Source organism: Rissa tridactyla, chromosome Z (genome assembly GCF_028500815.1).
Source record: "Rissa tridactyla isolate bRisTri1 chromosome Z, bRisTri1.patW.cur.20221130, whole genome shotgun sequence".
NCBI lineage: Eukaryota > Metazoa > Chordata > Aves > Charadriiformes > Laridae > Rissa > Rissa tridactyla.
Window position 1 is genome coordinate 71,671,641 of NC_071497.1, and position 71,645 is coordinate 71,743,285.

The following is a 71,645-nucleotide window of genomic DNA, read 5'->3' on the forward strand; positions in this document are numbered from 1 at the left end:
GCTGTCCTTTGTTTCTATGAGCCTGGGAGAAGCCAGGAATCTCCTGTCCGGGGTCCCGCTGGGGCTGGAGGGGCTGCCCTCGGTGAGCTGGAAGTGCTGAGGGTTAGGAAATGCTCTCTGAAAGGCAGAAGCCAGTATTTTTCGCATAACTTTACAAATCCCACCCAGCAGCAACCATGGAGCCAGAGTGATGGCTATTTTGATTTCTCATGACAAGTTTACACAATGTAATAAGGATCTGGCAGAACATCAGTTTGCTAATTGTGTCCTCAAGTTGTGTAACAACACTTCCTTGGCCAAAATAAGAATTAAAAAAAACAACTGCAAAGGCAACTGGAAAATGAAGCTATGCAGGAAGCTCTGAGTTGTTTTTCTTTTTCAAGGATATATATGCTGTTGGGTCCCAACAAATTGGAAAATATGTTTTGAGGACTGTGTCATCTTGACATGTTTCTGCCAGTCTGCTGGAGTGAGGAGGGATTCAATGCAGCATTGCCCTCAGGGCAGGATGCACACCGGGTATTTGGGAGATTTTGGGTTCTGTTCCAGACTTTATTTTTTTTTAGGGCAAACTACTTGGGTTGTGCTTGCTGTTGCTGTTTCTGTTGTGCACGGGTGTGTTCTCTTTCTTTCCATTTAAATTCCTGCCCTGGCACCTCCGTCTCGGGGTGGTGCCCGTGTTTCAGGGCAGAGGCTGTTGGCCTGCTGGCTGTCTGCTGGCTGCGCTTCCCCAGGGTCACTGTGTGCCCAGAGCTCACCACAGAGGTCAACAGGCAAAGTGCTGTAAATAACCTCAAATGTATTAGTATTTTTGTTTTCTTTGGGAGCCCCACTTTTGCAGAGAGGGTGCAGCAGCAGGCAGATATTTTGCCCTGGCCTGGTCTCTGTCTCCTGTTTCCAGTTGAAACCAATAATGAAGTATGAGCAAGTCCTATTTTACCAGATTCTCATTCTCTTGCCTTCAAACTGAGAGCAGAGGGGTTGCACAGCGCTATCGGGCCGCACAAGGACACCTGCAATGCATTGGGCCTGATGCAAAGCTATTTTTATTCCTCTCAGCTCATGCTGGGCAGTCACATTTGTAGGAAGAGCTGTTCCTCCACAGGTCTCTAGAACACATCTCGCTGAGGGTGTTGGTGGAGAGGCTGTTTTTTTCTGACCATTCCTGCCACCAGACCAGATCTGCCTTCATTAACGGATAACCAAATCAAACAAAACGTCCAACCTTTCACTAAAGAGGCTGCAGAAAATCACGCCAAGGTCACAGTAGTCTGCAAAGTTGACTGACTTTGCAGCTAACAGTCTTGCAGTAAGTTAATAACAAAGCTTTTTTGTTGGCTTCAATGCACAGAGGTTACAAAACATATGGGGAAGTCTTTGTGGTTTTTTGTTTTGTTTTCTTTTCTTTAAAATGTTGAATTAATCTCCCATGTACTTACATTTATATGGCTATTGATGTTTCTGATGTATTGATTGGTTGGAGTTTTGCTCACAAACGAGAATAAACAGTGTTTTTCTATGTACAGTACAGTGAAGGAATGAACAAAGTAATTGTTCCATAGGTCTTCGTCTCTCTTCTAAGACGGCACCGTTGGTGCAAGGAGCCAGGAACTCAGGTAAGGAAATGCGTGTTATACCTGTTCTCCTCTCGGTTCATTGGCAAGACTGCCAACCTCTCTTGAGTTTTACTGTATTTTGCATTTGATTATACTTAAATCTCTCTGAAAGGCTTGTTCATTGATGAATTATTGTGTAAAAAATGCTCTGAATTCTCACTGCGACAGCTGTGTGAAGATTTACTGCCTTTCTTTACTAAAGGAGGAAGCAATGTTTTGACTTAATGCAATTTCATTTTTCTCAGCAAGGTATAAAAATCATAATAGCATATGTGGCTAAAAATCTAAAATAGAAAAAAATTACACATTTCATTTCAAACTTTTCAAAATGAAATCTTTTGGCATATTGTTTTAAAATAAATTCTTTGCTTTTAAAACTTCCTATTGGGTTTTGGTTTTTTGGAGGCAAAACAAAAAATGTTCTAAAATGACAATGTTCTACTATAACAGTGTATCAAATTTAGTGTTGATTCAATCTCATGATAAGGGGGAAAAATCTTTTGCATTTTTTAATGTATAAAGAGTTTGTCTGGAAAACATTTTTCAGATTTACCAAGCATTATTACTTCCTAAAGACTACCTACAATCTTCTGCCCCATCAAATACAGTTTGATTGACCACTGGACTAAGAAATAGGCTAGCTGTTTTGTCTTCTGCTGTTGGTAGAAAATTTGGATGAGTTTTGAATTGTGATGGTTTGCGGTTTAGACAGGCTAGTCAAAACTAAGAACAACAAAAAGCTGAAGGAAGCATCCACTGTAGCAAAGCACTTACGCAGAGGGGTTTTATAGGCATGTGAAAATGAACTGATCACAGGGTAATAGATGGGGCTGCTTACTTTTAAGGTTCTGTTTGTTGTTTTGTGTATTTTACCCGAAGAGCTGTCTCATGCTTTTATTCTTATTCCTAGAAAATATTTTTGACAATACTTTTAAGCAACAAAGAGCAATATCAGATCTTTACTTGTCATGTTCAAAATGATTAATAAGCAACTTCTTAAGCAGAAATAATGCACAGTCATGATTAGTACTCCTGATAAATAAGTAGGCAGGAAAGCCATTGTGACTGCTGGTCCTTACAGTATTAACTAAATTACTGATAAATATGTATCATGCATTATTGCCCTTTTCTAGGTACACTGCTTAGGAACTCTGTATTGTGAAACAGATTTATAGACTCTGCAAATTAGAAGAGATATCTCTCTAAGGATACAGGCACAACTGCAAGTGAGCTTTTCTTGAGCTTTTGTTACCCGTCCATGTGCTGTAGATGGGCACCTTCACTACGGACAAGAGGATGCTAATGCTGATGATCCTGCTGAGCCTGGCCATTGGGAGCAGCCAGGGGTGCTACTGTGAACATTACCCATGGGGGCCGTGGTCTGCCTGTTCACAAACCTGCAATTACGGCACACAGACCAGGCACAGGTAGGGCCAAACTACCTCACTGCTTCTATCTTTCTGTTTATTCCTTGAGAAAATAACACTTCTAGGGATGGGGACCTGCATCTGAAGCTCCAGCTTCCATAGTACACTGAGAAAAATTGTCGTACCCAAGTATTTACTGGATGAACAGATTGTATTTTAATTGCAGGACTGAAAAATTAAAAAATTATGTATGTAGAGCCTCCAAACAAACCTGTATCTGCTAACACATGCAGTGAGAACAGCAAGGTCCTATGATGGCCGTGCCAGTAGCGTGCACATGGGGCTGGCACTCGGTGCTCCGGGAGCTCTGCCCAGTGCAGAGCAATGACACAGGAGGGGTCAGCTGCAGCGCCGCAAGCCTATGGAAAGTTCCTCCCTCTAGGATTAATTTTATGACAACAGTTAAAGTCAAATAAAGATTTAGCAGCACCAAATTAGGTGCAATTCAGTTGCATATTCTAAACTTGCAAAAAATCCACTCTTTTCCTCCTGGCTCTTTCGGTAGCTATTCTCTGGGACATTCGAAGTGACATGAATCAAAAATAATTGATCTGCAAACTTAAGGCATGTTTGTATTTTTCTTTTAATCAACATGCTGCAACTACCTAGTATCTCTCAAGTTTTTTTCACTGGACTCAAATAATTTTCTTCATCAGCCTTCACCCACAGTTAGAGAACATCTACGATCTGTCTATGATTCCTTCCTAGCATAACTTGTTAAATTTTTTTAGGCAAATAAGAATGGATGAATATTATAGCCAAAACTTCTGTGACCAGCTGTGCACAAAGAAGGAATCTCGCGCATGTAACCAGCAAACATGTCCTATCAACTGTCAGCTTGGAGACTTTGGCCCTTGGTCAGAATGTGACCCATGCATTAAAAAACAAGTAGGTGGAAAATGTATTATATAGGTTAAATGCAATAAATTATGCTTAAGAGATCTCTCTGTTTCAGACATTCAACTATATGGAAACTGATCTGCAAAATGACAGTTTAAGTTAACAAGGGAAATTGGTTATGAATTATAAGAGTAGAAGATGGAAAGAACAAGTTAAAATAAGCAGATCAAAATGGAAAGGGGTGATTTAGTAGGGTAAATCCATTTATGAGAACTTGCTTCAAAAGTTCCATTGTCACAATTAAAGATGAGTTTTCCATATAAAGGATAAATTAAGCTGTAGAATTTGCATATCTGTTCAAGCAGGAGAAAGTCATGGAATCTTTAGCTTATCCATAGCATTCTATATGTTCTAAAGAAAAGAAAAATAGGATCAAATCACCTGTTACGAATCACCTGTTGCAAATCCTAACCAGCACTGGCTAGAAATGCTCAGGCTACGTCTTAAACTGATAGTCAGGATTGGTTTGAGATTGCTGTTAAGAAATCCAGAGCGCCATTCCCCCAGCCTTTATAGCCTACACAAAAAACAGGTGGATGCGCTTAATATCTGTGGAACAAAGCCCCACGATGGTGGTTTTTTCCTCTTGTTGTGTCTGTTGACTGATGGTAGACTTAGAGGTGAGATGGCAGAGAGGGAAGAGGTGAAAAGTCAGGTTTCTAAAGAAACCAAGCCCTGGCAAATGTAAGGTTGTAGGGAGCGAAGGGGAGTGAAGTGCAGATTGTTTGGGGTAGCTATGTAGCTGGTGGGTCTGAGCTTTGAGGCTGACCACGACAGCAGCTCTGAGTTTCTGTACAGGCACTGCCTACAACTCTCTGAATATCCTGCTCAGTTTCAGAAATCCGTGCCTGAAACACAATCTTGAAAAACCTGTCAGATATTGTAAGTATATCTTTACATGCATTTATAGCTTTCTGATGCCCATGCAGGATGAGGAAGGCATGAAGAAACTGTTCTAGGCGCGAGATGTGAACCACCCTGTGGTGTTCCCATCCTGAAACTGGGATGGAGAGTGTAAGCGCAGAGCAGAGAGAGTGGGAAACAGCAAACAAGCTGCAAGAGCTGAAAGGAGGCATTGCTCTCAAATGAAGTGATTTTTTTTGTAATCAATATCCTCTTAAATGGCTGAGTTTCTTACCTACACATCCACATATAGAAGCATTGTTCATTTTTATTAACTTTAAATATTGATGCAACGCATTTGTTGCTTCAAGCAAAAAGGTGCTTTTGTGGACTGAGATCCATTTTCCCCTCCAAGCTATAAAGATTACTGCTTGTGACCTTTATAAATACAAACAACCATCAGAATGCAGGACGTGACTTCCAAGGTGAGTGTGAAGACTAGCGTAAACAAGCTCCCAGTGAAAGGGAGGGACGAAGAAGCAGAAGCTCACACAAATAATATAATGAGCGTTCTGGATCCCAAATGGAGTACAAGGAAGGGTTATCTTGAGCTCAAAAGCAAAGTAGGATGTAAGGAAAAAAATAACTGATTATTTCCTTCAGGGGTCTGGTTTTGATAAAGCTTCAGCAGCACTGAGGCACGTGGCTCTGCCTGGGGGGACACCTAGCTACAAAAACTGCTCACACAAACAACCCTGGTTTTATTTCTTCTGCCTTTCAGTTTCGTGTCCGGACACTCCTGCGACCATCCCAGTTTGGGGGCCAGGCCTGTACCGAGGCACTGGTGGATTCCCGCCCATGCTTCCCAACTAAGCTCTGCAACATAGTGGAAGTTGATTGCAAGAATAAATTTCAGTGTGAAAGTGGTAATGACAGTCTTCATTGTGTAACTGCTGCATTATTAGATAGTCAAAAGACTAGACACAGAGACAAAAAATTTGTCCAGATGATACAAATCTCGTCTATTCCAGGGAAAAGGAGCAAGGAGAAAAGTCTACTTAAGGATTTCATATGTATTAGTAGCAGCTTATGTTGGCAGTTTCTTCTGTAACTGAAAGTAATTCAAGTGCAATCTCTAGCCTGAGATGTCAGCATGACCGTGACAGCTAGACAGTAGCACTGTTCCAATAATATTGCTTTGCACAAATTTTTCATGTGCAAACACATCCCTAGAGTTTATCCGAACAAAAACTTGCACTATTTTTTTTAAATTTGTGGGCGTTTCTTGTTTGCTTCAATATAAATACACCTGGTCAGCCTCAAAATAACTTTATCCACAGATCATTTTACTAAACCTCAAATTAAGCTTTTGCAGCTCCAAAGCAAGGCAAAACTGTCAGAATTTAAATTCTTATTGGAATAATCTAGGCATTATACATACTGCCTTGTTGTTAATTTCTACAGCAAGTTCACACCTTTACTAGGAAAAAAGACAGACTGCCTTTTTTTCTGCATTCAGACATGATGAATCTTTGCATAAAGTTTCTTGCTGCTGCTCTTTCTCTGGCGCAGGTCGCTGTATTGCAAAAAAATTGGAATGTAATGGAGAAAATGACTGTGGGGATAACTCCGATGAAAGAAATTGTGGGAGGAGAAAGACCGTGTGTAACAGGAAGTATGAGAGCATCCCAGGTGTGCAGTTAATAGGCAATGGGTAAGCCAGCTTTGCTTATTTTCCGTAACCTTGAGATTGTTATCTCACTAGTTGACATAAAGATACTTACATATTATCCCATTAAAGCACAAAATCTCTCAGATTAAAATTAAGAAGAAATGATAAAAATGCAACCAAACCATGGGCTAGGACTTGCCCACTGCATCTGCCAGTCCGGCTCTGCACTGCTGGTGTGCTGGATAAAGAGCTGTCAGGGAGCACTGCTGTCTGAGTGACCCTTCCTGCCCCACAGCAACCACAGCATCGCGTACTGGCAACTTCTAGCTCAGTTATGTCAAGTGCTTCAGGAATTTTGAGGGTGTTCCTCTACAAATATTTGATTGTCTGTGACAAAAATTGTCACACAATACCAACCGTCACCTCTTCCAGGCTACTAATTTAAGCGGTGTAAAGCCTAAACACGGGCTGCCTGTCCCAGGTAGTCTTGCATTTCCTAATTGAATTTTGAACTCAGTGTGCTCTGGTAACATCACTTGTGGTAGAAATGGAGAACTGCTTGTGCATTTTCCTAGGCCATTTTTAGGTGTTTCACTGCTTTAGAGTGACTGTGTCATGCTGACATTTGGATTATGTAGAGGGTTAGGCGCTGCTGGAAAGTAGGAAACAGGCTTTCTACTACAGCACTATTAGGTGAATTCAGTGTGAATGAGAAGTTCTCGTTAAGAAGCTTCTTTCAAAGCAGTAACATAACCCAAATGCTCATACCGTTTCATTCAAACCTACAAAGTCTTCAGTGCAGCTATATAGCACTAATTATTTCAAGTCGATATGTCTTTCTGGGATTGTTTAATCTCTGGAAATAATTTTTTGTTAGATTTCACATTCTGGCGGGAGATAGCCGAGGGGAAGTTCTTGGCAACTCATTCAATGGAGGACAATGCAAAACAGTGAAGCGCAATGAGACAAGGAAATCATATCGTCTTCCTGCGAACCTGGAGGCTGTCAGCTTTCAGGTATTCTCAACCAGCAACTCCTGGCTGAAAAACTGTTGCCATAATCACAATCCAAGTTATGCGTTCAAGTCTTAGACGGTAATGTGTGTTTTAGGACAAGATTTCTCAACCTGGTCAGGCCTGAATATGCTTCAGGTGATGTGTGGAAATGGGATAAATTGAGCAGTTGGATGACTCTACTCACGCCTTTCAGATCTGTGTTTACTCACTGCATTATATATCAGAGTCAAGATGATTGATTTGGGCTTCTCTCCTGCTGCCTCACGGCTGTGGCCATGTCTTTGTTCTGACTTGGTACCAAAAGCCTTGCTCCTAACCCTGACATAGTCTGTCCAGAGGCTTGTTCAAGTCCAAAGTTCATTTCAGCATCGCTGCTGTATGCTCGTAGTACCAATGGCTGTCATAACTCTAGGTTCCTTCTAGTCGTCTGCAGCCTGGGGACACAGTTCCTCCCTGACCAATTTCAGCGTCTTTGTCCTGCCTGTTCCCTGCCCAGCCCTTTTAAGAGCAGCCAGGAGAAGAGGTGGACACCAAGTCTGGGAGGCAGGAGGACAAGAAGGACACAGTCTGGGGAGGCGTCTTGCAGGACAGGCCAAGGACAAAATCAACCTGGCCTGTATCTCATAAAAAATATGGGAATCAATTTTTTTAGACCTGATATTTCAGACTTTTAGGCACTGATATTTAGAAAAGACTTTGAATACCATGGTTAGGGCAGAACATCTGGCTGTGCACATATTGGCAGGCCCTGCCTGAAGCCAACAGATGCTGTATTGCGAAGGAAGGAATGCAGGATGTGAAAAAAAGCTCAACTAATGGATGAAATCTGAAATGCTGATTTCTGCCACGAGTGCTGTGAGTTTTTAGTGTAACTTTAACAGGAGTAAAGGGCACCCTAATATGCCCCATGGAAACTGCAATTGGATTGGACATGATATGTAGGTTTTGTCAATAATGGTGAAAAACTATTGTATGCAAAAATATTCAATGGGAAAAACAAGACTTGGTTAACCCATGGTGATCTCTTTAAAGCTGTGTGGTTTATTAAGTTACTGATGTCCATTTGCAGAACCGTTAAGGATTTGTGAATCTCACTTTGAGAGTACATCTGTAGCTTTTAACATTCAGAGCAGCCTTTGGTATAGAAGGGTCACTGGATCAGGCTTTCTTGGAACTCCAGTGTGTTTTCATGCAAAAGCATATGAATTCTTGGAGAATGGGAATGGATAGGCGAGTGGACAACCTCACCTCCCAAGGTCCTTACTAGCCCTATTAATTAAACAAGTTTAGAGGAGGGGAAAAATTGAATCCTTTGAACACCCACAGGGATTTTCCTGAGTCTTGGGAAATGAGTAATTTCTGAACTGGTACTGAAATTGTCTTGGGTGCTGAAATTGTCTGAGATTTACCAACTTGGTCAGGCATGTTTGCTTCTCTGGAAACCTGATCATTCCTCTAGCTGGGAATTAAGAAGAAAGGACAGAAAACATCAAGCTTTTTGCCCTGCACAATATAGAAACCATGGGACTAGGACTTAGTTACAGTATCGACATAGCATGAAGGTCTAAGAGTCTTTGAAAAGTGCTTTGAAACACTTATTGAAAATTATTCCTAAACTTTAGGGCATGGGGGTGTGGAATTTTAGAAGAAAGCATTACATGCTTCCCCCCCTCCCCCCGCCTTATTTAAATGCCTATTAGTAAGTCTACATCTTATCTTGTATTCCTCTCACCTATTAACCTTTCTCAGCCTCATCTTTTGTGTTAAGAACAGTTTTTTAGCTTACTGCCATGTCTCAAATAAGCAGGCCTGTTTCCTCCATAAAAAAAAATAATCAAGAATTCATTGCTTAGTAGGTTTCTGTTTCAGATTATTATTTGGACAAATGCATTTTGCTTTACTGAATCTCCAGGTAATAGATGAAGAGGATGATGTAACATCAGACTTCTACAATGATTTAACTCCCCTGATTGATAGTGCTCATGAAAGTAGTTCATCCACTCATGCTGGTCAAAGATCTTCTGGTATCCCACTTTTATTCTCAAGAAAGACACGGGTCAAAGTCACATCATCTTCCTCCTTCAAGAAAGCCATTGAAGCCTCATATGAAAAGGTAATTGAGCCTTCCAATTTCTTTCTTTCATTCAATTTCTGTCTCCTCATTTCAGAACTGAGCTACCAAGGGCTACGTTCCTTATCAAGGCACTGGCATTACTTTTTTTTTAGAAAAAAAAACACAGTAGAATTATGCATTAAAAAGTTCCTCTTCTGATACTACAGGATGATTCTGGTTACATACTTTATGTAATGCAACATGCTTTTCTGTTTTTAGTACAGAAATCATAGGTTTATTGAACTTAAAAATGCATAGATTTGACATAGATTTGAGATTACCAGATCGGGTAAATCACTCCTTTCCCTGTCCTAGTTATAGATTAAGAAGGCAGAATGCCATGTAGTTACAGTATGAGACAACTCTAAAAAAAAAAGGGGTGCACTCAGAGATGTCATATATATGCATGTACTGGGAATCAATCTAAATTATTTTTTGATTTGGTAATTAACTTGCATATTGGAGTGTCATGGCTGACAAGATGCACTTGGTCATAAAGATAGTCTCAGAAATAACACATCCACAGAAAATTTTCTGAGAATGGAAAACCTTTTTCCCATATAATTCTGCACCATTAATGCAGATGAATACTGTGAGATGTAAGATTATGTACTTTTATAGTTTAAATGCAGAAAAGGATGGCCTATTTTTTGCAATTCTGCATGGAAAAGGTCGTAAGACTGACCAAAACTAATGCCTGTTGAAACCCAGGAGTTCTAATACAATTAGAATGAATCAATGAATCTTTTGAAAAAATATTAGTCTTAAGATTTCCTATGATGGAAGTTTACTGCAGGCCTTGCTAAATTGTCCTAATGGTTAAGTGACTTGACTGCTTAAATAGTCCATTAGTTCTAGTTTGAATTCAACTATATTGAATTTCTGGCTGCTGGAAACCTGTTGAATTTCATTCTCATGTAGATACCTGTATAAAGATCAGTCTGTTCTTTCGTACAACTCTTAAGTTTATTTTGGTGGAGTGGTGCTTCTTATTGGCTCAAACACAGACCAAAGCTACTTATGGAAATGTTAATTTAAATGAAATTTCATCGGGAAGGTTTTTTTTGGAGGTATGTTTGTTTTCAGCATTGTTGTCATGAAATCCCAGAAATCCACCTGAAACAGCCAATAACTTAGTTTGGTGTTGGCTAAAGATGACACAGGATAAAATCCCTTCTTAGTGGGCAGGAGTTTTAACTTGTGTATTTCTCGTGTTCTCTGCCGTGTCATAAGGGGAGCCTCTATTTTTATCTCTATCTGTATAAATTTTATTTATGTGTGTTTGTAGATAGATGTATGCTTACATATGTTTGAGAGATCTATAAATGGATTTGCAATACTTTCTTAAATAGTGAAAATAAATGTTTATATAGACCACTTAAAAGGAGGGGGAACTTACCTGGGCTTTGGGAGGTCAGATTCAGACCTATATATTAAACTGTGTGCAGAAGGGCTTCATATGAGCATCACAGGATCTCTAGAGGCCCCTAGCCACTTGAAAGGTCATGCATTTTCCCATATTGGCATGGAAGAAATATGGAAACTTGACATTTTTCAAGTTTATTTCTGTTTACCAGAAACATTTTTAGCCAAGCTGACTGGTCCTCTAGTATGTCTTCTTGGTTTCTGATCCTTTAATCAAAGAATCATAGAACCATAGAATAGTTTGTGTTGGAAGGGACCTTTAAAGATCATCTAGTCCAAGCCCTCTACAATGAGCAGGGACATCTTCAACTATGTCAGGTTGCTCAGAGCCCCGTCCAACCTGACCTTGAATGTTTCCAGAGATGGGGCATCTACCACCTCTCTGGGCAACCTGTGCCAGTGCTTCACCACCCTCATTGTAAAAAATTTCTTCCTTATAGCTAGTCTAAATCTTCTGTCTTTTTGTTTAAAGCAATTACCCCTTGTCCTATCACAACAGACCCTACTAAAATATCTGTCCCCATCTTTCTTGTAGGCCCCCTTCAGGCACTGAAAGGCCGCAATAAGGTCTCCCCGGAGCCTTCTCTTCTCCACGCTGAATAACCCCAACTCTCTCAGCCTGTCCTCATAGCAGAGGTGCTCCAGCCCTCTGATCATTTTTGTGGCCCTCCTCTGGACCCACTCCCACAGGTCCATGTCTTTCTTGTACTGAGGTCTCCAGAGCTGGTACTCCAGGTGGGGTCTTACCAGAGCAAAGTAGAGGGGCAGAATCACCTCTCTCGACCTGCTGGCCACAATTCTTTTGATCCAGCCCAGAATATTTGTCCAGGTCCCTCTGAATGGTATCCTGTCCCTCAGACGTGTCCATTGCACCACTCAGCTTGGTATTGTCTGCAAACTTGCTGAGGGTGCACTTGATACCACTGTCTATGTCATAGATGAAGATATTAAAAAGTACTGATCCAAATATAGACCCCTGAGAGACACCACTTGTCAGCAATCTCCATCTCCATCTCCATCCATTTACCACTACTCTCTGCATGCAACCATCCAGCCAATTCCTTATCCACCAAGCAGTCCAAGCATCAAATCCATATCTCGGCAATTTAGAGAGAAGGATTTTGTGGGGAACCATGTAAAAGGCCTTCCAGGAGTCCAGATAGATGACATCCATAGCTCTTCCCTTGTCCACAGATGTAGTCACTCCATCAGAGAAGGCCACGAGGGTGGTCAGGCAAGACTTGCCCCTGGTGAATCCATGCTGGCTGTGTTGAATCACCTCCCTGTCCTCCATGTGCTTTTACACAGCTTCTAGGAGGATCTGTTCCATGACTTCCCAGGCACAAAGGGGAGGCTGGCAGGTTGGTAGTTACCAGGGTGTCCTTTCTACCCTTTTTAAAAATGGGTGCTATCTTTTGCTTTTTCCAGTCACTGGGGACTTCACCTGACTGACATGACTTTTCAAATCTCATGGGGAGTGGCTTTGGCAACTACATCAGCCAATTCCCTTAGGACTCTAAGGTGCATCTTGTCAGCTCCCATAGACTTCTGTATGTTCACGTTCATCAGGTGTTCTCCAGCCTGATCTCTTACAGTGGGAGGGACTTTTCTCCCCCAGTCCCTGCCTTGTGGTCCATCCACATATAGAATCACAGAATCGTCTATGTTGAAAGGGACCTTTGAGATCATTGAGTCCAAACATCAACCTAACACAGCCAAAACCACCACTAAACCATGTCCTCAAGCACCACATCTACCCATTTCTTAAACACATCCAGGGATTGTGACTCAACCTTTTCCCTGGGCAGCCTTTTCCAATGTTTGATAATCCTTTCAGTGAAGAAGTTTTTTCTAACATCCATCCTAAACCGCCTCAACTTGAGCAACTTAAGGCCATTTTCTCTTGTCCTATTGCTTGTTACTTGGGAGAAGAGACTGACACTGACCTCGCCACAACCTCCTTTCAGGTAGTTGTAGAGAGCGATAAGGTCTCCCCTCAGCCTCCTCTTCTCCAGACTAAACAACCCCAGCTCCCTCAGTCACTCCTCATAAGACACGTTCTCCAGACCCCTTACCAGCCTTATTTCCCTTCTCTGGACCCGTTCCAGCACCTCAATTTCTTTCTTGTGGTGAGGGGCCCAAAATTGAACACAGTACTCAAGGTGCAGTCTCACCAGTGCCGAGTGCAGGGGGACGATCACTTCCCTAGTCCTACTCATCACACTATTTCTTATAAAGGCCAGGATGCTGTTGGCCTTCTTGGCCACCGGGGCACACTGCTGGCTCATATTCAGCCAGCTGTCCACCAACACCCCCAGGTCCTTTTCCACCAGGCAGCCTTCCCCTCACTCTTCCACAAGACTGTAGCCCTGCATGGGTTTGTTACACTCACTTGAGAGGTGTAGGAAGAGAGATTGCCAGCGAAGACTGAGGCAAAAAAGTTGTTGAGTACCTCAGCCTGCTCCTCCTCTGTTGTTACCACTTTGCCAGTTACGTTCATCAGTGTGGGGTATGCTTTGTTTGACCTTCCTTTTCTGTCTCACATGCCTACAGAAACCTATTCTATTATATGATTCTAAGCCCTTCTTATTAGTCTTTGCATCCCTTGCAAGTTCAGCTCCAGCTGTGCCTTGGCCTTCTTGACCCCATCCTGACACAACCGGACAGTGTCCCTATACTCTTCCCAGGACACCTGTCCCTGCTTCCACTGCCTGGGCATTTCCTTCTTGCCCTTTTGTTTGACCATCAGGTGTCAATTCAGCCATGCCGGTCTCTCGCAATTGAGAGCTCTTGCACTCTATGGAAAGCATCCTTAAAGATCATCCTTGTGACCTCCCTAATGTCTTCTGTGTCTTCTGCTTGCATCATGGTAACCATTTAGGGTGGGATTCATTTTACATATCCATAGGCAGCAGCAGTTCCACAGGGATCTGCATCTCAGCTAATCACCCTCCTTTTGTATTGATGAAGAGAAATTGGGTGGGTTTCTACATAAACATCTGTTAATTAAATATTGCCCTAGTAGTGTGAAGAGGGAGCCCCGGTGACCACCTCTCTCTCTTCTCTGTACTAAATATAAGGAAAGAGTCTTAAAGTGAGACTGGAATGTTACGTAACACATTTCATTATAAACTACTTTACTGATCTTGCCCATCCTGCTCCATGTTTTTATTTTTATATACTATTTTCTTCACTTTTTTGTCACTGAATTCCCATGCTGTGATGTCAAAGGGCTTCTGAAGGTTTTGTATAAGAATTTATGCCCAGTCCCTTAGCCCATGTTCCTAGTATTTCTGGCAGCAGTTAATTGGGTTGGACTGTTGGACTACCTGAACTACAATTCAAAAACTGAGACCTCAAAGATAGAAAGCCACCTCCACCTAGGGGGACATCAGGCAAGGACAGACATGATTCTGTGGCAATTCTACTTGTGATACTTGGGATGAAAGATTACTTAATCAGCACGTTCAGATGAAATCCTGGTTTGTTAGAAAATTTCCAATTAAAACTACTGGTTTCAACATCAGTCCAGCTCAGCTTGTGTTTGGCTCCTTTTTGCCAAAGTTGTATAATAAAACTAGACTTGAGTACTCACATTTGATTTAGACCAGGCTTTCTTTGGGAATAATCATCCCTGATCTACTAATAGTTTGTATTAATACCTGGTACTCATGCGTCAAGCTTGCTACAGGCACCTTGGTTTACCACTACAATTCACAGAATCACAGAATGGTTGGGGTTGGAAGGAACCTCTGGAGATCATCTAGTCCAACCCCCCTGCTACAGCAGGGTCACCTAGAGTAGGTTCCACAGGAACGCATCCAGGCGGGTTTTGAATGTCTCCAGAGAAGGAGACTCCACCACCTCTCTCAGCAGCCTGTTTCAGTGCTCTGCCACCCTCAAAGTAAAGAAGTTCCTCCTCATGTTTAGGTGGAACCTCCTATGCTCAAGTTTGTGCCCATTACCCCTTGTCCCATTACCGGGCACCACTGAGAAGAGCCTGGCCCCATCCTCCTGACACCCACCCTTTAAGTATTTATAAGCATTGATAAGGTCCCCCCTCAGTCATCTTTTTTCCAGACTGAAGAGAGCCAAATCCTTCAGCCTTTCTTCATAAAAGAGGTGTTACAATCCCCTAATCATCTTCGTAGCCCTTTGCTGTCCCCTCTCCAGCAGTTCCCTGTCCCTCTTGAACTGGGGAGCCCAGAAATGGACACAGTACTCCAGATGCGGCCTCACCAGGGCAGAGTAGAGGGCGAGGATGACCTCCCTCGACCTGCTGGCCACACTCTTCTGGATGCACCCCAGGATGCCATTGGCCTTCTTGGCCACGAGGGCACATTGCTGGCTCATGGCCATCCTGTTGTCCACCAGGACTCCCAGGTCTCTTTCCACAGAGCTGCTCTCCAGCAGGTCAGCCCCCAACCTGTACTGGTGCATGGGGTTATTCCTCCCCAAGTGCAGCACCCTACACTTGCCCTTGTTGAATTTCATAAGGTTCCTCTCTGCCCAACTCTGCAGCCTGTCCAGGTCTCTCTGTATGGTGGCACGGCCTTCCGGTGTGTCAGCCACCCCCCCCAGCTTTGTGTCATCAGCAAACTTGCTGAGGGTGCACTCTATCCCCTCATCCAGGTCATTGATGAATGTATTGAAGAGGACTGGACCCAGTACTGACCCCTGGGGAACACCACTCGTCACTGACCTCCAACTAGACTCTGTGCCCCTAATCACGAACCTCTGAGCTCTGTCTTTCAACTGGTTATCTATCCACCTTACTGTCCATTCATCTAACCCACACTTCCTAGGCTTCCCTATGAGGATGCTGTGGGAGACAGTGTGAAAAGCCTTGCTGAAGTCAAGGTAGACAACATCCACTGCCCTCCCCTCATCTATCCATCCAGTCATGCCATCATAGAAGGCTATCAGATTAGTCAGACGTGATCTCCCCTTAGTGAACCCATGTTGAGTACTTCTGATAGCTTTCGTTTCCTCCACATGCTCCGAGATGACTCCCAGAATGAGCTGTTCCATCATCTTTCCAGGGATGGAGGTGAAGCTGACCAGCCTGTAGTTCCCCGGGTCCTCCTTCTTGCCCTTTTTGAAGAGTGACATTGGCTTTCCTCCAGTCCTCAGGCACCTCGCCTGTTCTCCAGGACCTTTCAAAGATGATGTAGAGAGGCCCAGCAATGACTTCCGCCAGCTCCCTCAGCACTCTCGGGTGCATCCCGTCAGGGCCCATGGACTTGTGGATGTCTAATTGACCTAATTGATCTCTCACTTGATCCTCCTCATCCAAGGGGAAGTCTTCCACTTTCCCTGTTACTTTCTCCAAAGTCTGGGACTCCTGAGGGCTGGGCTGAGCAGTAAAGACTGAAGCAAAGAAGGCATTCAGTAACTGCACCTTCTCTGCATCCTCCGTCACCATGGCTCCTGTGTTACTCAATAGCGGGCCCACAACTTCTCTAGTTTTCTTTTTGCCTCCAATATACTTGAAGAAGCCCTTCCTGTTGAGCTTGACATCCCTTGCCAGGTTTAATTCCAAGGAGGCCTTGGCTTTCCGCATTTCATTCCTGAACACTCTGGCGGCATTCTTGTAATCTTCCCAAATGGTCAGTCCCTTCTTCCGCTTACTGTAAACTTCCTTCTTCCACTTGAGCTTTTTCAGAAGCTCCCTGCTCAACCATGCAGGTCTCCTGCGTCCCTTGCCTGATTTCTTGTTTTTATGGATGCACCAATCCTGAGCTTGGAGAAAGTGGTGTTTGAACACCAACCAGCTCTCTTGAGCCCCCCTGCCTTCCAGAGCCAATTAAACACGTGCCCCAAAATGACTGGAGACTTTGGAATCCCATTTCCTGGGACTGTTCTACAAGTGAGGGTTTCCAACATTCCATGTGCCTCACAGATTTAGAACAGAAATCACTGGGTTTGACAATTGTAAGGTAAATTGCTAGTAATAAAAGCACTTAAGATACTTTTAGTAGCAGAAAATGCAAACGTGAGATGCATGTCAAGCAGAAACTCATATTTACCATGCAAGTGGATGCTAAAACCAGTTAAGGTTTTAGAGTCAATATTTGCCAAAGTGGCCTGCAATTTTGTGTGTCATAACTGAAATATTAGCTGGCACAGCCAAAAATTGAGGATCAGAACGTAAACCACCTGAAAATCCTAAAAATGATGTTACCACAGGGTATTTTAGGAGCTGAATATAAACTGGGAATTGTTACATACCCTATTTCTTCCATTCTTATTCTCACTACAGCAGAAAACTGAGTATCCTTAGCTTATTTTCCAATGTGCAAATGACAGTACTGAAAGGAGCAGTGCTGTGCAGAACTGAGAGCTGAGGTCCAGCCTCTGTGTTACGTTGCTCAATCCTGGCTGGGAAAACTCCCTGTCTAGAGGCATCCATGTGCCTTTTAAGCCAAGTGACCTTGGAGACAGAAGTGGAGTAAAGCCAACCTACCAGCAGCAAAATTCAGCAGAAGAACCGATGTATAAATCAGTAACAAAGTGTTTTAGAATGAATCTTTCCTATCTGCCAGTTAGTAATTTGCTCCAGTTTCTTGCCCCTCCTGTTGCTCTCGAACTCTTTGCTTCGGCCTCGTGCCATCAGTTCCCCTTGTCACTTTATAAATCCCTTCTTTCAGTATTTTTTATTCCTCTTTTTTCTGTTTAGTTAAACTCCCACATAAACAGACTCTAGAATTGCAAAAATATATGAATTAGCTGTTTCAAAACATCAGTTTTTCTAAACGTAAGAGATGTTTCCAGTGATTGAACCTTCTCTTTTTTTTTTTTTGCCTCTCACATTAACAGCCTGACACTTGAACTCAATGAGATCTTTATCTCTGTGCTTTAGTTTTCCTTTTAGCAGACTGATAAATTGTGAAACATCATAACACTGAGTTAGTATCCAGAACCTCACCAGATTAGTCGCAAATGACTCATGGATGCTTATACGCTGAAACCTTTCCTCTGAAAGCTTTGGTTGCCTTATCAATTGCTGGTGTACTGGTTACAGCAGGAATCCTTTTGCTTCCTGTTTGGTAGGTGTTCAGGGAGTCCTAATTTTTGTTGGAATGCACAATGTAAAGGAGTAATGAGCATTGTCCTCAAGAACTCATGGGGTTCTTGAAAACTCCAGGGCTAGTTTGTTCATGGTTAAAGCAGCATGATACACAGGATTAATTAGTTCTTGCAATGTATCTCAGGGCATAGTCTTGGTTCCTCTGCTTTCTGTAGTTAACTACATATGAAGATGCTAAGACTCCCTTTTTCTTCTTTCTAGAATTCCAACTTTATTAGAGTCCATAAAGTCATTTCTGTTGCAAACTTCACAATGAAACAGTCAGATCTGCAGCTCTCAGATGTCTTTCTAAGAGCACTTAACCACCTGCCCCTGGAGTACAACTATGCTTCATACAGCAGAATATTTGATGACTTTGGTACTCACTATTACACCTCTGGGAAGATGGGTGGTTCCTATGACATTCTTTACCAGTACAGCTCTGACGAATTGAAGAACTCGGGTAGGTAATCTTTAACAAGAAAATATCATGATTTGTTTACCATCTTTCTTATCACTGTTTTAAGGTCTTAGACCACATTGTAAGTTCTCCAACAGCAAAAATCCTCTAGACTTGCATAGACTCAGGAATTACTCACACTGCCTAAATATAGAGCAAGAATAAATTTATTCTCTACACTGTCTTAATTTGAAAAGTTCAAGAGGTTTCTTACTTGGTAAACATCATTGTGTTCAGGGAAACCTCTTAAGACCTTCAGATTGAGACCAGGTGCCACAAGGAAAAGGTGTTCCAGCACACTTCAGTGTGGGACTGAGGTCTGAGAGGTCTAAATGGTTCTTTTTGGGATACAGTCATTAAAGTTGTTGGTATTGATTAGAAATTACTCTGAAAATATTCCCATGACTGCAAATCTGTCAAAATGAAAAGACAGTACCACAAAATACGAATCTTAATGCAACTGCTGTAACTTGCATAACCATTACCTAAAGGGGATGGTAAACATGACTCAGTCCAATACTGTTTGTACCTGGAGAAGCAGGCACCTGCAGTAGTGAAGTCTCCAGTGGTGAGTGAGGAGCAGGGAGACTGCGATGGCTCACCTTGATGTGGGAGCCTGGGGGAATGTAACATGGTTATGGTGATGAAGCTGCTGCTCTGTGATATTTCTAGGTCTGGCAGTGGATGAATCAACAGAGTGTGTTCGAACAGAAACAAAAAAGCGTGTGTTCTTCCGGAAGAAAAAGAAAGTCAGTACCAGATGCACCACAAACAGGATGACTGTGAAACATGAAGGTGACCATTATGAGAACAGTGTCCATGTCCTGCTACTTACCCTGAGAGACACCATTCCCCTCAGCTAGGTGCCCCAGGTGATCTCTCAGCTTTGTGAACTACAAATGCTCTTCCATCACTGTCAGAAGAGCAAGTGTTTCACTTTTTGTCTCTGAAGGAAGCACTGGAAACATTCTTTTACTTGCGAAAGAAGTTATGATGTAGGCGCACTCTTCCACTGCTCTGGAGCACCACCATAGGGGATCCAGTGGCAGTCAGTCACAGATCTGACAAACATTCCTGGGTCCAGGGCCAGGCATGCTGACTGGGAAATGGGCACAACTAGAAATGTGTGATCATGACTGAGTTGCTGACCTTCCTTAAGGGTTGCTTAGGGCTCATTGTGAGAGTTGGGCAGGAGTAACATGCTCCCTGACCTTCGCCTCCCATCTTCCTTATGCCAAGCAGACTTCTGGCTGCAGGAGTCCATAGAATCATAGAATGATCTATGCTGGAAAGGACCTAACACTGCCAAAACCACCACTAAACCATGTCCCTAAGTCCACAGCTACCTGTCTTTTAAATACCTCCAGGGATGGCAGTTCCACCACTTCCATGGGCAGCCTGTTCTAATATTTGATAACCCTTTCAGCGAAGAAATTTTTCCTAATATCCATCCTAAACCTCCCCTGGTGCAACCTGAGGCCATTTCTTCTTGTCCTATCACCTGTTACTTGGGAGAAGAGATCAACTCCCTGGCAATGTTACCTGGAAATGCCAGTAATGCGTCACAGGAACTGCAAAAAGTTTCTGTATTTTCTGCAAGAATGGCAAGAGTCATGCTCTGCATCACTAAAAACAGGGGTTTCATCACCTCCACCATATTTTTGTCCTCATTTTATGATCAATTTCCATTACTTGGGTGTTTACAGCTGGGACTAAAGATCCTGCCTTGCAGTGTGTTCTTCTAGAGGAGCCTGCTGTATCCCCGGCGTTTTCCATAAATGTCTTGTGTAGTTCTGAATACCTCTATGGCTAAGGTCTCAGACACTTTCAGACACTGCTGCCATGGCAGGGATTGTTTTTCTGAGCTTAGACTTCATTCTTCCACAGCTAGCTTCAAAAAATCAAACTTAGTTTACTCTTTGATATCCTCTTCACTTTTTCTTAGGACTCTGTTGTTATATCTGCTGTCTTTGGAGGCCTTTATCTGACAATACTATGATGAAATCCCCTTTCAGGTTCCATTTTGGAGTCAGCAGAGCGGTCAGTCTCCCTGGTAAAAGGTGGCATGTCAGAGTATGCAGCAGCTCTGGCCTGGGAGAAAAAGGGAGCTTTTCCAGGTGACAGAGTCTTCACAAACTGGCTGGATTCAGCAAAGGACAATCCCGTGGTGATTGACTTTGAGGTAAGAGAAGAACGAGAAAACCATTGAGATAGTAAAGTATTCACCTGTTAGCTGCTCTTCAGAGAGCTCTGCAGGTATTTTGTCTTTTAAATTGGAATGATGCTGTATGGTGATATGAAAGCACATAAAGATTTATTAGAACTACTTCTTGTGCATGTTGATTTAGAAGCCACACCAGATTTTCATCATCCATGGACAGTGAGAGTAAGAGGGAGGAATACGCCTCTGGCATAGCAGGCACCAGCAAGAGCTCAGACATGGGCCGGGGTTAGTTACCGTGCAGGAAAGCAGTGCATGGTGCTGGGAACGCTATTTTTCCTTGTGCTGTTTCCCCTGTCAGGCGTACGATCCAAGGTATGGCACGTAGCTAAACTGAAAAAAACCAGCAGTCCCCTGTTATGTCTGTCCTGCTCATTTAATGCAGTGTGCTTGGCTCCCCGGCTGGCACAGCAGCTGCTCAGCAGCAGCAGCAAAGCACTCAAGGCAAACAGCAGAACCTGCCTGAATGCAGCATGCTGTGATCTCTCTCCCATAGCAGCTGCTGAGCTCCTGAAGGAAGTGTAGGGGTGTCTCACATGGCAAGGACTGACTTTAAGCGAACCCCGCGTCGTCTATGGCATCCTGAATTTTTAGACATGGTATCCCACTTGATTGGTTTTCCACTGGCTCACAGAGCCCCAAACTGGGGAAATAAAAGCAATATAAACAGTATAATATAGATCTATAGCACTGTCATACTCCTTTAAAGCATCCATAACTTTCAACAAGCCTGACTCCTGTGTCACATAGCTTCATACGTAGGCATTAGTGTCTTTAAAATCCTGCAGCTACTCCCAGCAGGACCCTGCTGGGTCTGGGTAACTGCTCACCCAACAGCTGTCTTCCAGGTGTCGCCCATTGTGGATTTGGTGAAGAACGTGCCATGTGCTGTGACCAAACGTCGCAACCTGGGGAGAGCCCTGAGAGAATACGCGGGCAGGTTTGATCCTTGCCAGTGTGCCCCGTGCCCCAACAACGGCAGGCCAGTGCTTTCTGGGACAGAGTGCCTCTGCCTCTGCCAGGCTGGCACCTATGGCAAAAACTGTGAGATACGAGCTCCCGGTTACAAATCAGGTACTAGGGGTGATACCGTCATAATGGAAATATGGTCCTTTTGGTATCTATTTGTCAAAGATGAATCTGACATAACCTTCTCTTACTAAATCCATAGCACTTCTTACCACATGGTCAGAAAGTATAAGAATAAAGGTAGGAATAAAAATAAAAATAAAAGATCAAACTGAATAGGCATGGCTCAAAAGGCATTGGTAAGACATGGTAAAAGATTCCTTAGCTACATAATTAAGATACTAGGAAATGAGCAGTTCAGAAACAAGGATGAAGTTGAGATCAAAGATAATTGAGGCAAAAATTAAAAAACCTATTCCTTAGTTTTCCCTATAGCTTATTATGCTTAAGACTAAATGTCTAATGGATATAAAAATTGTTTACTAAAATGTAGAAGGAAAACTCTTAAGGAGTTGTCTTAAGAAGAGGGAACATAATCATCGTTCTGAAAAATTTAAAGAACAATTTCATGGAAATGGGGTTTTGAATGAGATTGGCACTAGTGTAATACCTACGGGAAACAGAAGAGACTTACAGTATTATATTTATTATTACACATATTTATATTCTGGCACCAAAAGGGGACAGAAGGAAAAGTCACTCAGGCAGCTCCAGGTCTTATTATCTGACCCTGATAAAGAAATATTTTGAAAGAAATAAACAATTGAAGATATGAAGATAGAGATGAATGTAGAAAGTGTATTGCATGTAGAAAAGAAAATGTGTGTAAATAAAAATTTTTATATATGATTCATGGTGGCACAGACAAAATACCCCAGGGGTTAAGAAAAGACAGGGATGTTTTAATTTAGCTTGCATGGGATGTAGATTTGGGGTTTAGATATGGTGTTAGAGCTCAGATTTATTTAATAACTCACTAAATACTGAACTATCTAAATAGTTTGTCAGCACCATGAAAAATCAAACACCTGTTTGTGCAATAGAATTAGAAAATAAGCTGCTTCTGTGTTTGAAAGTTACTTGCAATCAAAACTATAAAGGAAGATATATTTCAGGTTTTCATGAAGCAGCTGGAATTTGGCTGATCATCTCTTTGGAAAACTTCACATTCTAGAGACAACCTACTCCCTTAACAGTAACAATTTTAAATCGTTTGAAAATATCTATTATGAATTTACCACCATCCCTCTTGTATGTGGCCTTAAAAGAAATACCATGTATGGTACAGATCTACCAAAAGATGGGATTTCTTTTACTTCTTGCAGTTGCTGTAGATGGCCGCTGGGGTTGCTGGTCTCAATGGAGTTCATGTGATGCTTCCTTCAAAACAAGAAGGACTCGAGAGTGTAATAATCCCTCCCCGATGAATGGTGGGAAGCCCTGTGAAGGTGAACAGGAAGAAGAGGAGGACTGTTATGTCTCTGTATTCATGGACAGGTAAGAAGATGGTAGATAAAAAGACCTCCATAGTCATGGGGCAGAGTTAAGGAGCCCTCCAGAATGGCTTTGTGACTACCAAGGAGAAACAGAAGACAACTCTCCTGTCTGAACTTCTGTGGTGGGACTGAGAGAAGGCAATGTCTGAAAATATTCACAGCTTGCTTTGAGTTTGGATTTATACATTGTTTACTCCTAGAAAATGGCTGATGAATTACATACAGAGGTATACTTCTAGATCTCTTACACTGTTTTGCATGGCTTCTTGTCCAAAGCCATGAAGAACCCATCTGCTTCTGTTCATGGGAGTCATCAGTTTCCATTTTTCCATATCACATCTTCATCTGTTCCATATCACATCTTCATCTCTTAGGGGTTTAGGTCTGAACTCAGAATTCTCAGAATTCCGCTGGAACTACCAACTTTTCATATTCCCGCTTTGAATATGTCTAATGTACAGGTTTTGCATGGTTTCAACTTAAAATCATAACTCCCAATGCCAAACTGGCTCAGTTTCTTGGATCCTCAAGAGCAAGGCTTTGTACAGATTCAGTTTTTCTACTGGAACCAAGAGCTGAAGCAGGATTTTCATCATCGCTGCTGTAATGACTACAGAGGAGATTCTGGAGTGGACAGGAGAGGATTAAAAGCAATAGGCTCCACAGTTCTTTGTCACTCATTTCAGTTAGACAGCTCCATGCTCAGAGAGATCAGCCTCCTTTAACCATTGCCTGATGGCAGCAGGCAGGTTCTGACTCAAATCATGTAGACTCCTTAGAGCCTTTCTCTATATGCTGTTCGTTGCCTCTGTTTCTTACTCTATAGAATATCGCATGAGTTATGTTGACAGGAATTGTAGCCCTGTATCTATGACTTCTTTAGTGCTCTCACAATCTCCCTCCTATCAAGACCTGCAACTTTTGATGTCCACCATATTTTATTTCAAAGTTAAATAAAGCTTTTTCACTGGAGAACTGGGGGAGACTATATGACACAGACAACACACTCACAGCATTCCCATCCAAAGCTCCTGACATGATGACATTGTTATTTGGTGACACAATGCTTAAGATACATCCTTACCAGCACATATTTACTTTTCAGAGGTGCTCCTTGTATAAATGACGATGAAGCCAGGAGAGAAGAGGATGTCTTGATTGGTGAACCTGAGTCTGGATGCTCCAGGCCAGACCCACCAGAAAACGGCTTTATTAGGGTGAGCATGAAAAACGGGTGACACAGAAGGAAATGGTAGTAGTTGGAGAGCTGGGAAATTTTACAACTTCTTTGCCACATGTGCCTGATACTCAAGCTAGCTACTGTGCTAGTGAGCATGTTGCTGTGTACGTGGCATGCTGTGGGACTCTAGTCCACTGAAGTCCACCAGCAACTGAAGCAAAGACAAGGTAAAATCAATTTCAAAGAGTGGTCCTTGAATCCTTCCTTTGTTATTGTGACATCAGTTACTGCAGCTGGACAAACATATCATTATATAGGTGAGTGGATGACTCATATTTCAGATCATGAAGAAAATGTATTAATTACATCATATCACCAGGTTTTTATCATTGTTTCTTTTAGCAATGTCCAATGTCATTACCATATTTGAGGGGCTTTTTGGTTTCATTTTTTATAGAATGAAAAGAACCAGTATGCTGTGGGGGAAGAAGCCGAAATTGCCTGTGTGAGTGGTCACATCCTCAGTGGCTATCAATTCCTTCGGTGTCTGCCAGATCAAACCTGGACGCAGCAACCTGTTGAATGTCAACGTAAGAAAGAGAAAACTAATTTAGCCCAGCAGCAAAACAGAAGTGGAAGAAAAAGACAAAAAATATATTTCAATACAGGTTTTAAAAGGAGAATCTGTAATGATATCTGAGAAGATAGCATTTTAAGAAGGTATTTCATGTAGAGATGGCAAAAACCTAGTGAGTCAGTACATCATTCCTCTTCCAATTCACAGGTGTTACTATTATGTACTTTGTAAGGATACTGTAATATTCAATGCTTTAGAAAACCCTCAGATGGATGCTGTGAAGTCCTTCTCTTGTCTAGTTTTACATGTCTTTTAACAGAAAGACTCATCTTTTGTTTCCAGACTTACATAGATACCTTTAACTTGATGACATTTATGCTGAAGAAACTGTTCTTAGAGGAATTTGTCTACCTTTTTTTGTATTAAATGGATGATGTGTCTCTAATCACCACCACCTCACCAGGCTGCCTTGAAAATCCCCACAATAAATCAATGCCTTGAAGTATTTATAGTCCAATTAAGGATCAGAACTGACCTGGGTTTGCTAACAGGAGAGATTCCAGTGGTTTTCTAGAACTCAGTGTGATTTCATTGACTTAGTGTTCATTTTATATATATAAAAAAATTACCTGAATACACTTATGAGCTTTCTATTGTCATTCATTTAACTGTTTTGTTAATAGCTTCATTTACAAAAGAAAAATTAAAATATGCTGTTAATGGAATTCTTATTATTTTTAAACTGTAAAATTAAAATTCTTATATTAGCATACATTAGAAACACATTGTAATTATCTAGTTATTGATTGAAAAATATTTTAAAGACTATGACAATGCACTGAAAATTTCTAGACTTAATTATGCTAAATATTTATTAGTTTTGAATGTCAGTCAAACGTTCAGTGTTATTGAGTGTTTTCACATCTCTTCAGATGAAGCATTACGACTTGCTGTAATTATCCACACACCATAAACCCAAGAAGAATTATACTTTTTTCTTGTTTGTTACAGCCTCGGTATGCCTCAGGCCACCAACATCTGACAGTGTCACAATTTCCCCATTTAAGCAACAGTACAACATTGGCGAAACCGTGAAGCTGAGCTGCCAAGCTGGGTTTATAGTCACAGGTCAAACACAGTATACCTGTGGGAAAGACCTGTCCTGGATACCTCCTGTGTTGAGATCTACTACATGTGAAAAAGGTTAGTATGCCTGCAGATACTTTACCCTCTCTATACTGCTGGTAATAACAGGACAGTTTATTTTAGCTAGGTAGATGTAGGAAGCAGTTGACTGGTTTTAAGACATATGACAACTGTTCATTAGTTTTGGTTTTCCTTTGTCCTTACCACAGTATGATATAATTTCAGCCCCAAACTTCTGCTTTAAGTTCAGAATTCTTGGGTGCAAGGTACTGTACACTTTAATTATGAAACTGAGGTACTGAAACTGTTTTCTTAACTACAAAACAAACCAAACCCCAGCTGTATTAACGAGGCCTTCTCTTCTTGTACAGGATTTTCTGGTAATTTTTGCAAAGACTGTTGTGTACTTGTGGAATCCAACCACAGCAGCTTTCAGAGAAATATGGGATAAACAGAAATGAATCCATTTTAGGTTTTACAGTGGGAGTCTAAGATATTTCTGTTCACTCCATTACTAGTTACAGTAACTCTCACTCTTTTGCTTCAGATGTCCAAACTAAAATTAGAGGTATTTGCAAACCAGGACAAAAGCAGGTTGGATCTCAGTGTGTTTGTATGTCTCCAGAAGAAGATTGTGGGTAAGTTAAGTACTTTCATTAGAAAAAGAAAAGTTGAAGCTTCTCCACTGATAGACCAAGAATCCATTGTGACACAAAGCAGGAAGGATAACAAAAGACAACAGCAATCTGGGGCTAGTCTGTTCAGATATTAGCCAGCTATGCTTCCGTATCGAAATTACAGACCCATTTTTGTATTAAATAAATGCGCAATGACATTAACCAAATGGCACACCAGGGTGCATCATTCTAACCTACATTACCATCTGCTACCAGAGATCCCAACTCTTCCTTTTCTTCTCTTTATTCATCCAATTTCTATATTTTCACTGTCATCGCCTTGCTATAATAGGTCATTCTCCTTGTGTTTGAGATTCACCTTTTTCAGATGAACATGCTGCAAAATACACTGTATGTTTCAGTCTCCACAGCATATAAAAATGTGTAAGACTTGGATTTACTGTCTCTTTACACAACATGACCTGCTCAGACCATTGAGCCTTCAAGTGAATAGAGGGTTATCCTAGAGGATTTTTAATACATGACTGGCCAGGTTGGAGGTGTGGTATGGGGCTGGAGATAGGAAAGATAAGCACAGATTGAGTATCAGCTGGGCTGTTGTAGAGTTGAGATCAACACACGTTCCACCACAGGGCTCCTGTGCGACCACAGGCAAGTCCCTTGGCATGGGATTCATCTCATTCATGTTAGTGCCCAAATAACCAGGCATCTTCTCTCTCTCAAGAGTCCTTGGGTAGAAAGAGAGCATGTTCAGAGGGTGGTAGACGTTGTCAAAAGTATATAGGCCAAATCCTCTGAAAACTAGAGAACCTTTGTTGATTAAAGCTATAAGCTTAACTCAGGAGGCTAAACAAGGTGAGCTGTATTGCTCCCTCTCTTTGGGAGATGGCTAAGCTCAACAAAACAGAGCAGCCCGGAAATGCCTGCGCTTGCTGAGAATGGATCCACTCAGGAACCAAGAGCAATACATAAGGAAACTACAAGCAGCATGGCTGGGTTTGCCTGCCGTTGGTCCCAAAATAACTGTGCCTCAGAGGCAGTCTCACACACACAGCTGCAGGGCTGCATTAACTCAGACAAGCCACCCCAGGGCCAATGGAAATTTCCCATGCCTTGTGGAGGTAATAGTGCTCTCGTTTTCTTGTGCAGGCACATGTCCTTTACCTCCCATCTGTTGGACGGGACCAAAGCTTCCTCATTTCACAGCACTATGCTGTATCAGGTTCACAGCAGTAGTGACAGCCTTAGGTCTTTAGACAGATGTCCGACCTGGCCACGGCTTTGCTGTGTTTCATCTGAAGCTGGTGGAGCGTTTAGAAGCACAGACTTGTTCCACAGCCTGCTAGAATAACTTTTCTTTTTCCCTTGGGGCAGCCACTACTCAGAAGATATCTGTGTGCTACATGCTGTTTCTGAACAGAAAGTGACCAAGCCCAGCTGTCAGTATTCAGCTGAAATGTGCCTCGGAGAGCAGTCATTTCATTTCTTGCATGCTGGACCTTGCCATGGTGATTCCAACATAGACTGGGCTATCGAAAGGGCAAAGCTCTCTACAAATAGCTTGAAGAAAGTGCCCTGTGGCTATGACACTTGCTATGACTGGGAGGAGTGTCCAGGTATGACTTCTGAATGGTGGGATTTATCCAGCTCTTTGCATCTAAAAATAAAATGTTCTGACTCCTTCACTGCTCCAAGAATGGGATTTGCAAGCATTGTGGTCCATCTGAGAAAGTTATGGTGAGAGGAATGTGAAAGTGTGTTCAGTCCCATGTCCCTGCTATCAAGGCACTTAGATATGTGCCTTTTCATTTAAGCACAAGTGGTGTAGCGTTGCCAGTTGCCATTAGTAAGGCACAAAAGGAACTTGAAGACTAAGGGTACTTTTTCAGGAGAATTAACATTTGAATCTTTAATCACAGAAACGTAGTCAGCAATTTTATCGCCCGTTCCCTATGAGGCTACTATAACCACTAGTTTGTACTTCATGAGTTAATTTGGGCCACACCCTCTATAGCATATAATTAAATTATGAAATTAAATCGTGATAGTACTTAAAAAGCGAGATTGGGGCCATCGGGCTTAATGGGATTTTAATGGTAAAATTTGCAAATACCCATATGTGAAAACTGTGTTTATCGAGAGTTTTAATGAAATAACTAAGCTGGTGAAATCCCTAAGAGGATTATTTTATAAACACTGTTGTGCAACTTGGCTATTTACTGTGTAACAGTGATAAGAGCAGTGGGTTTTCCTGTAAATGTCTGAGTTGCTGCCTAGCTCTGTGCACGTCAATCCCTTGCCAGGAAAAGGCTGAGTGGCCGCCACGGTCATTCCTCCACTTGCTTCCAGAGACAAATATGATCCTTATCACACCTTGCCCACTTATGATAAATAAAGGAACAGCAGTGTACAGCAATCCTAAGACCCTGCTTTTAAGATGCAAGATTTCTGCAGCACAGGATCTGAAGTACGTGGCTGTAAAATGACCACAGGAGATGTTGTTCCTTGTGGGGCTGAAGGAGAGGACATGAGTAGGTGTGCCCCTCGAGGGACATACTGTGTTGGAGCCTCTAGGCACCTTGGGCTCCTGGGAAGGTGGTTATAAATTAATTTAAAAAGATATTTGGCTTATTTATTCCAGTGCCCCTAAGAAGCCTAGATCTGCTCCCCCTGTGAAAGTGGCTTAAAGCTGGATCCTGTGCCAACACCCCAGTGTTTTTCTCCCAAAAGCCTAGAGGAGCCCTATTCAGTAAGGAAAACAAGAGAGAGAGGTGAAAAATACATTAAATAAAACCTCTCAAGAAGTCTGAATTGGACTTCCCTCCTCTCTATTGCCACAGAAGTCCTCTTTTTCATGAGAATGCACAAACATTTAGGAAATTAAAGTTTTAGTTTTCCTCTGAATAAGTATCAATGCAGAGGCAGAAGATACTGCAATACCATGTGAAAGCAGCTAAATGAAGGAAAACACAAATTTTTCATATGTTTTAAGAAAGGGAACACAGAAACTTAGTTTTCTGCCTAGGGAATTTCTGGGAAGGAACACAAGGAGTCAGAATCTGATTAGATCAGAAATGGGTAATGAAATAACCGGCAGGACTGAGCTTTACCACAGGCCAGCAGCAGGTAGCTTAGCATTCATAAAGGGAGCTTTAATGAAATAGGAGCTGACATAATATGGACCTTAAGACTCCATTTCACAGCAACATTGTGTGCAAGGATAATTGGGAACAGAAAGTCAACTTAATATCTTTTAGTTTAGAAGAAAGGTCAGGGAAAGCCAGTGGATAAAAATAGTTAGATACTTCTGCTTCTGTATGGGCCAGTGCTGCAAAAACTGACATTTAAGGCTGCTTTTGTCTCTGCTCCTAGTACCCTACCATCTAGTGTGCGCGCTATAGGCTTTTTGTAACTAACGAATCACAATCCTCCAATAGTGGTTTTCCCTGTTGGACTTTGAAATGTTGTCAAACTATGAAATATGTTTTTAGTCATGACATTTGCAACTAACACTCCACCACATTCATTCACAGAGACACAGACCCAGTGCTCCTGCCTGATGCCTTACCAGTGCCCCAAAGGAGAGGGACGCCTTCACTGCATCCATATGGTGTCAACAGGGAGGAGGAGGACAGTCAGTCACTGCACACTGGCGGCCATGAAGTGTGCTGGCATCAAAGTGGAGGTGCTGGAGCAGGAGAGCTGCCTGGTGTAACCCATCAGCAATCCTAACAGCCACCGTGATTATCCCAATGTGTGCAGGCTGAGCCATGCTGGGGAAAACTCAGCTGGTTATGAAAGGACAAGTAGATCAAAAAGCAAAGGATGAAAAAAAAAATAGAGCTCACTTAACAGATTCTTGGGAGAAGGGTGACAGTGGGCTTTTTTTGGTCTGAAAATGATCTGGGGTGTGGGGTATAGGGACTGCCCTCACCGCTGGCAAGTCTGTGAATGTACAGAGGGAGGGAGCTAAGCGGACGGGAAGGGAGAAAGGGGAGAATTGCCTCTGGTCTCCCCTGCTGCTGGGTGAGATTTCTCCTTTCCTCAGACATTTGTTGCTCTGTTCCTGCACTTGTGACTGCTGTGCACTGTGGTCGTCTCGCTGGCTGCGTGCTGGCTGTACCATCCAGGCAGGCAGACTTCAGCATCATTGCACATTCTCTCTGACACTTAATGGGGTCATGAAGGAGGCTACCTGTCTGGGCATTCATGGTATAAATTCAGGGAGAAATAGAAAATACTGAAAACATCAAATATGCAATGACTGAGTGAAGTCTTCAAAACCAAGAGATTTTAAATCAGAGTAACTGAAAGGGGGAAATGTTCTGTGTTGGTTTGCTGGTCTTGAGTCTTAGACACCGTTGGGAAATTTTTGTGATGCCCCAGAGGTGAATTAAACACATTTGTGCTTAAATATAAAAGAAAAATTTGATAACAATGCATTGGGCAGTAACATGCTACACGGTTCTACATGGAGTTTGCAAAAATGCATCACAAGCAGATTCCTTAAAAACACTTGCACCAGCACCAGTCCCAAGAGCAGATCTGCTGCCCAAAGGTGGTCCCTGAGCACTCCCATTCCAGGATGGGTACAAGATGATGCTGAGGCTGTTTCTCATCTCATCAACAAGGGAAGCTTTACTCCCTTGCAAGGATCTGTTCTTTCTCTGACATTTCTACTTCCAGCCAGTTTAACCCCTTCTTGTAGTTTGTCCTTCTTGCCCTCCATGCCAGATCATTCTTCAGTCACAAATTACCACTGCTGAGCTGTTACAATCAGAATTTCCCCTTCAACACTCAAAATTTTACAAAACTGAGGATTAGAAACCTGCCTTCCAAGAAGAGGAAAGTTGAAAGTCACCTTCTTTCACCAGCAGTCATCAGAACAATGAGAATCAGGGAAAAAAGCATGAGAAGTGTCCATTGACAAATAACCTGCCCCATGTATAAGCGCCACACCTCGCCATGGGCTGGGCAGAGTCACTTGGGAGCTGGGAGTGGGGCGGACGTGAAATGGTTATTTTTCCTCCAAGCAGGTATCAGACCCCTATATTTGGGATGTTGCCAAGCTTCTTAAATCAGCAGCTAGTCTCAACTGGATGAAGCTCGACGAAAAGAAGCAATTAAATCTGCTGCTAAATACAATAAAGCATTATGCTTTCTTGCTTAAAATGTGTAGTAAAAATGATTATTAAAAACTGAGATAGTTTTGCGTTTGTAGTTCTGTAGCTCTCTCCTCCAACTGAAGATATATGCCAATATGCTGACGATGGCCTGGGAGAGGGTTGCAAATTTGATTGTCCCCAGCTTGTTTTCAGTGCCCTTATTTCTTCTTGCTGGTTGCATTCTGTGGGGGAATAATCACTCAGAATGGCTATGTATGCCTTCTGCACCCTCAACAAGCAAAGAAGATTTCTTGCTCCTGACCCTCTCACCTTAATACTAGCTTTTCATTACCCGACTCTGATTCCAGTGTGACTGTCTAGTAATGTTTCTGATAGGAGGAATTTTTTTCCCTGACACTTCTCACCGTGATAAATTGCCAGATGAAGTTATTTCCTGGTAAACAGAAGGCAGACGAGCTCCCTAGCTACCCCCATTTTTCCAGCACCTCCGGTTTCAAAGTGGATGCTATGCAAGCGCTCGCATTAAGACTTAGTTGTTCTCTCTTCCTGATGTGGATAACATAGTTTCTGTTTTAGTTGAGCATTATGCCACAGAGTGGAGACATCATCTGCCACTCGCTAATAAGGTGGAGATTCAGCCATAAACTGAATCCAGAGGAAATCTTTACTTGCTGAAATCAGTGGGAGTTTTGCTGTTGACTTCGGGACTGCACTGACAAGGGTCAGGACTGCAGTCACAAGGACTTTGGGTTTGCTGCTGTGCTCCATCACAGGGGTCCCCAACCCTCACATCAAAGACTGCAGCTCTTTAATTTTTCCTGCAACACCTATCTTTTTCTTGGATAAGCTCTCCTCTTCTACTGTGAGAACTTACATTAGATAATGACAGAGTCTTCTAGTTCAATGGTGGCAGAAAACGCTGCCCCTCCTTTGCCATTGTAAGCTCCAAGTAATATTATCTGGCTTGTTGGATCATTGCCTTGGGTCATAAATTATAATTGGGGAAGATGAAACAAACCTGAACTGAATCTGTCAGGGTAACCAGGGTCACAGAGATCTTGCTGATTCTCCAAGGACAGCTTTCTCGGTAATGCAGCTTCTACACTGCACAGAAAAATCCCATCTATTTGTTCTTAACATCACAGAGGAGGCATTATCCGAAATGAATATAATGAGCCTTTCCACTGATGCAAAGTTCCATACAACATCCCAGCATATCTAATTTTTCTCTAGCACAAGAGTATGTGAAGTGTACGTAGAATACACTTACCACAGTGAGACAGCTGAGGCACGATTCAATGGTTGGACAATTAGCAGCTGCTGTTGTGGGTTTCTGTATAAATAGTTATTGCAATTGTAACATAGAATGCAAAATTTGACCAAATATAGAAGAGAACTGAATATATATATAGTGTCTGTTACGATGTTTATCCTTATACAACCTCAGAAAGGGGTAATCCGGAGTTTGCTTCAAGGGTTTGAAGATAAAGCAGATACACAGGTTTAACTAGTAACAACCAAAACTTTTTCCAATGAGCCCCTGCTTAATTACAGCAATTACTGTTTCCTGTTACAGCTATGAGAGAAAACATCTTGTATTAAATTGTTGAGTCCTGATGTCTTTATTTCAGCTGTTATGTGCGAGGTAAACTTCTGTTAAGAATTTGGTGCAAAATATGACTGTGGCTACTAAATGCAAAGTTGCTACACGCGGTGAGCACAGTAGAAGATGGGAACCAGAGCTTTTGCTAGTGCCACTTTCACAGAGAGTGGTAAACCAGGGGCGATCTCAGCCAGCTTGTCCCACTGGGTTCCTGCACAGCTCATTGGTTTCCAACGCACTCCTGGGCTTTTACTCCAGTGTGTGCAGGGATGCATCTCCAGCAGCAGCATGATTTGTGGCATTCATGATAGCTCCAGCTCGATGTATTCAGTTTAAGCATTTAGAGGAAGAGGTCCATCATGTTTCTCCTCACCCAGAGATCCCTGAGCAATAGGTTTTGGCTAGTTCCTTCAGAAAATGGAGGCTTCAGCTATATCTGTAACAGAACTGACTCAACTTGCAGGTGGAATGTTATGGGATAAAGATGCTAAAACTAATATTGTTTATAAATTAAAAATTAACTAGATTTAATAAGCCCTCTGCTCAGAGCTGTCAATTTTACTATAAGGGGTCTTTCAACTGGCTCCCAAGGCTGTGTGTTTGTGTGTGGATGGGTGTGAAGATTTCCAACACAGAGGGGTTTGGGTAAGCTGATCTTCCTTCCTTGGTTACTGGGAGTGAGATGCCCCTAAAAGTGTATGCTGCATCCAAGCTAATCAACTTTGGCTGTCCTTTTAGTCAGTGGAGGGGAGAAACAGTCCTTAGACGACAGGATTTCTGTCTTATTAGGTAGACATCTGAAAACAGGCCAGATGAGTCATGCCCTAAAGGTGCCTGTCTTCCTCTGTTGACTGTGAAGGGAGCTGGAGGGTGACTAGGTCAGATACAAATATTTATGCTATAGATGTCTAAAATTGGATTAAATTAATCCTACCATTTCTATTTTTAAAGTTGTATGTGTTTATATATGTATTTAAAATATATGAATACATATATATATACTCCTAACATTTAATTTCCAGCACTGACTTGTTTGTCTTCTAGATCAGTGCCATTTATATTGCCACTTTTCAGGAATAACTGGCTTCATCCACAAAGGACTGAAGCTGTTGTGGAGCTCGGCACTGTGATAGCCCATGGCTAGAGACTGGCTCCCAAAGCAGTGCTGAGCACTACAGGAGGTGCCTGTGCTTCCTTCCCATCAGATGCTCAGTGAACCAGAAAGCATTATTCACGTCTGGGTGGAAGGGACGAGCGTGTCTGTTCGAGACACAGCCAGCTACTGGCAAAACAGGGACAGGATGGTTTTAGTGCCTTGTGCCCTGCTCATTACACAATGGAGCTTGGGGCCCAGTTGTTCCAGGACCTGCAATAACCAAACCCCAAGCAGAAGGGAATTGATTCTAACATGTTGCTTTTTAGATGAAGCCTTGTTGCTTTTCTTCCTCCCCGACTCCCCCCCTGGAGTCCCATTATGTCCTAAGTTGAGAGTCGGGGGTCTTCAGCCTGACACAAACAAGCTTTTTGGAAGCCATTGTTCACTTCAGTTGCACAGCAGCAGAGCCTTTCACCCAGCATCATCCTTAGGTGACTAAATTATTTACCTAGAGCACACAAGCCATCTCAAGTGCCGGGTCCTGCACTTGGATCACAACAACCCCATGCATCGCTACAGGCTTAGGGAAGAGTGGCTGGAGAGCTGCCTGGCAGAAAAGGACCTGGGGGTGTTGGTCGACAGCCGGCTGAATATGAGCCAGCAGTGTGCCCAGGTGGCCACGGTGGCCAACAGCATCCTGGCTTGTATCAGGAATAGTGTGGTGAGTAGGACTGAGGAAGTGATTGTCGCCCTGTGCTCAGCACTGGTGAGGCCCCACCTTGAACACTGGGTCCAGTTTTGCGCCCCTCACCACAAGAAAGACACTGAGGTGCTGGAGCATGTCCAGAGAAGGGCAACAAAGCTGGTGAGGGGTCTGGAGCACAAACCTTATGAGGAGCGGCTGAGGGAGCTGGGGTTGTTCAGCCTGGAGAAAAGGGGGCTGAGGGGAGACCTTATCGCTCTCTGCAGCTACCTGAAAGGAGGGTGTGGTGAGGTGGGGTCGGTCTCTTCTCCCAAGTAACAGGCGATAGGACAGGAGGCAACTGCCTCAAGTTGCACCAGGGGAGCTTTAGACTGGATATTAGGAAAAATTTTTACACTGCAAGGGTTATTAAGCATTGGAACAGGCTGCCCAGGGAAGTGGTTGAGGCACCATCTCTGGAGGTATTTTTTTAGCAGATATAGTACTTAGAGATATAGTTTAGTGATGGTTTTTGTCAGAGTTAAGTTCATGGTTGGACTAGATGATCTGAAAGGCCCCTTCCAACCTAGGCAATGCTATGATTCTGTGATTCAAGCGTTAGGACCTGAAGGCACTAGCCACACTTATGGCCCAGACCAGCTTCCCACAGGCCTCCCCCACCCTGCCACAGCCCCCAGGGCCATCAGATCCTGCCCTGCCTGGCCATGGACCTCATTGATCGGGATCCCTGCCCATGGGCCAATGACCCAGCCTGGCCTTGGCCTGTCCCCATCCCCAAGAGGGTGCCCAGGGCTGGGGCTGCCCATCCGTGGGGTGGGACCAGCCTGGGCTGTCCAGTGCTGCTGGCTGCCTGGGGAGCCATGGAGCCCCCAGCCCCTGCAGCACCCTGACAGGAAGGTAAAGGAGTCCACATTTAGCTGGAAGTCACAAAGATGTCAGCAAGTGAAAACCTCTAATGATATTTTCTTTATTGGGCATTAAACCTGGTTACCGGGGACTTTCTCCCTTTACTGCTCTCTGCTGCTGAGATCCTGCTACAATAATAAAACCAGTCTTCCTTTTCTATTACATCTTTCTGCAAACATAGTGTAAATAGCTCAGCCTTAGTTTTCCTGTGGTGATATCTTGCTTTTCAGATAAATCAACTACAAAAGCTATCACACATGAGAGATTGTGGGTAATGGGCCCCAACTGGAAATTTCAGGCCCCTGAAGAACAAGTAGGTCTTGTCAAATGGTGTCTCGGAGGCTTCGGACCTGGTCAATGTGACCTGTGTGTTAAAAACCACTCAGGGAGAAAATAAAGCTGATTATCTGCTGGTTCCTCAGCTCGCTGGCTGTTTACTTGTACCTCAGGAAGGCATTCTGACACCACACTGTAAAACAGCTGATCCGTAGCTTCAGATTAACAGTCCAGAGAGAGAGCTGCAATTAACAGCAGAGCAGAAATTAGAAGATTTGTTCCTGGAAATCATCTCATTTTAGAGACAACTGAACCTTATAGCAGAATAAACCATAACTGGTTGAAAACACTTGATTACTTTTTTTTCCTAATTTCCACAACTGATGTTTACAATGCACATGTAATCAGGGTGATGCAGGTTACAATAAGCAGGTGCACAGGTGCCATTGCCACAGTCTCGTTCCACAATTGAGTCACTGAATATGTCGCCAGCCACCCTGGGGGGGTGCAAATCTGAGGAAGAGCCCATTGATACTCCCCCAGGAGCATTTTTGCTGCCAGACAGCTTCTGCCACCTTTCAGAGGAGCTCAAGGGATAATTGTAATTTTGGACGAGGCAGATTGGATCCCAACACATCTGCATAAGTACAACTGAAGACTGTGGGTAAGAATATATAGGAAAGTTTGGTGTTTCCTTTCCCTGAGATGATTACCGCATGAGCTAAAAATAATCAGAAGCCCTGAAACCACTATTCCAAAATGACCCATTAAAAGTGAACCACGCTTACAGCCAGGGTGACATGATTTCAAACCTGAACATGTTCCAGGTAGTGCTAGATTGCATTACCGCAAAATGGTGGTCTTGGTTCACCACGGCCATGCACCAGGAAAAATACTGATGCAAAATAAAAGTATCCAAGGACTGCAACAGGAGCAGGGACAAAAAACCGTGACACACACTGGTCAGGTTGCCAGATTCAACAAGAATGCTTTGGATTTCAGGAGGCAGAAGTGAACTGGCCTTTTATCAAGTTTGGGGACTAAGGATTTTTTTCTGGTTTATTTTAAGTTTCTCTCTTTTGATAGTGAGAGCTCTGGAGATGTCTGTATCCTTGTCAGAGTTAGAAAAGGAAGCCACATTGCCAGTATTTAGTTGAAAATGTCTAGAAGAGCAGAAACCCTTCTTTTTGTGTAGTGGTCCCTGTAATTGTGACATTGACGTGAACTGGGCTATTGAAATGATAAAGTCTTCAGTGAGGACTGGAAGGAAACAGCCCTGCAGGTATGACACCTGCTACCGCCGGGAAATGCGTTAGGTATAACTTTCAAATGTCTTGATTTAGGTCTCACATTTTCGAAGCTAAATTTGATGGTCAGTCCTTGGATTCACAGAAGTTCTGTGACTGCCGGTTACAAACCTTTGTATTGCATGTAATGACTTGCCGATTTTATTTGCAGAGGTTTGAAGGCCAGAGATGAGTCTGGCAAGTAAGTACTTCTCTTATGAAACCATTTTAGGAGCTACTGTTATTAACAGTGATCATCCAAGAAATAAAAATGATCTAGCAAATAAATAATGCTTTACAGTTGGACCTTAGCAATGGGCTAATTTTCTGGACGTATTTCAGAATTGTTACTTTATAAACCAGTTGCACCTAAAATTTCACGGCTCATGTAAGTTCAGGATATTTTGTGAGTGGAGCGTTTTTAGTCCTGTGTCCCCAGAAGCAGCAGAGTGGGGTCACCATAACACTGCAGCTGTTTCCGTCCTCTGTCGAGCAGCCTGGTTGTGCCTGTGCTGCTTAAACGAAAGATGACCAGGCCACGTGCTTCAGGAAAGGGCACATGGTTATCCTTCCCATTGAATTATTTAATGTGGTTTTGGTTGGTGCTAGCTAGTCCTCCCCCAAAGACCATTTGGGCCCAGTTCAAGCACGCACATGGGTCGACGACTGTTTCCAGGAAGACAACTGGTTTTGTGGCAGGGGGTTAGCTGTCTGGGTGACCTATACCCCTTTGCCTCTGGGACTTAAAATGAGGCCTGTCCAGTTTTATTCACTGTTATAAGCACTGGTTATTTTCTCTTTCCCATGAATTCCTAGACTTGATTTACTTTATTCACATGCTCGTATCTGTTTTGAAACTCTCCAGCATGCTCTAGGGACAGACAACAGTCCAAAGGGTCAGCGTGAAGGGCCAGAGAAACATTCCAGTTTTTGAAGAATAAAGGAAGCTTGACAGTAGTGTTTCACATCTGGGATCTCTAAATTGGGCTGGGAAATTTTAAAAAATTAAGATCTTTTTTCAGTATTGTCGAAACCTCAAGCAGTACTCTATATGTTTCTTCAAGCTCTCTGAAGCTAAAACTGCACAGTACAGCAATACATGATGGTATCAGATGATTTATGATAATAACCTCATATCACACACACACAGAATCACACAGAATGGTTCCTTGGTTTAGTTTGCTAGGGAATAATTTCTGACTAAGTACATGTGAAACCCCAGGTTATTTTGTTAGCATCTGTGAATACATGGTTGTTTTTTCTGTGAAATTCCTCTGAGAGCACTCTGTCAATATTTGTTGTGCAACACTTTTATTTGCTGTGTAACAGGGTGAGAACAGCAGTGGGTTTTCCTGTAAATGTGAAGTTTTTCTTGGCTGACACCACGTGCAGAGGCCTGCCAAGAAAAAGCTGGGTAGCAGCTGCGTACCCTGCTGGGTAGCGGCTTGATGTGTGTGTAGCACTTGGGTGTGTGTGCAGGTATGTGTCTGCACACGTGTGCAAAAACACCCATTTGCAGGAGGGACTGAAAATGCTTTAGCACTGGCCAACACCACCACATGCTCCCATTGCTGGTATAGCCATGGATGTTGCAGTCCCCATTTAGGCTGCAGGTAGCTTGCATGTGTGAGCACGCATGACAGAGAGACTTCTGTTTATCGTTCTTGCCCCTGTAGGTAGAACCTCAGTGTCAGGACCTTGGCTTACTGTTTAGCCTTGTGATATATGTCCTCTCCTTCTAAAGTCAACAAGACTTGTCAATACATCTTGAGTGCAGCAGCAAAACAGCATGAGCAGTCAGTCCTTGCTGGACACAGCTGTGGCTGGCACCATCCTTCCGCTGGCCAGAGACAACTCTTCTGTGTTTTGCAGTAGGGAGAGAAAGAAAACAACCGCAGTTTATATTCCCGCGCCTCCCGTCATATGCAGCAATGGCTCTGCTCTTACATGGTGGCTCATCACAGTGAGCAATGCGTCAGAGCCACAGTGTGGTGGAAAGGCAGCTGATCTGTAATAACGTTATTACTATGGTGATGCAATGGCTTTAGGTGGCAACAAGACCAGGGCAGGAGGTTATTGATTAAGCTTCTATTGGGGCTGGAAAGAGAACAAACAAAGAAGCGATACAACAGCTCCCAGGTTGGGAAGAAATAAGCAAAATCATCAGGTATAAAGATCTGTCCCCAGGGAAATTACGAGTGTGTTTCATCAGGTTATGAACTGGCAAGCGAGAGACAACAGCAAGTTAAGCACTACAAGAAGTGGGGTGGAATAGTGGAAGCGTGCTTGACCAAAACAAAAGAAGACTTTAAGAGAACAGGAGAGAAAAGGGACTTCTCAGTGGTGGGGAATAATATACATTGTAAATGTTATTTACACCTGTTTTTTAATGTTTTCAAGGTATGTTCTTCAAAACATTTTTGGTTCAGTTAGTGATGTTTTGCTTTAGGCAGGGCACTAAGCTGCTGATCCGCTCTCACCTGGGAGGTTCCTGGCCAGGGCTGCAGGTCAGGGGGTGTTTCAGGAACCACAGCCTCCTGATCCATGTGTCTGTTGGGGTGAGAGGTGCTGGATACCTATGGGTGCCCGGGCATGAGCTCAAGAAGCCATGAGAAGCACAGTGGGGATATACAGTCACCAGTGAAAAAGAGGTTTTCAAACGTTAGCTCAGACGATTAGTGCTACCATTATTAGTTTAACAACAGCAGGTTGGTGGACATTACTTCTTCGTTAGTCTCCAGATGCACATTGGTCACAAATCTTTTCCATGCAGGCAGGCTCACAAGTGGGAGGAAGATGGGAAGCTTCTCCCATGCCACTGTATAGGTAGATAAAGTGTCTGTCATTCTTCACATGCTAATTTGCTGCTCCCAGATTAGGAAAAGGTACATCAGAAGATCCTTATTCTTTCCTAAGTTTTTTCTAGCTACATGTCTGTTCTGCTTGGGAATATTGTATGTCTTATGCTTAACCTAGGGCCACTACTGCTCTGTGCCAGTCCTGCTGTACCCTTCCCACCTTTTCTTCTGGGACATCTCCTTCTTCCTTTCCCAGCTTTCCATTTTTCAGAAAAGGAGACTGTGACAGGGCCATTTAAGCAGCAGTCTATCTAACTATCTACTTGTGTTGTCCCTTCAATAATATTTCAACCTATTATCTACCTTTTAACAACATGTAACTGAAGGTTAGACGTCCCAAAGGTATTGATTCTTTAGTATCTTTCATGAAAATAGGCAGCTGGGTAGAGGAAGATCTCTCCGGTGCTTTCCCCAAGGGAAAGGACACAGTGCAGACTTGTTCTTGCTAATCAGAGAATCTATAAAACAAAATAAATTCCTAGAAAACTAGATCTTGATAGTGCGCTGCTCAGGGGAACACTTTTTTGCAGGGAAGACCACATGCTGGTATGTTTATCAAATAGCGTTAACTGGGAGGAACTTCTTCAGCGTTACTGTTCTATAAAGGTCCCACTGTCCTTGTACCTGCTGCTCTGCATCAGGTAAGCATTTTTACTGAGCAGTTTGTGATGATATCTTCCAAGTCACTGGCCTCAGATGATCCCATGAGTCTGGCTCATCGGTACGGATAACAAGTTTACCTTACCTCTATATGAGTTAAATTTAATCTGCCACAGCATCACTCAATTTCCCAGTTGGTTTCTGTCTCTCAGCAGGGCAATATTTTTTTTTTGTTGAATGTCATTTGCAAAAATTTACCAGCTTGCTGTGAGTTTTCTCCTTCATTCTTTCTCCTTCTCTCTTCACATAATATATGAAACTGTTGGTCCCTCTACACATCCTTGGGAGGATCTCATCTCATTGATAATAGGGGCAGATATTTCCAATACTGCATGAACATTAAGATGCTCCCTCTGGGGACATGCATGCATTACAGGTCTCATTGGATCTGGCCCCGTAGACTGGGAAATGTGAAAGCAAGGCAGAGTGATGTTTCTAAGTAGCTTAAAAGAGACCAGTTGCCATAAAAGCTTGTTGTGTGCCATGGAATTTTTCTGCAGCTCTCTATTTCTGCCCTTCACAGTTCAACTGCCCAAGGCTCAGGTCATCTAATATCAAATTCCTCCCAAGTATCCTAACACATGGTGACGGGGCAAATGCTCCCCCAAAAGAAGCTTGTGCTCCTTTAGTTCAGGTAAAACAAATGGGTTTGCTGCTCCCTGTCACATAATTTTGCTAAGCTTATTGACTCCATGCAACCACGATCCCCTCTTTGTTCTTCTCATCTGATGCTAATTGATCTGACTTTGCTCTCTCACCGAGGAAAATGTCCCGCACTTCCTTGTTTGTTTAACAACATGGTGACGAGGTGGGTCACAGTGACTGGACTGTACCAGTCACACTGTACTGAAAGGACCAAAGTGTGCCCAGAAGATATGCATACCACAGGGATGAATGAACAATTAGACAGATTGTCATTCCAGCCACTGGTCCCACATGAATCTGGTTTTTGTTGATTAAATAGTCATATTGCTTTGAAGAAAACTTCTACCTACTCACCTCGCTTCTTCCTTTCCCCCTAAGCAGCATTATACACTCAGACGGTTGTTTAAGAAAAAAAAAAAAAGAAAACCACACAAAAAAACCTCCCAAAGAAAACAAAAGGGATCATGTTTATCCTAAAATGCTGTAAGATGTCCTCAGATTTTCAGGAGGGAAGATGGAACTGAACTGCTTTCTGACCTGGCCAAATACAAGACTGAAAACAGTATGTGGCAGAAGTCAGGCAAGGAAAGGACTGCAGTGTTACAGCACGAAGGGGAGCAGACCCTTGCTGGACACCTGCAGGCAGGCGGCTAGGAGAGAAGGAGTCTATGAGCTGTCTACAGGGAAGGAGCTGGATGGTCTGAGAAGTAGGAGAGGGAAAGATGAAGTAGATAATTAGAAAGAATAAGGAGAGAAAAGGATCCCTGCGAAGATTTAGATGGGTCAGATAAACAGTGAGATGTCAGGGAGTAGATGAAGCATTTCAAATGCAGGCTTCATTAATATTTTGTCTGTCTTATCTCAGACTAATTTATTTTATGGATGTGGAGATCTGTTCGTGCTGATGTATCGACATGACTCTCAACATTTCTTGAGGCCCTGTGCTGGTTTACTACATTCCCCTATATGTGAAGACATGAATCACCAAGTCACTATTATTTCTGTGCTATCTATCAGGAAATTTCCAGGTGATTTTCTCTTGCCTCCAGCAGCTATCACAGAATCACAGAATGGTAGGGGTTGGAAGGGACCTTCAGAGATCATCTAGTCCAACCCCTCTGTCAAAGCAGGTTCACCTACAGCAAGTTGCACAGGAACGCATCCAGGTGGGTTTTGAATATCTACAGAGAAGGACACTTCTCTGGAGCAGCCATGCCCTCTCTGGGCAGCCTGTTCCAGCACTCTGCCACCCTCAAAGTGAAGAATTTTTTCCTTATGTTCAGATGCAACTTCCTGTGTTCCAGTGTGTGCCCATTGCCCCTTGTCCTGTCTCTGGGCACCACTAAAAAGCGTCTGGCCCCATCCTCTTGACACCCTCCTCTAACTCTTCTCTTCTACAGGCTAAACAGACCCAGGTCTCTCAGCCTTTCCTCATAAGACAGATGCTCCTGTCCCCTGAACACCTTTGTAGCCCTCTGCTGGGCTGTCTCCAGTAGTTCCCTGTCCTTCTTGAACTGGTGAGCCCAGAACTGAACACAGTACTCCAGATGTGGCCTCAACAGGGCAGAGTAGAGGGGGAGGATGACCTCTTTTTAATGCACCCCAGAAGACCATTGGTCTTCTTGGCCATATTGCTGGCTCATGGTCAACTTGGTCCCATGTCCCTCTCTGCAGAGCTGCTTTCCAGCAAGTCAACCCCCAACCTGTACTGGTGCATGGGGTTATTCCTCCCCAGGTGCAGCACCCTACACTTCCCCTTGCTGAACTTCATTATGTTCCTCTCCTCCCAACTCTCCAGCCTGCCCAGGTCTTGCTGAACGGCAGCACAGCCTTCTGGTGTGTCAGCCACTCCTCTGGTTTTGTTTCATCAGCAAACTTGCTGTTGTGCCCGTTGCCCCAAGAAAAAGGTTAGAAATTGTGGACTAAGAGAGTTGGGAGTAACCATGTGGCAAACATCGGTTCTCTGTCCAAACATGCTACTGCTGAGCAAATAATACAGAGCAAATAACTGATTAATTATTTTGGCTTTCATTGTACTTGTTTTCATCTATGAGCTATTCACAAAAATTTATGATTTGCTCAAAAAACAAAAAAGTGACATTAAGTTCCAGAGAGCATAAAGGTCAGGAGGTTAGTGCTGTTAGTGCAGTGGCAACCTTCCCCTCCAACATAGCTGCCCCAGAAGAGGGTGTCTCCAAGGGAAACCATGCCACTCCTGCTCTGGCTTAATCCTCATTGCCGGCACCATGGAAAGCAAAGTTTTTCCAGTTGAGGGTAGGGTTTATGTGAGGAAGCTACAGGTACAAACATGACAACCAAGAGAGATGTTTTATCTGGTAGGTATTTATTGATAGTAAGAGATAAAATATGTTGCTTAAAAAGCATACAGGCTTCCTGCTGATAGTACTGCACTTGCTTGATTGCCAACTTGCTACCCAGCCCTTTGTCCCATCTGAGAATGGTAGAAGGGATCAGATTGCCAGGATGGGTACCTGAACAGACTTACAAGGTACATCTAAGCAAAGATGTCACTGTCTGACTATGCTAGACAGCGTGCTTAGCTGTGTAAAGTAAGAGTGTAAGAGACTTTTATTCAGGAACAGTCTTAGGAGGTTGTCCAAAGGTATCCCCAGGGGGACTGCATGTGGAGTGTCTCCATTTCTGTGAAGATACGCTATCTCTATAGCTGCCTTTGAGAGAGTTTTGCTGTGGTGGAAGACCTCTATGTGCAATGGTCTGTAAGCAAACTGGTCTTGGCACAAATATAAATGCATGTGACAAACGCAACTGAGTTACCTGCGCCTACAAACGTAGCTCATGATGATAGTTACGACAATGTAAAATGGCTATTTTTCATGAAGCGGTTCTGTGTACGAGAAGCTGCAAGCATAAAAGTCTTCTCATTACCTTAAGCTGGCTTTACTATTAATGCACATTGTTCTATTGTTTTGACCTTTAAGAGCTTCAGACTCCAAGACAGGTTCAATGCTGTGTATACTGTTTGCTCAACTGAATAAGGCAGAGTAGGAAGAAGTTACTTTATTAAAAGAGAAGAATCGTACCTCTTACTCTGTAAAGCGTAATCTTTTAAAATCAAAATCTACTCAGTGCATGCATATGTTTGTGTGGCTTTAAGAAAAATAATTACAATGTCAGACATTGTAATCCACTACTTTGGCAATTGCATTTCAGCAATATTTTTTTAATTCTGATGAAAATGTGAAGTAAACTTGCCAGTGCTAAGTCCAGGGCCTAAGCAAGAGCCCTGTCATGAGCAGTAGCAGTAAGTGCAGCTCTGCCTAATGAAGAGCCTCGGGTCCTGATTCAGAGCCGACGCACACAGTCTCATCATCTGCGGTGGACTTCACAGCAGAGCTTACTTTTAGGAGAGCAAGGTTTAAAGTACGTCCTGCCCAAGAGTTGACACATTTTGACATATCCCATGGCAATAAGCAAAATGAACCGTAACGTATCTTATTTGCTTTATATGTCACAGGGCCTTATGTTGACAAGGGTGACAGTCTCCCCCTGGCATTTGAGACGCCCGGCCTCGCACTCGGTCATGGTCCGACGGGCAGCAGAGCCGCTCACTTCAGCGCAGATCTGGACCCCTCCCTCCTCGCATGGGCTGTCTTCGTCACAAACACAGCTGTTGGATTGCGCTAGGCAAAACCACAGAGGAAAAACACTCAGGATGGCATCTAACTCAGTGAAAACCAGACAAAAATGTTTCTAGCAAAACCGTAGGATTGACAGCAATTTTCTGGAGGGTGCTCAGCACAGGAAAGACACGGACATGTTGGAGTCAGTCCAGAGGAGGGACAGAAAAATGATCAGGGAGGGAACACCTCTGCTATGAAGACAGGCTGAGAGAGTTGGGGTTGTTCAGCCTGGAGAACAGAAGGCGCCAGGGACACCTTACTGCAGCCTTCCAGCACCTGAAGGGGGCTTACAAGAAAGATGGGGACAGACTTTTTAGCAGGAGCTGTTGCAATAGGACAAGGGGTAACGGATTTAAACTGAAAGAAGGTAGACTAGACTAGATATAAGGAAGACATTTTTTATGATAAGGGTGGTGAAACACTGGGGCAGGTTCACCAGAGAGGTGGCAGGTGGCCCATCCCTGGAGACACGGATGGGCCTCTAAGCAACCTGATCTGGTTGTAGATGTCCCTGCTCATTGCAACGAGGGTTGGACTAGATGACCTTTAATGGTCCCTTCCAACTCAAACTGTTCTATGATTCTATGATTCTATGACTGGGTCTTTTCCTCACCAGAAGTAACATTAGCTGATGTTCAGGTTCAGTGGAAAAACTAGAAGTGGAAACTGGAAACCAGTGGAACTGCTGGTGCTTCCTCTGCTTGGAGAGGCTGGTTGTGGTTGTGGGAAACAGCTTGGTCAAGGTGCCTGAGATACTGTTTTGAAAGACTTCTCTGATGTTACTGCTTGGACCTGTTCATGTATCTATTGCTCCACAGTCCAGAAAACAGATGAGAGATCTGCCCTTGGACAGTAAGAAACTGATCAGGCAGACACTTACAGCTGGTACCTTTGCATACAAGCAGTTTCACTAAAATCAAAGGATCTACTCCTATGAATAAATATACATAGTTGTACCTGTGACAACAGTTAAATAACCAGATACTAAGATGATCCCATCTGAGATATATTTTTCTTAACTGTCTTTGTTTTGGTGTTGTCCGTTTTGGGGTTTTTTGCCTGTGTTTGTCTCTGCTGAAGATCCAGTCAGTTTTGATTATCTTTTTTTTTCTTATTATTTTTGTCTGTTCAATCCTGTTAGACAAAACAGATGAACTCCTATCAAGTAATCTTTTTTATTTTCAAAATATGACAATAACTGTGCCTCTATCTGTGGCACTTCTAAAAACCTAATTTAGTCCTTTATCTTCCCATTTCTGGCAACCTTCCATTAAATGCAATGTAGTGTAGGACACTCAGGGAAATTAGATCAGGGAATTTGAAAACTTCCACTGCAGACAGATTGCAAAAGACTGGGACTATTTCCTCTGAGGGAAAAGACACTCATCTTTAATCATAATATGAGAAACTGGGGATAGGCAGCGAAGTACAAACAAAAGTAAGTGGCTTTCCTAGATAGTATAGAATAAGACATTAAATTCCTTGCAATAAGATACTGCTGGGGAGACTGCTCAGCAAATTTCAGGAAAGGGTTAGCTATTCCTGTGGGCAGTAAGGACTACCACAATTACCGTGTTAAGAAATTTAAAACACGTAGAAACAGTGAAAAAAGTGTAGGGCAAGGGTGTGACCCAAAACTTCCAGAGGACCAACATGGTAAACCCCTTAACAGGGTCTAGAAATGAGCTTTTCCTGCAAATAGTGCATTTTGTTACAATATCCTGGGGGTTCTTTTCCATGATTGGAGCTTTCTGCCATGTTTGGACACCAAACACTGGGTTCATGGTTCGAACCAGCTTAGCAGTGCCGGGTGCTTCTGGGATGGACTGGAAATACCATACCAGAACAGACTTCCAGCTAATGCGTAACTGGGGATAAAGATTTCATTTCGTCATATAAACAATTTTACTTAAATTGCAAAGAATCTTTTACCATCACATTTTTCCCACGAACGGCATGATCCACATGATATTTCAGCTGCCTGAAGAATTTTGCAGTTTTCTGCATTAGTAAGAGAATATTTTCTGCCCATGCACTCCAAGGCATGCATCTTGCAAACAGTTAAAGCTGTGTTTCTCTTGGTTCTTTGATCTGTAGCACAGGTGTCCAGGGAAGGACTGAAAAACAAAAGGAGGGATCTTGGTATTTAAATGTGCTTTATCTTGGTACCTCTTAAAAAGAGCTGAGGGAATGGAAAACACTCAGGGTTGGTTTCCATTTTCTCCATTCATTAAGGTGCACCCCATGAGTGTTGCAAGGGAACTCAAGACGTAGACATGTCAATAATTCAGACTCCTTCCTTTTCCACAGGATGCTGCACCTCAGCAGAGCCAGAATCTGTTCCCTCTGAAGGACAGGGATATTACTGGGTATTTGCCATTGACCTCAGTAGCAGTGAGAGTGAAACTTTAGTTAAAAAGAGTTCAGACCTCAGTTATCCTGTAATATATAACGCATGCACAAAACTATGTACACAGAAAACATTTCATATACACATACATTCAAATATTTTACAAGTATTTCTTATTTATAAGAGATGAAGATATACTTAAAGGCCTTTTCTCCGCTGTCCTTAGAAGCCTCAGCTTTTACCAAATAAAATATTATGATCCAACAGCAGAAACCAAAGATATTTCTGAAATAGGCACATATCTCCACAGAAATGCTATGAAAAACCTGCCCTATTTATCCAGGGAATTTACTTGTTTATTTCTTGAAATTAGGATATTGTGCTAACACCCACAAAAATTAGCTCATAAAAGTGGTAATAACAATTCTTGGACAACCTTTGGTTTAGGGACAATTCCAGGAAGTTGCTGCCATTTGTATTTCTTGCTGTAAGTGTAGGAGGGGAGGAAAAAGCCTTTCCAGTATTTCTGGATTTTAATCTCAACCCTCAAACTTCTCCACTTGTTCTCAGTGCAACCTGTGAGATCCGTGTGGAGTGAACCGAAAAAGTGTCTCTCTGGAGCAGGGCATGCCTGTGCTGTCCTGGCTGAGCTTTACAGCCACAGGTAAGGTGCTGCCCAGGGTACAAGAGCAGAGACGTGGTCCCAGGGGATGAACAGCTTTGAAATACAGCTCTAGAGGCTTATTTTCAGCACAGCTCCTCCTTTTAGGCTCAGAAACTCTCCCACAGAGCCTTTAGTGTCTCATGGGTCAGTTCCGAGGGTCAACCCAGCTAAACAGGTGTTTGATGGGGAGGAGAGACTGATAAGGTATGATGAAATGGCCCTAATGAGCTTCATGAGGCTGCCTGAAGGGGACGGTAACAGTCCCTGTGAAAGGGGCTTGTCAGAGTAGAGAAGAGGAATCTGGAAGAGGGAAGGTGTGGTAACAAAGTCCTGACTCAGACCTTGCTCACTTGCTGGCTTAGTGTTAAGGTAATCTTCCTTTTTTTCCCCTGGGAATTAGGAAGTAGTTCTTGGTAGATCTATAAATAAGACACTGAGGGTAAGTGCCTGCTCCAAGCTTTGGAATAGTTCTTTAAGAGATAGTTTTGAAGCCTCTTAAAAGAGCTGGCTTTACAGAAAGTTTAAAATACCTGTAACACAGTGCACTTTTAAGATATTTAAAATTTGGCAAAGAGTTAATCAGCTGAGCCTGAAAACTTTGCCGCATCTACCTGCAACCAAATAAGTCTTCAAAGATTGCTTACTGTATTGCATCTCCTACTTAAGTTAGCATCCTCAACTTCAGTGTGTCCCTGATGTGCTTCGTCAAAATACCGGCCACTAAATCCCTAGTAAAGTTTGTTGCCTGAATTTTTCTTAATGCTCTTTTGTTAACATAAAGGATGGGGTTAACGCTCTTATTCTGAGGCACAACAAGAAGATGGTGCAAAGGATACGCAGCCCCAAGCAGCTGATAAAGGAGGCCCATGCATTTGTCTGCATTACATTGTTTGCTTGTCTGGCTGCACAAGCTATGAGTTAGTGGTGCACTGATTTAAAATGTGAAAGTTATCTTTACAGACACAGGTATAAGAGAAACTTTATCTTTAAATATCATCTTAAATTTGGAAGAACAAAGTGTGATCCAGGGAAGGCATCTAATATATAATTAAGTCATTTATTTTGTTTAAAATTGTTCAGAGGCCTTCTTTATTTGCCTGAGTGATAAATCTTAATATCTGAGTCTTAAGGTTAAAAACTTGTATACAAGGCAGCTTAATTTATCTGAAAAGATTAAGGCCAGACACAAGTGTACTAATCTGTCTGCTTTGCACCACTTCAGTATCACCCAAAAGAGGGGAGGGAGGCTGATTTAACCAGCTGCTGAAGGTTGAACCCAGGCAGTTCATGGTCCATGTTGACAATCTCTCGCTACAGTATAATCCCTCAAACTGTCTTGAGGGTGCTTCATGTATTTGCTATGGCTGGGTCAGCTGGGAGAAAGCCAGTGGAAATCAACATGTTCAGATGCATAAGAAAAAGGATGGAGAATCTGTACTCATAAGAGAAATTAATGATTTGCACTCATTGCTGAGAAGGGATATTACAAGGCTGGGAGCATCACAGCAGTGCAATAAAAGTTATTAGAGGCAAGGAAGAATCCTTCTGTAAAATGAATGTGAAAAATTAGATACCTTCTACCTGAAAAAGAAGACTTGTGTAAGAACAAGAGTTTACTAAAAAACACATTATAGAATCATAGAATGGTTTAGGTTGGAAGGGACCTTAAAGATCATCTAGTTCCAACCCCCCTGCCCTGGGCAGAGACACCATGAGATTATGAGAAATACTTCATTATGCGAAATGAAATAGCAGATGTAAATCAGCAAATGCCTTCACTCCCTTTCACCTACAATGACAGGCAGGCAACTTTTAGTGAAACTAAAAAGTGAAAAATTCAGCATGCTGGAAATGATTTTAACGTCTTAAAATTATATTCAAGACCATAAGTTTTAATATAACACAGGCCAAGAACTCTTAGGAGAGACATAGATGCTATGCAAAAAATGTAGGGGAAAAAAGAAGGGACAGTACTTAAAAATTATCAAATCTCATGTTTCACTGTGGAGATAGTCTTTAGCTACCGGAGACTGAGATTTCATCTGTATATAATACACTAACTGTGCTCTGACCTCTTCCTTGCACTAGGGCCAATTCACACGGAATAGCTAGTGTCCATACTGTTAAACTCTCTTTGACCCCAAAAGGTGGGGACTGCATCAGACTGGCTGTTAGGAATGATCCCTGACCCTAGTAACTCCTGCGCTGTGCCTGGAAATTATCTAGGAGCTGGCCCTTGCCAAAGTTCTACCAGGAATTTAGCATGTCTGGTGCCCAGGATCATTCCCCAGCTGTAATTGATGAAGATAAGACACCGTGTCAAGAAGGAAACATTACCCCGCACCAGCCAGTTGTGGGGTTCTCGTGCTCTCCCTGGAAGTCTCTGTTGCTAGTTTCTTGGAAACTGAAAGGATATAGGATGGGTATGAAACCATGGGGTTCCTGAATTCCCACGTGAACTCTTATTCCCATCTCTGTTCTGAGCAGAGTCTGCTGCTGAAAGTCACTGCCACAGCAAAACAAACCAAGACACTTCTGATCTCTGAGGGAGGACCAAGATCTGCTTACATGCCTTAGTCCTACAGCCTTAACAGACTGGCAGATTAGTCTGCTTTGACAGCTGATGATTTATCCTTCTATTACTGGATGTGTTATTTCAAGACAGAGTGAAAAGATGGCATCAGGTAACAGAAATGACTGCTATCTGTCTTCCTGCCATTTTGAACATAATTGTAAAAAATAGAAACAGGCAAGTAGTACATTAATTATAACCGGAGTCTGAATGCATAACTGAATGTAATTCATTTAACTTCCAAGGTTATTTTGACTCTGCCCAAGGCCTTCCCTTGCTTTGTAGACTCCCCTCATCTTCTATGTAACTAAGCCTCAACACACCCATGAACCAGAGGAGGAGTTGTTGCCTCACTTTAATGAGTATTGAGGCAAAAAGAGTAGGAACAAATTAGTTAAAATATTTAGGTGATTAAGGATACGAATAGAGTCTCAGCAGAGTTATTACAAACCCGACACTTATCTCTGCATGTAAGACAATGGCCTCAGATCCTAGGGAAGTGCCCACTGGATCTACAAAACCTGAACTAAGCTCACCAATTTTAATTTTGAGATGTTCAAAGTGTGCTAATTTTGGCTTAGAACCAGAGTCACCATGCAGGGCACTCTTGAACTATGTGGCTGATTGAAAGTACACTGAGAAGTTCTGCTACCTTGGAATTGGTTAAGACAACTTCAAAATTCCTTCCTCCTACTACACCAGGATAAGACAAATTTGATACGTGATCACAGAGCTTCCAAACTGCTTAGCTCCTGTTGTGACATAAACCTGGCCAGATTTCATATCCAGAGCTCACATCAACTTGATGACTTTATAGGAAACTTCATCCAGCCTATGAAAACCAGCCAGATGTTGGAGTGCTGAGCTCTTTGACACATCTGGCCGTCAGCACCAGGTGGTCTCCAGGTATCTTCTTGTTACTCCTCTGTTTTGGTTCTGTTACCTCCATGTTTAGCAAAGAACTGAGATTTACTCATCTCCCTACATTTCTCCTGCATTGCTTATTGCAGAATATAGGCTTAGGTCAAACAGGAATCAGTAAACTCTGGTCTGCAAGTTATGAGGTCAGGGAAGGTGATGTAACCGGTCTGTGCAAACTACTGTGTAAATGGGAGATTAGATTATTGTGCCTTTCATAACTCTCCAGTCTCTCAGCAGGGAAAAGAAATCTGCTTTATTTCACTAGCTTACTGCTTTGATGGTTTATGTCCCAAGGGCCTCTGTTCTAACTTTTCCTCAATCTTATAAATCTTCAAAATATCATTTTATCTTTTTCCATCTATTTCACAGATCAAGTGGAGCTGAAATTATCCCTTCACCTTCTGTCATCCAACCAAATTCCATCACTGCTAAAACCCACTGACAGCTCTGACAAGGCAGGTAAGTAATGAACAGGACATTGATTGAGCTGTAAAGCAAACAAAGTACAATGCCTCCTTCTCATATGAGTAAAGCTTTCTCATCTGTCATGGAATGAAGACTTAAGAAATTTAATTGGTCTTGAATAAAGTGAGAAAGTCATTGCCAAATTCAGCCTGAACTTACCCACACTCATAGGGCATTTTGCACACACATTGTGACTGATGCACTTTCTCCCATGGCTGACATTTTGGCTCTGTCACTTCTGGTTTTACACTGGGCACTGAAGTAGAAGAACACAGACAGTGTTATTAAGGGTCAGAAAAACAAGGGCTGTTAAAGGTCTACTCTGAAATTATCCTATCAATTGAGCTTAAAAGGCACTGAATTATACAACTGTGACATAAAGTCACATCCTGCATGTTCATTAAAAATATCTACAGCAGGAAGGAATCAACAGTGTTAAAAAGATATGATACACTTTGCACAGTTACAGTTCAGTAATTTATCCATGGGTCATGAGTCAGATGGAAGGAGACAAGTACTATGTTCAAGCTTAAACATTCATCTCATTTCTGCAGCAGCTGTTTGTTTCTGATAAACTTAGCAGTGCTGAATCATAGCTGGCAACAGTTTTATCATTAGGTTTCAGAGTTACTGGCTTCACTATTGTCACTAGAAAAGCTAAGGCTCCAAAGTCCTATGTAGAAACGTGAACCTGAATATCTTTATGCATTGATGGTAATCAAAACTATAAATTCCACCCTTAGTCCTCAATCTGCACTAACTCTAAAAACAAAAGCAATAGTGATTCTTGGGGAATTTTCATGATTGCACAAGTGCTGTTCTTTGAGTGCTGAGTTGTATTCCAAGCTTGAAAATGAAATAGGCCTTTGCTAAACTTTCCTCTGGAGATTTCTGCAGCAAGTAATGGCAAAACTTTGCTAAATCTAAAGGGACACGCTTTCTGAGAAAGATTTGTGTTTTAGATTAGGTGTCTGTAGTTTTCTACTTTAACATGAAAATTTAGTACCCTTGAACATTGTGTCCTTTAAAAAAAAAATCTCCCTTATGGATTAAGACTTGGCAAGCAAAATAGACTGGCACAAATTGCCAGGGAAGAAAAAAAAAGAGTTGCAGTGCATTACAATACAGACAGCAGTCATAACCCTGTCTTCCTGTAGAGGGGAAATTTCCACCAAAAATCAGTGCATTGTCTCCATCCTTGGGGCTGTTGGTTACTGACACTATTGCTGACTAAATACTCGCATCCAAACGTATGTGTCCCACTGTGTCTGTGCATACATATCGTCAGATGAGGAAAAGGAGTCATCCAGCTGTGTTCTTCTCTCCTATCAGAGGCTGTGGCGCACTGAACAGCTTCCAGATAGAAAAGCCATATCTCTAAAGTGCAGCTCACATTGTGGCGGTGTTGCACAACACAGGTGGAAAGTGAAGTATGGTTGGGTAGCAGAACAGGCAGCATACATCCCAGGAAATATCTTAAAATATTGTCAGTGACAATACTTGATAGCAATAGGGGAGTGGGAAGCAAAAAGCTGTAAGGAAACCTCACAAGAAATGTCTGAAAACATCTTGTTTGAACAGCCCACAGAAAACACATACTCACATTTTCTGTACTTTCTGCTGGTGATGTAAGTATGGCTTCTCTATCACTATATCAGCTATAGGTCTGTCTATATCTTATCTACATCAGCCATAGTCTGTCCAGGAAAGAAACCCCTGCATTGCACCTGGAGGACTGCAGTGGCTTACCTGGTCTCTTGCACTGGATAGTCTTCATGTCAGGAGACCACTTGAGACTCGGCTCACACAAAATGGAGCGTGCCCCTTCTAAGTGCATGCCATGTGGGCAAGACAGATTTATTCTCTCACCAATCTCATACACAGGCTTCCATGGCTCTCCTTGCAAACCCCCCTCCAGGACGGGCAGGAGACAAGCTGTTTCTAAGGATTGAAGCATTTGAGATAGCCACAGTGAACCAGTGGATTGCAAAAAGCAGTCACATATTTTATTGTCTCTAAAATTCCTTAAAAAATTGAATGGTACGATTAGCTGATTTTCCTGTAGAAACATATCAATTATGGTAGCACAGGATATTGACTCATCACACCACTCAAACGTATGGTGCCAAGGACAGAGTGATAATATCTTCTACTGCCTGCAGATCCAGTCCTAGCTTGAAGAGGGCTTTTCTGTTGTTAGGACCCATGCTTCTGTTGAGAGTTCATACTAAAGAGTAACATCGTAGTAGAAAGAGGTCCCACATCCCTGGGAGACCATGTACTGGTACACAAAGAGACGGCATTTAAACAGCGTGGACTAGCATTGGTGGGCAGTCAGTCCAGGTTGGAATGAGGAGAGGATGCTTTTAAGTTACAGGTCTGAAAATTCTCAAGTCTGTCTGATCACACTCAAAGTTGACTCACAAATAAAATGTGCAGGGGAAAAAAAGAAACCGTAATGGTTACAGACTGGGTTAGAGGAAAACAGTGGTGTGGGGAGATCATCCAAGATGTAAAGAGATCCTTGGAGTTATGTTCTTATGACAAGGCGGTTATTTGAGAACTTTGTGGTTGCCAGTGCTGCCCACTGGACCTTTTCCTCAGTTTGCCTTAGACACAGACTCATCCCCGTGGTTCTTGGATATAGCCACAGGACTGAATTAAGCAACAAAGTTTGCTTGCACAGGAAGCAATTCCTGGATTGGAATTTAGTCTCCCTCACTTCCAGCCTTCCTTAAAACCAGAATTTATGGGTATGTTTCTATTTCAGTATTGCAATACCTGGATTCAAAATAAAAGTCAGTTTAGACCTGATAATATCTAGGGATCTGGGAAATTCAGGTGTTTATTTTTCTGCTGTTGATGTTAGAAAGCAGACATTGAGAGGTGTTTTACTGGAATTATTTCTAAACAAGAATCAATTAGACATACCCTGGCAATATCTGTCTCCAACTTGCCACTGTAAATTACTGCCACACTTAGCAACAGGATCACCAACAAGAGAATATCCATGTCTGCAAGCATAAACAATGCTTCTCCCAACAGGATATGCGTTTTCAGCATTCTGAAAGAAAAGGAACAGGTGAAATATGTTTGGATATGCAATCTAAGAACCACCAGCAGGGTTGAACTCCCTTTTAATTCTGGGATGCAGTAGCTGAGGACAGTGGGAAGTATTAATGTCATTCTACAATGCACTAATGAAAGTGTCTGGAATATCAGGGACAATTCTGGTTATCAATAGTCAGTAAATGTGATCAAAATGGAGTCGATGCTGCAAATAAGCTGGTAGAATACAGAATATTCAGGCTATATTCATTTAGCAAAGGGAGTGTTAGAGTTGAAGTTACCCTGTGATAGGGCTTGGCAGTGGTATGTCAGTGAAGGAACAGTGCTCTCCTGACAGTGTATTAACTGACTGCAAATGTGGCTGTTACCAAGCATTAGAGGGGGAACATAAGCTCTTGAGCAGCCTTCCAGTGGAGAGTATATGGATAATATGCTAATTTATTATATGCTAATTCTTAGGATGGCATGTTATCGGCTAGCTAAAGGTTAATGTGATATGGTCACTCAGAAGAGCTGGACTTGACGACACAGGTCTTTTCTCATCTTCTATTCCGCTCTGTTCTAAGGAGAGTTTCTTTAAAAAATTGAGACTACTCCACAAATTGCAGGGTTTTAGCTTTAGTTTGTGAACCAAAAAATCAATACGGGAGACAACTATTGATTACCAAAAAAAAGATCACTGGTAAAAGAGGGAGCAAAAAATTTTGGTTCTTGCCTCAGGTTACCGTTGTGCAGAGACAACTAATGGATTTTGAACTAATCCTTTTATCTGTTTATTGAGCAAAAAGACTCTAGACAGCCTCATAACATGGAGACGGCATAATTCATTCTTCCAAGGGAGGAATTTAGTCTCCCTTGTTAAATGGGCCCAAGTTACAGTCAGACAAATACCTTGACAGATCATAGTTTCACTAGGGGAAAAAAAAGTACAGTGGTGAGTTACAGGGTATAGAGTGAAGATTCCTAAAATCTGTTTATAATTTTGCTATGGACTTGCTGGATGACCTTGGACAGTTTACTTTCTGTGCTGTTTTTTCTCTAGTTTCCTATGCTTTGATATATAACTCATGTGGGACAGAAAATTTTTAATATGTTTATAGGGTAAAGGACAAGTAGATTACTTTTCTCTGTAGGTACCATGGTCCAGAAAAGTAAAGATTTTGTTCTGGTTTTGTGGGTAGGGTTTTTTTGGTTTTCTATTATTTTAGTAAGAATTCTTGTCATGTAATGTCATGTAAACTTCAGCCAGGAAGAAATGCTGAGAGAGCCGCTATACAGTAACTCCGATACTAATCTTACCAAGATAAATACAAATTTGCAAGTGAATATTTGTATTAACTGTAATAGAGACACTGCAGGTAGGGATAGGACAGATAACAGAATAACAGAAATAACTTACTTGAACAAATCCATTTTCCAAGAGAGGAGGAGGTGAACAGAATTCTGTAGGAGTTATGGATAAATCAAAACAGTGTGGCTCAATCAAGCTGTGAAGCAAACGAAAGTACGATTTAGTTTGAATTTAGTCCCTGTTCCTTTCAAAATTCTATACTTCTCAGTGAAGCCCATTTTCAAGACTATTATGCATCCCATTTACATCACAATTATACTTAAGTCAGGCACTGCCAGGCTATCTGAGAGAATGCTAAATAGAATGGTGTTAAGTTTACTGACTTTTAGCACATTTTCTGGTCTTGCCTTGTATCAGATTCACAGCTTCTGAATTTAATTTTGTTTCACCTTAAATATGAAAGCTCAGTAAGTGATCTTCTCCCTGAATTCAACTGAATTCAATAGTTTATGCATCCTTCTGAAATGAATTTCTAAATCTTCCTGCAGTCATGCTCCAAATGTTGGGGTTTTTTCTGCTTACTGAAAATGCTGCAGCTCTTCATCTTCACATGGCCTGCTTTCACGCTGCTCTCCTATGCAGGCCTTCCCACCACCACGCGGGGAGGGGTTGTTGCAGGCTCTGCTCCTTGATTTCCTTCCCCCTGAACAAGGACTCCAGGAAGACCAGCAGCTCCAGTGTCCATCAACAACACCTATGTAACATTTGGGAATATTTCACATTAAACCGCTTTTCAGGTTTGTTGTCTTCAAGAAGAAAAAAAGCATGTGCTGTTCAAATCTATTGATGATCCAAACTGTGACTTTATAAAGAATTCCAGATTGCAATGATGTAATCTTACTCAAACTCATCTTTTACATAATTCCGTGGAGTCTGTAAATTAGCTATTTTTATATTCTCTTAGGCTCTGATAGCTGATATAAATAATTAAAAGTTAAAGAGCAAAAGTTTTTTAACTTATTTATATTAATTTAGTATATATACTTATTTTTGGAAGGTTACATTTTGAGTGGTTAGTATTGTCCACTGCATTTCAAAATAATACTAAAACCAGTTCTTTGTTAAGTATTGTTTGGACATGTTAAGCAAAGACTCAGGCTCAGCATGACCCTCCCCATGCTGTATGTCTGCAGCAATATCTGAGCCAAGCAGCCACTGCACATCAGCCGCTCATGGAAGTTGTGCAGTGGGACAAACAGACTCTGGAAGCAGGAAAGCACACTTTGCCATTTCTAAACTCTCATAAGTTTAAAGAGCGCTGACCTGGTTGATCTTGCACGAGAGTTCCCAGCTCACAAGCTGCTCCAAAGGTGTAAGGCTTGCAGTAACACACACACTGAGTTCCCTCCACGGCCGCCTCACCACCATTCTGGCAAGGCTGACATTTGCAGGGATCATTTTCAGCCATGTATTCTTCAATGGCTTGTTTTAGGTAATGCTTTTTGACCAAGGAGCAGGGCACTTCCTTTACCAGCTCATATAATGGTGTTAGCTACGCACAGTAGAGAAACGTTTGTATTAAATAGTTATAGTTGGAATATAAGAGTTTATGAGCACATTTTGTCATGTAAAATAATTTCCCAAGTATGGTCCTGCGATTCTCTAGCACATGGGAGTTGACAGGTGCTCTAATTTGCTAGCTAGCTAGCTAAAAATCTTATGTTAGTGTTTAAAAATAGCCTTTTTCTGAAAAGTCAGCTGTGCTTAAGAGGATCCCTTAAAGCTAGCAGTAGATTAGTCATGTTTAAATATATTTGAGTTATGAGATTATGGTTGAGATAAAAGTGTAACACAGACCACCAATGTACAGTAATCTGAATTCTGTCCTAACTGTTCCCAGCCTAAAAAGCTGGACATTTAAACAACCCATTATGGCATTTTATTGAACAGAGATTGAAGGTAACAATAAGCAAAAACATTTTGCATTCCTATTGCCTACTTGATGTATTCTGTGCTTTTACATTTAATTGAAAACTTCCTGACAGAAATCTTTTGGGTTTACACCATTCCTCAGTATGTGGGCAGTTCCCAAAAGGGACTTAGGCAAGGTAACAGTGAATATGGAAATGCCCAATTTAGAAGTGTCTGGCTTTCAGAATCTCCAGTTATGCCAAACTTACAGATGCAGAGCAAAGGAGAAGGGATAAAAGGGATACCCATTAGTTGGCAAGCTGAGTTGAAGCCCCACAGACCTGTCAATGCATTTCAGGAAAGGGGCTATCTGAAATCCAGGCTTTCTCCAATGCTAGGGTGGCCCTCTCTTCTTAAGCAGAACATCAATAAAGTCACTGAAGGCTTGTAAGATTGTAGCCAAAGGACCTAGATTCATGATGCAGCTGATCACATTATCTTCATGGAATTTTCTTCCTGTGAATTTTTCTTTTCTTTTTTTAAAGTGAGCTGAAAACAAAATGATTGCAGACTACACCCTGATTAATCATGAGCTATAGCTTAATCATTTCTCCCCTTGAGGTGATCCCATCTGCTCATGTCTTCTTAAGGAAAGTAGCCTTACCTTTTGTTTAATTACTCTGGGATAGTCCGTCACTGATCTGGCCCAAAAGGAGTATCTCTGACTGTTCCCAGCAGGATTATTCAGCTCTAGATAACTAAGTCCAGCAACCGCACCTGGGCTTCCTCCTTCAATGTAGGGGTCTCCTTTAATCTTATTACCACTGCTTCCTGTAGATTCAGGATGGGAAACACAGAAAATACCAGCATTGCTATATTTACAAATGGATATGGAAACAATACATGCAAAAACTATACTAGCAAGGAGTGAAAGGACTCATCAGTGCAGATCAACCACCTGTGCCTGGATCAAGAGTTCATTACTACATGGATAATGTATGAGAAGTACCTGGTTTTGCAGGTGTCTTGGCAGCCCTGACTTAGACTGTTGAGTAAAGTACTAGTTACTGGGAAAGCTTTAGCAATGATAGATGGGTGTTGGAGAGCCTTTTAAACCAGGCACTTGGTGTCTGGGTTCAGTGTGTTAAGAGTTCGACAAAGCTATCAACACTTGCTCCTCATTTTGACAGCTCTTTAGGAAGAGATGAAAGCTGGAGGCAAGTCAACTGTACGAGTCACTGTTGAACAGTTACCTGAAGAAGTCTGTAGCAGTTCATCCAGTTTGGAGCACTCTACTTTCTTCTTTTTCACAATGAATGCATTCCAGCCTGATGTGGTGCATTCGTGCATGTCTGTTATGCTCATACCTGCAGATAATTGATCCATTAACGATACTGTACACAGAAAGTGTGTTGGATTAATTTCCAAGTTTCCCATTGACTTGAGATGTGTTTTAGAAAGAAAATAACCATGAAGCATTATGCCTAAATTAAAAGGCCACCAACTAGCACGTCCTGTGGAAAAGCCCATGCATTGCTAAAACCTATGGATGGAGGCTGAGAGATGGGAGGTGTATCTGGAAGAAGTTTATTGTTTCTTTCATCTCTTTTCTCATCAATCCCTAATCCTACAGCACTGATCCCCACTGAGTAGCGTTATACCTGTAACTCTAGTGTTTGCAATTTATTCTGCCTCACATAGTTTTACCTAACCTTCACCTCCAAGTAACTTAAGATTTAACATTATTCAAGAAATAGATTGGCAGCAGAATTCAAGTTTAGCCTGATGAGGTCCTGAACCAACTATCAAATCTTTGGTAGTCTGAGCACTGCAGATCACAGATGTGGATCAGAACTAAATGTTGTGGTTTGAGCACTTTTAAAATCTTTTTTATTTTCCCTGTGAAGAGAATGTGGTGACTAGTAGAATTCTCTTATTTGATTTTAGATATTAGCTGTGAGAACATGCAAATAAATTTTTATTCTTGCTTATTCACTTTATTTCTGTAGCAAATACTCTCATACTCTACCTTCTGCTTTCATTTTGTCAGTATCCATATAAAAAATAACTTTGTAATGTCCTCCTAGAGATCCAGAGTGTAAGAAATGAGTCCCAAAATGTTCAATAAGTCTTCGGTAGACGTTGTACTCATAGGTGACTGGAAGGTTGGCCAGTTCCTTCCAGAAGGGCTCCGCAAGAGTGAGAAAGTCTGGGCGGTTGTTAATAAACTGAGCAACTTCCACACTGTTCTCAACAACCATCAGCTGCTTACTCTGGGGGAAAGAAAAGCTGTCGGTCATGCTCCATGTCACTATCAGTGTGGTTCCTCCTAGCCAGATGACATGCACATTTTGTTAGCTACTAATCAACAGGTTTACAGAGCTGTTAGATGTTTCTAAGCAATTCAGTGAATACAAAAAGAATATCCTGAAGTTAGGAAATATCTTTCGGACCTTCATTTTTAAATGCTGTATCATCTTTCTTTTCCTCCTGTGTACCTGAAAGCTAGCATAAAGACAAATTAGGAGGAAAATATCACTCTTCAAAGCTAATGGTGGTTTCCAACACCAGCAGCCTGGCAGTAGCAGGTTAACAAACCTTGTCTGAAAGCAAATCAGGCACTAGAGAGGTCTTTTTCACACCATGTTTTGTCAAGAGGAGCCTTTCTTTGTAAGGGGCTCTAGCCATTTTGATGGCGATGATGAATTATGAAATCCTATATGCCTATACAATAATGGTCGCCTCAGCCTCTCAAAGTTGCTTTTGAACTTTGTTATGCTAAGTCTCAAAATACGTCATTGTTAGTGTAGTAAAATGAGCTTGTCCTCTGTCAGCTTCGGGGCCACAAAATGTATAAATTTGTTACTTGATTTTATTTGCTATACTTCATAATTGAGAGTTACTCTCAAATTATTTATCTAACGCTCTTTTTTAAACAAGACAAAGGCATAAGCACTGTGACCTCCTGGCCATTTAAGACACCAGATCTCTCTCTTAAAGCAGTTCTACTAGTATAATATGTATTATAAAATAAACTCTCTTTAAGCACAGAAGTGTTTCATTTTTTTTGCTCCAAGATACTGGCAGAGGTAATAGAAAAAAAAAAAGGTGCAGTAAATCATTAGAAGAAATTAGAAAAGATTAATTATGAGAAGAAGATGTTTTTCTTCCTCAAATAGGGAGGGAAACGGCTAGTAAATAAATAAATTACTAATAAAGAGGTAAAATGGAGAAAGTAAAAACAGCAGCCAACCCTTCTTAATCGATAACCAAACCAGTGATCTCTTTGTAAAGGTTTTATGGGATTTTTTCTGTCATATGCTTTGTGCTAAAAATATCTGGATAAAATAAACATTTGCATCTCACTATAAAAGCATGAAAAAAATGGTGAAAATGTTTATGCAAAATACTAAGCCATAGTGACAACTTATACATACCTTTTGACTGTGTTTCAGAATTTTAGTCTGTGAATTACTGTGTCCACTGTTTGATTTTTGATACCTCTCTGTGTGTTTCATATAAGACCAGCTGCTGTTGAAAAATTCATAACTGAAATCATTCTGAATTTTAACCTAGAAGATAAACATAGAATTCTGTATAAAGAGCTTCATGAAGGATATTAAAAATTGTAACTTACAGAGTAGAGCAAGTGTGTCCTGATGCAAAAAAAAAAATCCAGTGTGTTTTTCAGGCTGAATCGAAGGTTTCATAAAAACTACTGAACACGATTCGAAAAGCATTAAATGTATGTAATTTTTAATATATTTGTATATGAATTATTTACACTATAAAGTACATTAAGGATTGGTTGGCATGCTTTTGATAAATGTGAGACAAACCAAATCTCTTGAGACAGTGACTTGAAACAAAGCATAGCTCTGGAAGATCTCCACAAACCACTCCAAAGCCTTGTGCATGTAAGATTTCTTAGGGTGATTCAGGCCACTACTTATGCTAAGGAGGTGGCTTTACATTCGGTCTAACTGTGAGACAATTAGAAATCACATCCAAGGAATCACATTTTTCCCCCTTCCATTTTAGCAAGATTGCTAAAGATTACACCAGCTTGTATTTCGAAATGATAAGTGACGGCAGAGGGAACAGGTGACATTCAGCTGTGTCTAGGGAAACCTACCTGCCGACAGACCCTACAAGCTTTGCATCATTCTCCTGCTTTTAATCATGACTCTAAATATAAAGCTGTGCTTAATGAAAACATACCTGGAAAGTATAAGCAAGAACACTTTCACTCAGCCTGTAGTATTCTCTCCCATCGCCGCTAAAGACCTTTCTGCATTGTCCTCCAAAGCTTTTTGTATGAATGACTCTTCCCCTAGTCTCACCAGTAATGGCATCAAAGCTATGAGAAGAAAAACATCTAAGATCATTAAGACAGAAAGGTAGCAAATTATTTTACAGGAGGTGAAAATTACAGAGCCATTATAACTGAACGGTGTATCTGCATGATCTGCAGATCATGAACTGATTTAGCCAAGAAAAGGGGATATCGACTGATAGACTTCTATACCTGCAGAACTGCAATATGCACAGCATTTTACAATATGGAAAGCAAAATGTTGCTTGACTTGTCAACAAAAATTAAGATGTATCAATATCTCTTAACATTAAGACATTCATATCTATCATAGATGATTTAAGTTTTATTGTTCCAGCAATTAATGCAACACAGAAACAAAAGAGCCTCCATTCCAAAATGCTTTTGTATTATATATGAATTATATCACGTATCAAGTGATACAACTATGCTAAAGAAACTTAAGATAATGATTTTGCTATGTTTCAGATGGGATATATAAACAGAAATCCATATGGATCCACAGTACTAAATGCAACAGCAATGAACAAAAAGAATGAGCATTGCTGGCTCATTTTTTCTATCTTGGTGATTATGTGTTATTGGTTGACATTTCTTTTCACATCTTAAAAGATGTTTTTAAATAGCAGGAATGAAAGACAAAGAGCTTTATTCTGTGCTTCAGACCAAAGGGCCTGTAAATCTGGCTGCACTGAGCCACTGGCCCGATGGAAGGCAAGTTGTGCTGAACACTTTTGCCTCTGGGATGTTTTACCATAGGCCCAGGAAGTCTCTCTGCAGAGACAGAGCTTGTAAACACAACCAAAATGTAAATGCATTTGGCACCAGTACTACTGAGCCTGGCACAGAATATTACCCTGTTCCTGTAAGTTCTGAATTCGGAGGTGTTTTATCAATATCACATAGAGTCGTCTTCTCTTCACATCGATCTTCATCTGCACCATCTTCCTCACAATCCTGGTCTCCATTGCACACAAGAGATCTGCTGATGCACTGACCTAATCAGAACAAAGATGCATAGGGAACAAATTGTTTGTTCATTAGAAAATAAATCACCTAAATTCAAAGCAAAAGCCCCATTTATCTACTACATTAATTAGCTTGTTCGCTCCCATGATGAACAGTCTGTGCCCAGGAGGGGTTGTGAAACAACAGTGAATGTAGACATAAAGACATAGCATGTAGTACACTTGAGGGAACCACAGCCATTCGAGGTTTATGATACATTAATAAAACAGTTGACTTTTAGATTTATTTCCCGAGCTTTCATCCTTTGACCCTATCACTTGTGATTAACTGCGATTATCTCACTGGTAGCACCAAAACAAAGGTTTATCATATTGCTCTGTGATAAACGTCTACCTGCTGAGGTAATGTGCTTCTTTTTATGAAGGTAATGGAAGCTGCTTGGATGCTAGCACTGTTTTAGGGAGCATTAGCTTCCATGGCCCAAGTGACTTCCAAGATGTTTGGACACGGCCTAGAACAGCTTTAAACAATCACATGTAAGGTTGCATTCCTTAGTTACCTTCTCAAAATGAAAAAAAAACCTGTGCTCTGGGGCTAATTAGTAAAGCAGAATGACTTAGAGAGGCTACCAGGGCTACAGCATATTATCTGCATGGCTTTGCAACGCTCCAGGTGAAATTATAAAAATGCATAGTAGGCTGGAAAAAAAGGAAACATCCTGCTAAATCAAATTTATCTGTAGTCAGAGGGTCTGTAAAGCCATTGCCCGTTCACTAAATTTCAAAGATAACAAGGTTATCTTCTTAACTTTATGACCAGAAAACTGTGGAAAAGATCTTGGATGGGGATGGTACCTGAGAAACACCTGAACCGGTCACCACAGCCATCCTCTGTTGGGCATCCCCTTGTTGGGGTGCATGGTCTTGTTTCAAAGGCATCCCCAGAGCAGGGGTTTCCCCCATACTGGCCGTAAACTGCTACTGTCCGCCTCCGAATCTGAATGCAAATCAAGGGAGATCTTAGAAAATACAGATGCAAAGCAGGAATAGTTTACTAGTGTTAAGACAATGCCACCACTCTAGTGCTATAAGGAAATGAGACATTCACTAGTTTTTCTGAAAACAACCACACTTGGTACTACCACAACACGGTGATGAACTCTCAATTTAATAGCATGACAACTATTTTATCTATAAGGTCTTTAGACTGATGCATAAGCTTGGCTAGTTTGTTCAAAAATCTAATGCGTAACTGAAACCAAGAGAAAGCTGCTGACACATTTCAGTTTTGGTTTACATTTTTCATAGGACTAATCACGCCTGATACAAATTTGCTGAAGTTCTTCAAAGTAAACTATGTAATTAAGGAAGATGATAAAATCTAACATCAAGTGGGCTACTTTTTACTTCTAAAAAGGCTAAGTAGTCTCATGGCGCATCTTTAATTTTGACTAATCCCTCCCTAATTGGTGCGACATCAAAGTAAATGAGAAGGAAAATCAAAAGCAAGTGTCTTGCACATCAATAGAGTTGCACTGTAAAAACCATCAACGTGTTTTCATTGAGGATAATACTTTGCAACCAGGTTTTCTTTCCTTGAGATGTGACTCCACTAATGAAAAATGAACAGAATTGGTACAAACCAGCATCAGGGGAAGAATGTCTCAGTTCACTGAACAGTTCAGTTGAGCTTTTTGGAACTATCACCAACATAAAAAGTGCACAAATTATTTTACAATATGAATATTATCGTTTTGAAAGGGAACACAGAGGGACAGGCTGGAGGATTTGCATTCCGAGTTCTTTGTCATCCATCCTTCTGGTTCTGCTTGGGCTTTTGTCTGACAGCTGATTTGGGGTTTTAAAGGTATAGCAACTGCTTAATTCTGGGGAAAAAAAGCATATGTTTGTGAAGTCATGGTACAGAAAAAATGTGTCTATCTATACCTGTTTTTGAGTACAGCCATCGCACTCGGACCAAGGGCCAAAAGAATTCCAGCGGCAATGAACTGGAGGAGAAGGGCTCCTACAGTAGTATTTTTTGGCATTGAAAAAAAAAAAAAGAAGAAGAAAATCATCAGAGATATCCATCTATAAGCATTAGTGCAAAACTCTCCTAAACAGCAAAGCAGGCCTTCAATAAAAATCAGGGGCATGATCAGGCTCCCTCTAGAGCCATTGGAAATTGCCTGTCATATGCAAGAATATGTCAGTTCCTGCTTGGGCTTTCTGGCCACCGAACAACAGAAGAAACTAGGCACATTCACCCAGCCTGAATATCGGCAAGGACACTGTGCAATCGTCTGCCAGCTTCAAAGACCAGCTCCGCACTGCAAAGCGGAGAGAGGTCAGATCAGGTCCCAAGAGGGGCCGGGAGCTGCCAGGGGCTGCATGTGCCACAGCGTGCAGCAGACAGACCTTCCCATGGCGGCTCTCCAACAGCCAGTTTGTACATGGGGTGCAACCTGCCCCCAGGAGCGGGGCTGGGTTGGGGCAATCTGCGCTGTGTCTTGCAGATGTGCGTTGCTGTGGCTCACACCACCGCTTGCTTCCCCAAGGGCGGCTGACTCCTGTGGGCAGTGGTAAGGGACACCACGACACCTCTCTCTTGTCACCACTGATGGCAGTGGCAGCGCTGACACCAAACAGGGTCTCCTCTCCCAGGAAACATATCTGGCGACCCCTTTAAGCCCTGCCTTGTGTCATGCACCAGAAGTTGTCTGTTAACTGACATGTGCTTGGTCTTCAGCATGTAATTTACTAAAGAAATATTCACCTGGAAAAAATGGGAAAGAAGCCTGAAACTTCCAGCAACAGAAAAATCCCCAGCACCTGAAAAAAGAGGAGCAAAAGCAAACTTACTTTGCTTTTCTGCTCTTTCTGCTAGCTTGTGCAGCTGTTCTACCTTTCTGCAATCTTTACACAGGTCAGCTTAAGAAATATAGGAGAGCACCACATTGATATCCCTCAGCTTTGTTGTGCAAGCTGTTGTTTTTTAGTTTTCTTCTTTCTTGCAATATTACGTTCTCAGCTAAGTATTTCTCCATATAAATTAATATTTCATTGCACTTGCCATATTCACTTCATCAGTACAAATTAAGTAAGCAATTGTCTTACCTTCATGTTAGATGAAATACTCAGATATCCAGCAATTACCAGGGAAAATGCACTTCCACCCAATTCAGCAGCCAAAGGAGTCAGTCAGTCTGACTGCTACTGTACGTCTCCTCTCATTCTGTCTTGCTATTGTGCTTTTCTTTCCCTAAAAAGGCTGAATATTGCTGAGGAATTTTAATCTTAACCCATCTAGTCCTCTCCAGGGACACAGCCTGCTTTGGGAGCTGCTCAGTGTTTTTAAGACATATAAATCAAGGGTTGGATTTACTGTCTGTAGCTGGCACTAATTATGAAGAGTGCTTACTGGAAGAAAATAATCTTTTCCTTATCTTCTCTCTCATAGTTTCTTTCCTCTGAACAAGACTTTTCAGAGATCCCAGGCCAGTCCTGGTGTCACATACACTACACCAGAGCTGACTCCCATCTTCAATAGGAAAAGCTGATCTAGACTTAGGCTGAGGTTGCCAAGATTTAATTCTGATCACAAATCTTCAATTTCCACTTCCGCAGTTATGCCGAATTTTGTGTATCAGTTCTCACGCTGAAAATCAGCTTATGGTTCTGAATGCAAGTTTTAGCCAATTCTGGCATGGTCATGGCTGTGAAAGACTTCCTAAGATCATACACAATATTTCAATGGCGCATCAACAGCTGGCCTTTTGTGGGAATGCTCTTACAGAAGTAAGAGGACTTCACTTTCCCTTTCTGCACCCTGCCATGCCCTCTTATTTTTTCTTTTTACTTTTTTCACTTTCCAGAGCTGGTCCATTACAGTAACAGTACAAAAATGCCAGTGCTGGGGAAATTTCCATTAATTTATCCTAGTGGAGCCTAGATGAAGCCCTCATGGAAAAGCAGCTCCTCTACCTGAAAACTCTTCGTATACTACATCTCAGATACGATCTCTATTTTGAACAGTTTAACACAGTCCTCAGAAAACCAAATGCATGATGTCACAGCATCACTATATGGTGACTTTTAAACCCTGCACTCTGTTGGCATGGTCTGCTTTCCTTAAGAAGATGCCTAGACGTTGGGTCACATTATTCCACCCATGTGAGGGACACCTGTGTCCACTCCTCAGAAGTCAGCAACCTGAGAGCCAATTTAGCTAAGCCAGAGCCTGTCCTTGGGACTTTTCAGATTTAGTAACTATGAAGCTCTCTGATAATGTAATTCATACTCTTTCATCACTTCTGTACATATTTTATTGCTTTTGATTGAAATCCTCATGCTCCTATTAAGTTTTATGACCGATTTGTGCAACATTGTCAGTGGTCATCTGGCTATGAAAGATACGATTAAAACAAAGTTAAGGCCTTTAATAGCTGTCTCAGACTACGAGAACTCTGAAGAATATTTTATCTCTCCAGACATATGTCTTGATCTTGCAGTTAGCTGTTTTAATGACTGAGATAACAATTTCACTTTCTGTAAGAGCATCATTAGCTATAATAACCCTCAAGATAAAGATATACTGTAATTTGCTCACAAACAAAACATGCAAATAAGCATAAATGAAAACAAATACAGCAAGTAAAGAAAGTATATGTCATGGTGGAAGTCTGCTCTTAATTAATGGCTCATGAAATAATCATTGATAACAACGGGTATCATATTCAAATGAGTTTATATTGATGGAATGTCTTCTTGCAAGAAGCATTTCAGCGAGACAAAAATGTTACTTTGGCAGATGCTGAATAATAGTCCTTTTAGCACACATTTTCAGGTACCTCAGTCTACAGACTTTATCTTCTTCCATTTGTAAACAGGATCCGTCTTTTTTATTGATCCTAGCTTCAGCAGTAACAAAGGCAAAGAGACTGAAGCAACAAGGTGCAAAACAGAGGGAGGTTAGAATTGGACTTGTGTCCTTCCTAGGACTGCAAGTCCACTGGTCCCGTGGCCCTTTACTGGTTTGCAGTGGCTGGATGTTCAGTCTCCTCTACAACAGTGGGACTGTGAATGGTTGATTCTTCTTTCATTTCATAGGGTACTTATAGTAACTTTTTTCTACTTAGCATTTAGGCTCTGGACCATTTAGTTAGTTTCTACTTTTGTGTGTTATTGATACTCAAGGCTATGTGCAGTTGCATGATAATCTACTTACACCGCAACTTTGTGACGAGGGACTATGCAGCACCTAGCACAGTCCCAGTCTGGCTGATAGGCACTTCTATGATAACATAAATTATAATAAAAGCCCTGATTGAGGGAGCTCCCCAATTACTTCCTCTGACAGCACAGTAATGAGGGACAGAGTGTAACTAAGAGAAGATGGGGCTGATTTTCCCTTACTGTTAGTGAAAATGGCAACACTCTACTAATGATTTTGTGGTTAAAAATGTGTTTTATCATAGCAACTTTAAGTTTTTCCTAGACATTTCTACTGTCTATTCAGAAATAAACTGTCTTTAGGCTTAAAAATTATGTTTTAGGGGAGCAAAAGAGTAGTTTGAGACACACAAAGGGTTAGCCATAAGGCAAGGCATTTCTTGTCTTGCATCAAATGATAATTCTAGCACAAGAATGATTAATGCAATGCTTCACTTGCTGGGCTAATGATATCCTGCTTGGTCTGGAGACAGCATGAAATGGTATCGTCTGTATTCTACTTCACACTAAGGTCAGCCAGAATATAATTATATCAGAGATATTTCCCTGTAGACTTCCAGCCTTTTATAGGATTGATGCTAAGGTTACTCAATAGTTTACCAAGCTTTAAATAGTCTTGTGTCTTCATTGTCCAAGTTCATTATGTATTACGGCCCTAAAGACAGTCTGTGCTCTGTGACTGCTGCAGATGCCGAGGATCCAGTGACAACTGAGTGGAGAAAGAACATTTTGTCATTATGGTTTTAAATTGTGAAATTGACCTGGAGAGTTTTTGGATTTGTTTGTGTTTGCTAATGCCGTCTCACTTTTTTTTTTTTTTTAAAGCATTTTAATTGCCTGCTTTGCTTTTAATGTATTTGTCACATTTCAAGGATTAATGACAATGACTTGGGATGTGTCTTTATGAAATATGTCAAATAGCATTAATGCTGTGCTAGCTGTAATGCAAATGATTCTCTCTCAGGGGACTCCATACAAGGATATTGCCTTAGATACCAGAATCTGTACACTCCAGAAACTACACCAAACAAACAAGGGTGTGAGAGTTCTGGTTTGAATCAACTGGTTTGGAAGACAAGAGCTCATATTATAATTCAAAATTCAGATAGTTTTAGTAGCATATAGGTGATAAATCTGACTTGTCTAGAGCATCAAAATTTCAGCCTATGTGTACACAAAGGTCATCACTGGGCAAAAAAATAATTACTGTTCTTTAGAGTTAGAGTCTGAACTTAGGACACAAAACACAGTGAACAAATTTAGCAGCTTGAAACTGCCCAAAATGGCGAGTTACTATTCCATTTTTTCCACATCTTTCCCTGCTTTTACTTCCAGACCCCACCATGTGTTCCTTCTGCACATCTGGTGCTGGCTTTGGCACACTTCATTCCTCTCTGTGAGCCAGTTTAATTTATAACAATGACAGAAAATAAATCCAGCAAAACAATCTGGGTGGTTTTGTGCTGTTTTAATGAATGAGAAGGTCTGGTGGGCAACAGACCCAGGGAGGGGGTAAAAATGTACAGCCATGGAGGAGAGAGAGGGCAGAAAAGAGGTGAGAAGCGTGAAAGGAGTGAGGGTAGCAGGAGAACCTTCTGCAGCCAGTGCTGCATCTGCTCAGATGCCAGTGAACCACCACCCTGCACAAACTTTTCTGGTTGCTGGTCACCTTAGCATATATAGACCACCTCACTGCTCACTACTTCACAGGACTCTCCTGGACAGGATGGTGGCATTCAAATTCACCATCCTACCTAGTGATCAGTTCCCCAGACAGGCCTGATTTAGGTGTTCATTGAAGTTGAATATTTATTTTTCATTTCTACCATTACTCATACTTGCCTTCCTGAGACATCTCATTTTGAGGCTGAAAAAACTGTTAAGGTTCAGACCATCTGCCTTTGGAGATGACTGCAACCAAATTACGGATAGGAATTGTGAGTGAGATTTTCAATGGCCTTCATCACAGAAGGCCATGCACCCTCAGCAAGTTTGCCAATGACACCAAGCTGTGTGGTGCGGTTGACACACTGGAGGGAAGGGATGCCATCCAGAGGGACCTAGACAAGCTTGAGAGGTGGGCCTGTGCCAACCTTATGAAGTTCAGCCAGGCCAAGTGCAAGGTCCTGCACCTGGGTCAAGGCAATCCCAAGCACAAACACAGGCTGGGCGGAGAATGGATTGAGAGCAGCCCCAAGGAGAAGGACTTCGAGGTGTTGGTGGATAAGAAGCTCAACATGAGCAGGCAATGCGCACTTGCAGCCCAGGAAGCCAACC

The 71,645-nt window shown here is 42.0% G+C and overlaps 2 protein-coding genes across 5 annotated transcripts; one reads left to right on the top strand and one right to left on the bottom strand.

The window, feature by feature from the left end:
- Positions 1–1,054: 1,054 nt before the first annotated feature.
- Positions 1,055–32,823, top strand: C6 (complement C6). 4 transcript variants are annotated; one of them, XM_054186653.1, is made up of 19 exons: positions 1,055–1,309; positions 1,563–1,616; positions 2,886–3,043; positions 3,775–3,931; positions 5,568–5,712; positions 6,359–6,500; positions 7,336–7,474; positions 9,387–9,587; positions 18,304–18,544; positions 19,214–19,336; positions 20,557–20,723; positions 21,611–21,836; positions 23,057–23,228; positions 24,333–24,444; positions 24,865–24,997; positions 25,996–26,187; positions 26,678–26,768; positions 28,143–28,384; positions 30,302–32,823. In XM_054186653.1, the coding sequence occupies exons 3-19, from the start codon at positions 2,886–2,888 to the stop codon at positions 30,481–30,483; spliced, it is 2,823 nt and encodes a 940-aa protein (XP_054042628.1). In that variant the 5' UTR covers positions 1,055–1,309; positions 1,563–1,616; the 3' UTR covers positions 30,484–32,823. The 4 variants fall into 4 exon arrangements, with proteins under 4 accessions (XP_054042628.1, XP_054042626.1, XP_054042627.1 ...); XM_054186651.1 differs by having other exon boundaries at positions 2,750–3,043; positions 30,302–32,822; XM_054186652.1 differs by lacking the exon at positions 1,055–1,309 and having other exon boundaries at positions 1,318–1,616.
- An 11,429-nt stretch (positions 32,824–44,252) lies between these two features.
- C7 (complement C7) lies at positions 44,253–67,476 on the bottom strand. Its single transcript, XM_054186670.1, has 18 exons — positions 67,254–67,476; positions 66,913–66,968; positions 66,084–66,162; positions 64,992–65,133; positions 64,025–64,166; positions 63,054–63,192; positions 62,270–62,404; positions 60,862–61,105; positions 60,086–60,199; positions 59,497–59,663; positions 58,245–58,473; positions 57,504–57,675; positions 57,030–57,117; positions 55,493–55,625; positions 54,311–54,502; positions 52,721–52,817; positions 47,522–47,706; positions 44,253–45,589 (listed from the first exon to the last, which is right to left on the bottom strand). Exons 1-18 carry the CDS (start codon positions 67,257–67,259, stop codon positions 45,411–45,413), a joined length of 2,499 nt encoding a protein of 832 aa, XP_054042645.1. The 5' UTR covers positions 67,260–67,476; the 3' UTR covers positions 44,253–45,410.
- Positions 67,477–71,645: the final 4,169 nt, after the last annotated feature.

Bases quoted from the DNA above. Each gene is read 5' to 3' on its own strand.
- C6 (XM_054186653.1), top strand. From the start codon at position 2,886: ATGGGCACCTTCACTACGGACAAGAGGATGCTAATGCTGATGATCCTG. The intron at 21,837-23,056 runs GTACTAGGGGTG...TACTTCTTGCAG, and splicing joins AGCTCCCGGTTACAAATCAG to TTGCTGTAGATGGCCGCTGG. The intron at 24,998-25,995 runs GTAAGAAAGAGA...TGTTTGTTACAG, and splicing joins GCAACCTGTTGAATGTCAAC to CCTCGGTATGCCTCAGGCCA.
- C7 (XM_054186670.1), bottom strand. The intron at 60,200-60,861 runs GTAGAGTATGAG...AATTATCTGCAG, and splicing joins TGACAAAATGAAAGCAGAAG to GTATGAGCATAACAGACATG. The intron at 52,818-54,310 runs GTAAGCCACTGC...CTTCTACTTCAG, and splicing joins TATCCAGTGCAAGAGACCAG to TGCCCAGTGTAAAACCAGAA.